This window comes from Camellia sinensis, chromosome 3, assembly GCF_055761805.1.
Source record: "Camellia sinensis isolate YWXY chromosome 3, ASM5576180v1, whole genome shotgun sequence".
NCBI lineage: Eukaryota > Viridiplantae > Streptophyta > Magnoliopsida > Ericales > Theaceae > Camellia > Camellia sinensis.
The window spans coordinates 98,621,807-98,693,895 of NC_138963.1; the positions used below are offsets into that span (position 1 = coordinate 98,621,807).

General features: G+C 37.4%; 1 protein-coding gene and 1 long non-coding RNA gene across 3 annotated transcripts; one reads left to right on the forward strand and one right to left on the reverse strand.

Moving 5' to 3' along the window:
* Positions 1 to 10,257: 10,257 nt before the first annotated feature.
* LOC114301507 (Phosphatidylinositol 3- and 4-kinase family protein) lies at positions 10,258 to 58,931 on the reverse strand. 2 transcript variants are annotated; one of them, XM_028246457.2, is made up of 26 exons: positions 57,585 to 58,931; positions 57,123 to 57,464; positions 56,874 to 57,035; positions 53,982 to 54,152; positions 53,663 to 53,821; positions 53,441 to 53,568; positions 52,943 to 53,249; positions 48,182 to 48,347; positions 47,767 to 47,984; positions 44,543 to 44,701; positions 44,156 to 44,338; positions 42,804 to 43,334; positions 42,341 to 42,700; positions 39,582 to 39,796; positions 38,277 to 38,460; positions 37,966 to 38,102; positions 37,699 to 37,852; positions 19,822 to 20,088; positions 18,192 to 18,269; positions 18,025 to 18,066; positions 13,663 to 13,835; positions 13,380 to 13,575; positions 12,690 to 12,830; positions 11,602 to 11,810; positions 10,874 to 11,035; positions 10,258 to 10,780 (listed from the first exon to the last, which is right to left on the reverse strand). In XM_028246457.2, the coding sequence occupies exons 1-26, from the start codon at positions 58,557 to 58,559 to the stop codon at positions 10,522 to 10,524; spliced, it is 6,078 nt and encodes a 2,025-aa protein (XP_028102258.2). In that variant the 5' UTR covers positions 58,560 to 58,931; the 3' UTR covers positions 10,258 to 10,521. The 2 variants fall into 2 exon arrangements, with proteins under 2 accessions (XP_028102258.2, XP_028102260.2); XM_028246459.2 differs by lacking the exon at positions 19,822 to 20,088.
* On the forward strand, positions 33,085 to 33,299 carry LOC145822694 (uncharacterized). Its single transcript, XR_014364348.1, has 2 exons — positions 33,085 to 33,175; positions 33,218 to 33,299. It is a non-coding gene; the product is annotated as an uncharacterized LOC145822694 (long non-coding RNA).
* Positions 58,932 to 72,089: the final 13,158 nt, after the last annotated feature.

The window sequence follows — 72,089 nt, forward strand, 5'->3', positions numbered from 1 at the left end:
TAGGTTCTGCTTGGTAGGATGTAACGCCCCAAAATAATAACAACTCATAACATGAAATTTTGTAGTGTAACTTGCGATATATCTAACATTTCATTGGTATTCCTTAATTGTACAAAAGATGACATATGCATGTATATATTCATAAATCCTAGATCCTGAATCTATAGCAAATGCAATTTGTAAATGAATCGAAACAAAAAGACGTACATATAAGTTTATGCTCAAATGGCTACATCTTTTCAAGTCAATGCTTGGGTATAACAAAAGTGAGTTAAACTCAATACAAATAAAGCCCAAGGATTGTATAAAAATAATTACACAAAAGAAAAAAAAAAGAAGCTCTCAGCTTTAAGTCCTCCCAAGCTATGTCCTTGGTGGAGAGCACCTGAAAATTGTTTTCTATATAGGGTGAGCTAAAGCCCAGTAGAGATGCTTTAACACAATGTATAAAACTTAACAAAGTCGTAAGATGAATGCATATGCATGCCATTTGCCAAACATTATACACTTCCATCTCAAAATAATGCAATGCGAATATTATATCTCAATTCATGAAAAAGATACTTTTATATCAGAAAACATGGCAGTGGATACAAAACACTAGGAATCTCTAGGTACGTGTCTGCTAGTAGGCTATACAAACACTACCAAAGCCATTTCATCGATACTAACCGTAAGGATCGGCACCTAACCGTGCGGGTTTTTGGACTTTCACGAAGGACACACAGACCAACATAATAAACCACAACCACACCGCCTAACCAGATTCACCAAGGTATACACCTATTTTTCTCAAAACAATACATTTTTAATGTTTAAGAATAAAACAATGATCAATGCAAGATGGATGAGTAATTAGTTTTAATTCAGCTAATCCTCATGCAATTTCTACAACAATCAAAGCTATCCTCCATCGATAGCCCAAAATAAATATTTTCACTCAACATATAATTTTCCAACAACAAATACAATCTCATAATTTTCAAAATTGGAGTGATAATATATATCCAACTCCACTCTCATCATCAACAAATACATTCTTATTATCTTTTCAAACCCAACATCTTTTACTTTTCTTTCATAAATCAAACATCATTGATTTTCAATCAAAACCTCCTTTACTTTCAAAATCACATTTAATGAAGGAAATTTCAACATTTCAACACAACCCAACAATATGCACACACTCATAACATTTCTCAAGAATTTATTTGAAAAACCTCTCTTTTACATTTTAAAATAAAACCCTAGGTTTAACCCAAAATCTCTAAATCACTAAACCTTTTCAAAGAGAAAATAACTAAGTTAAGAATCATACCAAAGGTTGAAGAAATCCCTACCTTAAGAGTTAAAGAGGACAAGTTCAAGGGTGAAAGTTTGATTAGGCCAAAAAAGAGATCCTCTCCGATTAAAACGAAACTTTCGACAAGCTCTAACCTTTTTTCCAAGAAACTATGGTGGAGAAGTCAATGGGTTAGGAAGTATTTGGGGTTTTAAGGCATGGACTAGAGAGAGAGGATGAAGAAAATAGGGGTTGGAGTGTTTTAGAGAGAGAGAGAGAGAGAGAGAGAAGAAAAAGTGAAAAAGTGACAAAAACCCCTTTTGCGCGAACGAATATATGCACAGACTACTCGAGTGACCAAATCACTGCTTGAGCATCAGACACAATAAGTGACACCGCTCGAGCGACCAAAAACACCGCTCGAGCGCACAATGACCCTCTCCTAGAAGTTTAGACCTACAAAAGACCACTAGAGTGAAGAAAAGACCACTCGAGTGAAAATCACTCAATCCTAGAAGTTTTATAGGTCTGCAAAAATACTTAGAGATCTCAAAGACCGCTCAAGTGACCAAAGCATCACTCTAGCGAACCAAAAGTGAAACAGACATCAACTCTATTGAAAAACTAACTCCCAACCTGTTTCAAACACAACCAACAACTCAACTCAACTATCAACAAGATGATAAAGGACATAAATAATAAGTAAAGGTACATAATCCCAGATCTAAGAGCATGAAAATGGTCAGGTCTAAACCGGAACCGTTATAATTTCACCCTTTAAGAAATTTTTTCCTCAAAATTTAAATCAAACCAATAATCACCAAATTTAATCCTATTGACAATCCATACTAGCAACAAAGATAAAACAGGGTCTTTTAGTACAAAATATTACAATTCGAATCTCCAAAACACTTACAACGTTTATATATTACAACATGAGAAAATTTTCAATACCAAACTCAAATATCAACAAATAGGTTCAGATACTTTTCATAGACTTTCGCCTCACGCTCCTATGTCGCCTCATCAACCCTATGGTGTCGCCACAACACCTTAACCAATGGGATAGTCTTGCCTCTCAATACTTGCTCCCGAGTATCTAACACTCGAATCGGTCCCTCTTCATACAAGTCATCATCTTCTACCTCTCACTTAGTCCTATCCAACACGTGTGATGGATCAGGTTCGTACTTTCAGAGCATACAAATATGAAACATGTCATGAACCCCAAAAAGTTAGGGCGGCAAGACCAAATCATAATTTACCTCCCCAATTTGCTCTAGAATCTCGAAATGCCTAATAAATCTAGGAGACAACTTTCTACTCTTTCCAAATCTCATTAAACTCCATCTCGGTGATATTTTAAGAAACACATGATCCTCCTACCTTAAAAGACAAGGGCCTCCTCCTACGGTCGACATATCTCTTCTAACGGCTTTAAACCGAAACCAACCTCTTACGAATAAGTGCAACCTTTTCCGTCATTTTTCGGACTAGCACAGGACCTAACATAGGGGCATCACCTACCTCGGCCCAACACAGTGGAGATCTATATGATCGGCCATACAAGGCTTCAAAAGGCACCATACCAATACTCGCCTGAAAATTGTTATTATAGGCAAACTCTACCAAGGGTAAATGCCTCTTCTACGACCCCTTAAAATCGAGAACATAAGCCCAAAGCATGTCCTCTAAAATCTGAATGGTGTGCTCGGATTGCCCGTCAGTTTGAGAATGATAGGTGGTACTTAACATCAACCTAGTGCCCAAGGCGTTCTGTAAGCTCTGCCACAACCGAGCCGTGAAACGTGAATCTCAATTCGAGATGATAGCCACAGGGACCTCATGGAATCAAACTATGTCCCTAACATATAGGTTGGCAAGATAATCTACCGAGTCACTCGTGTGCATAGGTACAAAGTGTACTAATTTGGTTAACCAATCGGCTATTACCCATACAGTATCATTACCTTGTTGAGACCTCGAAAGACCCACAACAAAATCCATCATGACATGCTCCTACTTCTATTCAACTATAGGTAAGGGTTACAACAAACCGCTGGTCGTTGATGCTCGGCCTTCACTTGTTGACAAGTAAGGCACCTTGAAACAAACAAGGCTACGTCTCTCATCATCCCCATCCACTAAAATTGGCGACTAAGGTTATGGTACATCTTTGTGCCTCCCGGGTGTACCGCAAGGCATAGATGATGAAACTCTCAGAGTACCTCCTCTCTATAAGATTTTGGCAATAAAAGACGGTCTAGATATCTAACACTCGAGTCAGAATAAATATTTAAGCCTTTCTCCACCTTCCCACCAGATATCTTCCCTCGAATAGATTTCACTTCGCAATCATCCTATTGTACTTCTATAACTCGGCTCACTAGAGTAGGTTGTGCAACTACAGTGAACAAAACGGCCGACTCGATGGACTCACCAAGATACAAGTCAAACCCGCTCACTATGCCCAACATCTCGTATTCTCGGATGGTGATACTAGCTATACTGCTTACAAATTTCCTACTCAAAGCGTTAGCCACTACGTTGGCCTTCTCCGGATGATAGTGTAACTCAAAATCATAATCCTCCATAAACTTTATCCACCTCCTTTGCCTCAAATTCAAGTCTTTTTGTGAAAATAGATATTCCAAACTCTTGTGATCAAAAAACACTTCAAATCTCTCCCTGTACAGGTAATGCCTCCAAATTTTTAAGGCAAAAATCACCGTCGCTAACTCTAGATCGTGAGTAGGATAGTTTCTTTCATGTATTTTAACTACCGTGAGCCATATATTACCACTTTTCCTTCTTACATCAATATACAACCCAAGCGTTCTTGAGACGCATCACAATAAATCGAATAACCCAAACCTCTCCATGAAATAATCAAAATTGGAGCGATTGTGAGTCTATCCTTAAGCTCTTGAAAAGGCTTTTCACAAGCCTCACTGCACACGAATTTAATTCCCTTCCTTGTAAATTTGGTTAACAGTGAAGCCAATCTAGAGAAATCTTTCACAAAATGGTAATATTTGGCTAAGCCCAAGAAATTCTGGATCTGAAAGTTCTTAGGTTATTTCTGATCTTGCATTGTGTCTATCTTAGATGAATTTATTGTTACGCCTTCCCCAAATACCACATAGCCTAAGAACTTAACTTCTTTTAACTAAAACTCACACTTTTTGAACTTAGCATATAAACAGTGTGCTCTAAGAGACTCAAGTACAACTCGCAAGTGTCCTTTATGTTCCTCCTCGGAAGGTGAGTAGACTAAGATGTCGTTGACGAAGATAACTACTAATCAATCTAAGAACTCATGAAAGATTCGATTCATTAAATCCACAAACGAAGCTGGTGCATTGGTTAACCCAAAAGACATTACTAAGAATTCGTAATGCCCATACCGTGTACAGAATATCATTTTCTAAATATCCTCCTCTTTCACCCTCAACTGGTGATAACCTGATCTCAAATCGATCTTTCAAAAACAACGAAACCCCTTCAATTTGTCCAATAAATCGTCTATTCATGGTAATGGGTACTTGTTCTTAACAGGTACCTGATTCAACTTCCGGTAAGTGATGTACAGTTGCAATGTGCCATCTTTCTTCTTTGCGAAGAGAGCCGATGCTCCCCAAGGTAAAGTATTAGGATCGATGAAGCCCTTAGCTAACAGTTCTTGGAGTTGAATCTTTAACTCATGCAAATCTATACGATGCCATGTAGAATTCAATCTCTCGCTGGGATGTCAAACTGCTAAGGTCTTCAGGAAAGACGTCCAGGTATTCACAAACTACCCTCGCCAAATCACCTCAGACCACATCACTTTCATTACCCAAGAAGGTTGCAATGAGGAAATTAAGCTCACCCCAACCACATGAGTCGTACAATGGCAACAAAAATCTATCAACTCGGTCCCCTAGAAAATAAAAACAATCACCACTTGAGGTGCACATAGTAACTCTCCTACAGTGGCAATCTATGATGGCACGGTATGAAGACAACAAATCCATGCCCATGATGACATCGAAACCCAACATATCCAATAAAACGAAATCAAAAAGAAGTCAACGACCTACAACCCCTATTTTTAAACAACTCATATCATGAAACCCTAAGATGACACGAGGCGTATTTGAACCTTTATTGGTACTCAGTTTTGAAATAAGGGTGGATGTTCTGGTGGCACAACATGGAGGATGCGTATCCCTGGCAGACCATTCCTTTGGGGCAGACCACAAATGCTACTACTTAGGTATGTAACCCTAGACGTGAGCATTCTTGGTGTAGTTATAGATTGTGACACTTTAATAGTTGACAAAAGAGAGTTTCAAATCAACCGTTGCCATGGCTTAGTGGTTGGGAGGATGATTCTCTATGGTGAGATTTTAGGTGTCACCTGGTGTAACAAACTGGTAATTCTAATGAAATTATGTGTCTTTGTGCTTATATTTATATTATTATGTTAGACCATATCCAACCCAACACCAAATGTTTCATCAAATTCAGGATTTCTCAAATCTTTCATCAAATTGATGATGGATTTTCCTGTCATCAAATCGCTGTTCATAGTCATTGGAGCTATAGGTCATTTTTACCACCGAATGACCGGCCAGATGTCTAGCCGATTGTCCCCCCAGATGACCACCTCTTTTGCAAAAATTTGTGAAAAAATTATACTAGTCAATTGATCGGCTGGTCATCCCCCGGGTTGTCCTCCTAGTCAATCAGTAGTTTGATGAAATCTCAAATCACTCTATTGAAATGCACGATATCAAATCAAGCTTTTTTATCAGATTTAAGTGAAATTTGATGAAAATTTTGAGTAAAGCGTCGGAGATGTTCTTATAATTACCATGCTTATAAACTTGTTATTTTCCTTAAGAAAAAAGGTAGGTTTGTTGTGTTTTCTTTCTGGGTTTTGCACCTCATGACTATTTCCGTTGCTCTGGAACAGCTCATAAAGTTGTGGCAAGTGTGGACTGACGTCGGATTTTTTCATTTCGCTATTGAAATTTGACTTTTACTTATAATTTACAAAATTAGGGCAACATTGTCTATAATACATTTAACTCTGATGTATCATTCTTTATTTTTGAACTTGTAAAATCATGTATTTATTTGTTAATATATTTCTTGATATTCCCGACTTTTGAGGCGTCACATAGGTAGTCGCATGAAAATAAGAATTTAGGATTAACTTTTATTAAATATTTTAATAACATCTTAACAATTTAGGATTTTTGTTTAATATTATAAGAAATAAGAATTTTGTTCAACATTGCTAACATATGCATAGGGCTTTATCAATTTTTATACAAAACCCCAGGAGAGGTAAATGAGGTAAATGAAATTTGCTATTTGAATAAATAGGTAACTAAGGGGCAATCTTGGTAATTTTTTGCTTTATAACCTGCAATTATGTGAAGCCCCATGCAGGTAAGTGTAATTTGCCCATACTATTATCTTCTATATATTATACTAGCGACTGACACACGTGATGTGTGTACAATTCGAGTAGGTAAAAACAAAAGAAAAAAATGATAACTATATTAATATCACTATATATAGTAGTTGATGCGTACGTAATTCAAGTAAATAAAAATAATAAATAAATAAATAATGACAAAGGCATTAATATCATAATATAAAAGGAAGAAATGCATATATTGTGTGTTGCTCCCGAGTGGGGGTGTCGCTATGCCTTAAGGCACAGTAGTTACTATTGTACCCTTTGTGGGAGGTTTTTTCGAGTGTTTTTCGATAATTTGAACCGGTCATATTGTAGATTTCGTCAAGTAAATCATCCATACAAAAAATCCAGTTGATTGGATAACTGTAACCCTATAACCAAAGCACATTTGTTTCTATAAAAATTAACAGTTAACATAACTTTTATAAATTTTTAAAAACAATTGGGATCTAATCATAGGGTTATGAATATCCGATTAATTTGATTTTTTACAAGAATAATATTCTTGACGAACCTTACAATATGAACGGTTCAGATTATCGAAAAACACTCAGGACGACCTCTCAAAATGAGACAGCAGTAACTGCTATGCCTTAAGGCACAATAGCACCGCTCATCCGTGTTGCTCAGGTGGTAAAGACTTTTTTTTACGAAATCAAATGTGTTAATGGTCCCTCACTTGACACATTCTTTACTTTCATGATTGGAGCATTAACTTATTTTTAGTTAATTAATTTTTTTAGTCTCCAAAAGGAGGGTTTGTGTGATTTTAGTTTGAATATTTAAATGAGTAAATTTTATTTTGCCCCTAATTATTAATTAAAAATCAATTCAACCTTTGTCTTTTTAATTATATTAATTTTATATTTAAATTATTTGATTTAGGATCAATTTCATTCCCACAGTTAGTTGTCATCTATAATTAGACGAAATTTGCTGATATGACACAAATCCTCATTTTAACCACCACCCCTTCCCCCCCCCCCAAAAAAAAAAAAAACTATCCCTCAAAATTCAATTAGACCCATAAATATAGAAAAAATATATACATTTAATAATAAATTTTTATCTAAAAAATTAAGAAAAAAAATAAATTTTAAATATAAAAGATTTGAGTATTTGTATTGTTGAATATTCTCTAGAGAGTAATTGTTAACTTTTGTATCCAAATGTCATTCAATCGATGATCCGATCGATTAGATACTAACTTTGGTTTTGTAGGCTGAGGCCTTGACATATTCATTTTCATATTTGGCATCTTCAAAATAATTCAAAAAGTCAAAAAGTTATTATTCTATTTAAGTCACATCATCTTATTTAAGTCACATCACCTCTCTATCACATCACTTCAAACCCAACCCATACCCAACCCATATTTCATAAAAAGTCAAAAAGTACACTTGCTTAGGACATCCCAAACAACCCCTTAATGTGAGTTTTTAAATGTTGGAAGAAGATGCTTCTCTTTGGATAAGTGTGGTCTAAATTTTTACCCACACAATTTTGAAACTATTATTACTCAATCAATCCTATTGAAATTAATCAGGGCAATAAGTTAGTTACAATTGAGTGCACATGCGCGCACAGAGAGAGAGAGAGAGAGTAGCCAAGAAATTTTAGACCCAATTAGTTTCTCCATGACCGGCTAGAGGCAACTTAAAACTTAAAGAGACAATTATAAATGAGGCCTTTTATATTTGTTCAATTATTTTTTTGTAAAGTATATTATTTAAAATTTATTATTTTCATTTATGAGATAAAAATTTATTAATTAAATATTTAAATTTAATTTCGTTTATATTCAGGTGTCAAATTGATTTTAAGAGATAGTTTAGAAAATAAAATAAAGTTTTAAATGAAATTTAATGTCACGTCAATAAATTATGTTTGATCATAGATGCAACTAAAGGCAGGGTGAAAATTAAATAATTTAGGTGTAAAATTGATATGAGCAATGCTTGGTATCCCGAATATGAGATTGGCTCGAATGGCTCGAAACTCACTTTGCCGATCGTCCGGGTGAACGACTGGCCAACACCCATTCGAGCTCTCTCCAATTCTAGCTACCACACTTTTTTCAATTGATATAATTGAAAGAAAAAGGGTTGAATTGATTTTTAAGTGATAGTTTAAAGGACAAAGTAAAATTTTCTCTATTTAAATTGTGTTATTTTAATCATAATATATATATATATATATATATATATAAAGTATTTCGATTTGATCCATAGGATAACTTCATTTGTAGATGCCATTAAAGTTTAGAGTAAAAGTCAAAATTTAATTAAAAATTTACTTTTTTAAGTCCTCAAAATGTGCAATTTATGTCTTTTGATACTTGATATTAAATTACGTCAATCTAATTTTACATGTATAAAAAGCATTTCACTTTGACTACTAGTAAAACTTAGAAACCAAAAACACACTTCATTCAACTACGAAGAAAAAAAATCAACGTCTTTGGAGGTAATGTTCATTCAACTACGAGAAAATATAAATCTTTGGGATGAAAAAAAATATGCTTTCACACAAAGCATTTTCAGGAATGAAGGAGATTCTCATCGTCCAATTTTTTTGGCAACAATTTTTTCCTTCTAAAAAATGTTTGGTTTTTCTTGTAGTATATCATCAAATATGTTTAGATATATAAATAAATTATATATATACACATTAAATGACAAATATTTCACCCAAAAAAAAATGATTTTTTTGGCACTTTATTTGCTTTCACTGATACATGTTTATAGTTTTCATGTTTTACCCTTAGCTCAATTTAATGTACTAGTATTTTTATATATTCAGATATTTGTTTATGTTTAATTTATGTACAAATTTGCATATGTTTGATAGAATTTATTTAATAATTGGAACATTTTTTCACATTTCACGCATATTCTTATATTCTCTCCCTTTAATGTGCATTTTAATTCAGACTTGTTTTCGAACTTCTTGTTTCAAGTAATTGAGTTAGCATATGCTGAACTTGAGCTCCACAAATACTAATAAAAGAGTTGAACTCAAAACTCAAATATTTAAGCATCGACTAATTTCAATACCTTCTAACTTGTGTACTTTACAATCACAACGATTCACAGCTCCATAAAACTATAAAATAAAAATAAAAATAAAAAAACATATGTTTTCTTCCATGTCGGGGCTGGTATAGAAAGCGACAAGCCAGCAAGCAAGCATGAGCAAAGCATGTGATCTGTCTAAGAAACTCAAGACAAACAACAATCAATGAATTTTAACCATTTGCGAAATCGTCAAAGGATCATAACCACAATTGTAACTCTTTATCGTATAAAGACAGAAATGGTTGAGTTATTTGCTTGCTGTGATGGACCAGTACCAATCATATAACTAGTGCCCCACTTTCACAGCATCAAGATACGTATTGGTATCAGTAACGCGGGTCAGTCATATATCAATAAATATCGATGTTGTAAGTCTATATGTTACTGGGTACTTGCACCAAATAGCTCAGTAAAAGAAAAACTGAAGAAAATAAGTCACACACGTGAATTTTATTGATGATAAGTGGGAGCTACAAATTCTATTTTTACAAACTTCACAGAGGAATTCCACTAAACAGTTAAAAACAACTCATTTCCATGTTTGCCGATTTTACCAGTGTCTCAAAGCGCTATCACAGTGGTAATCCCTCGAGAAAAATTGCAAAGCTAGGGTGTATAAAATAATAATAACTAGAATTACAAGCAAACAACATATACACTTGAAGACGACATTTGAAAAGGTTCATTCACTTCTCAATGCCCTGCTGCAAATATTGTATCAAGTCATACCCGGCAGTGGTCCACTTGTTGTAGGCGTCAGTGCACTTGCGGATCATGTAGTTGGCTGCTTCACGCTCGCTCATTTCAGGATGCAATCTCTTGCGAAGATTTCCAATTGGGTCCCCCCTGCTGAAACAAGGCAATCCACTGTCTATCATCAACAACACCGTGGTGATGATACCATCCATATAGCGACGGGCAGCAAGGTAACCCCTCACGCATAAGCTATGAACACACATACAAAACAGAACAAAGAATTAGCAACTTGACATAGGAAGACCAGAAAGAAAAAAGATGAGGGAGAAAACCCTTCGATACCTTACAAACTGGTACCAAGTGTCACTTTTCATCACCCCAGAGGGGTCGATCAATTGAGTCATCTCATGACTCAGCTTAAAGTGGGCATTTTCGAAACGCATATTCCCACCCGGTGAAGTTTCCAGGATAAAACCAAAATCAATATGAACAAGCCTACCCACACTGCAATGTCATAGACATTTTAAGATTATTTTTTGCAACATTTACTAAAATCAATAGAATTAAGTTTAAACCACAAATTTCCAACCAATAGCAATACAGTATTAAAATGTTGCTAACACAAATATATCGCATGGGCTCTTCAAAATAAATCAAGTACCCATATCAGACACCCGACACTTGGACAATGGTGTGGGATAAGTATCCAATACTTTCCATAGGACATTTCTTACATATTTGTATTTAACACTATCATTATCTGTATATATTGCTGTATTATTGAAATAAAATGAGTAAAACCTCTTTTTGGCATTGTATGTTATATATAGCACTAGTTTATATCACATAATAGATAAATATATATATAAATATATATATATGACGCTTTTTGCCTAGCCTGTGTACCCTTCAACTTATCCGTGAAGTAATGTGGCATCAGTTGTAAGAGAGATCTCTAGCAACCATATAACGGGCTAGATTTTCAAATTGAAACTACTAAACCAAGTCACTTTTGGTAATTGCGTCAATACATCATTAACATATTTAATGTAGAAACTAATAAAGCATACTTGTCAAACAAAAGATTTCCGTTGTGTCTATCCTTCGGTTGAAGCAGGAGACTGGCAACTGCATAACCAGCACTGCTAATGATGAAGTTCTCACGAGCAGCTTCAAAGCTGGGAGAACCAACAGGCCCAAAGTCCTGTTGAAAAATCTCATATAAACCACCATCAGTGGTTTCACCCATCTGGCTTCTGCTCCGTGAATTTTGCACAACCTGCAGAATAGAAATGCCCACTTAGATTTCAAGATAAGTATCCAAGTATGACAACAGACTGTCAACAACAACAAAAAAAAAAAATTTATAAATTATTATTAGCTTAAATCTGCACCCACAAAGAGCAACGGTATGTGTTTTATATCATGTAGAAGTGGTGATCATGTATGGTTGCATAATGACCTTCTTATTATAGTGCTTTCAAGTTGCACATTTCGAGCCACATAGATATGGGATGTATGATGGTACAGGCTTTGATCAAATTACTTGTAAATAAAGACAATGATCCGTGTGTGCTAGACCAGACTAAGTAAATCTACTAGCAAAATATGGACCACCAACTTAAATTTGACACAATTAGGCAGGCAGGCAAGACTTACCTTTAAATCTAACAACTTTGGCCATTTCAATATTTTCATCTATCTACCAAAAAAGTCGGACAATAAATTCAACAAATTTTTTAGAAGTTTCAAAATACCAGTTTGCTAAAAATCACGAAATCTTATGACTTTGGCAATCTCAACTTCAAAGAAGGGGGGGAAATTAAAATTAAAATAAATAAAAAAACCAATTAGATACTTACAAAGTTTAAATTCATGTGAGAAACTTCGATAATTCCCTCTAAACCTTATTTTGCAACTATTGCAAACAGTAACACCAACCCTACCATGGATATAGTTGCATTAAATAGCAAAGCATCCTTGCCATGATTATTTTTGGATACCTTGGTGGTAGCTTACTTTTGTGACTTAATGAACGAAATTTTCACAATATGTAAAAACATTTGTATGATCCAAAGTACAAGATGTAATCTAGAAATTTTCAAGACACACACACACACACAAAAACCTTCATTTAAATCTAATAAAACAAGCTTACCTCAATTATTCCTCTCTCTGGCCCAGTAGGAAGAACTCCATAAGGAAACAAATAGAGGTTAAGTCCAACTGCTGCAAATATGTCTTTAAGGAGTGAAATTACTTGTAAAGCAAGAACATCTTGCCGACAATCATCTCCAACCTAGATCAGAAAGAACTCAGTTTAGCCATGTCCATGTCTGACAATAACGCAGAAGCAAAAACTGGTAAGCTCATCAGACTAGACTGATTAGTAATATAAACTGTTTTTAATCAGGAATATTTAGGCCCTTGTACTTTATAAAATAATTGAGTGGGATTAGCTTACATAAATTGTAGCTCCTAAATTCATTAAATGATCAACTGTAACCATTTTATTTAACAGGATATCTGAATTTTGTTGCTGATGTTGACAAATGAGTGATTAATCAGCATCCTTGGGGTTTGCTGGCAATTTAGTAAAGGTACTTGAAAAACCATCACCATTTTTAGTTTGCTTCTAACACATATACAGGACAGACAGAACATGATAACAATTGATAAAAAAGAAAAAAAGAAAGTGGCAGATGACTTGAAGGTGTCTTTTCTTTCAATTTAAAAAATTTAGTTGGACCTAATAAGTCAGCACAGACTAAGTTCCTTTTAAGGTCACCATTCCAAATTCAGCTCCACAAGCATGATCTGATACAAAGTAATAACTAAATAGAGTTACCTTGAAAATGCAAGCTTGTGGCTTTATATCATTCCAGTCCCCATCCCGGTCCACCACATTAAATGTGATCCTAATAGGAACTTTTGCCGCTGATTGTAAGGGTATTCCACTGTCAACCTGAATACCTCTAACAAGTTTACCAGGAGCAGTAGGTAGGTAAAGGTCTTCTCCTTCCATTTCAATTTTCACCAACTCCCTGTTTCAATAATATCAGAAGCTATCGTCAACAGCCATGCACACATAGCACAATTTGAGTCAACATATTCACTACATAGAGAAATACCGCCGGATGCCAGCTCGCCGTTCCTCCTTCGGAAGTGGAAAGAGCACACCAGATATAGAAGTCACCTTGTCAAAAAAATCAAATTCTCTTTGAAACATGTCACGAGCCTTGGGAGTGAACTCATCAATTATTCGTTGCCTAACAACAGGCAAAAGTTCTTGAAACGAACTATTCTGAAAATAAGGATACATTCAACTGATTTAGCAAAGAGTGTTACATTATTGAGAGAAACTCATGAAGCCAAAATGTTTAGTGTTTAATGATTAAAGAAAAGAACAATTTACTGTCTTAAGATCATGAAAATAGTGCAGAATGAGAGAAGAAAACTCCTACAATAGATATCTAATGCCAAGACCCTCCCCAAAACTTGCAACCTAAGGAGCATGGACACAAACAAGTGATACAACCTCAAGTTAGTTTATTCAAATTTGTATTTTATTTTATGTATGCCTAAGTGATATGTGTTTGTTGTTCAAGTGTCTAAAGTGTGTCTAATTCTAAAAAATATTAAAAAATAGTTGTACATATTTTGAGGTTTGTCTAACAAAGGTTGAGAAGTGTCCCATGAGTGTCATGTCGTGTCGGTGTCCGATATGGCATATTACCTTCATAGAAATGTCCATGTTTCTTAGCATGCAACTATATAGATTTATTGTACTAATTTAATGCTGGTGGAACTAATGTTGGAGGATAGAAAGGCTTGATTTATTTGTTTTATTCCAAAGGAGAATTTTTTGAAGATCGCGGATTTTTGGCCTCTTAATTTAGTTACTTCTTTGGATAAAATTTTGTCAAGAAAGTTGAGTAGTTTTGGCTGATACAATTTCTTTTTCTCAATGAGTTTATATTGAGGTCAACAAATTTTGGATTTATTTTTGGTATCAAATGTGGAGGAGTGTAGATCTCAAGATAAGAAATGTGTTATGTTCAACATTGATGTTGAAAAAGCCTTTTTTTGTTATGGAAAAGAAAGGGTTTAGTGATAAATGGAGGAAATGGATTCAAGATTGTTTGCCCTTGTCCAATTTATTGATTGTTATTAATGGCAAAGCAACTGAGACTTTGAAATTACTATGGATCTTATTGATTGTTATATGCACCTATGCACCCAACATCCATAATATAACCAACTCCACATAACATACGATTATTGTTGTCAAACTATGAATTGAATTGTGAATCGCAAGATACACTTTATTTAGAATAATATATAATTTTAAATATCTATGTACATATAAAAATACAGTGTTTTAAATGAATAAAAATCAATATCACAAAATTGTATATATATGTATTTACATGGAAAACCACGTATATTACACCCTCTATCCCATTTTGATTGTCCCTTTGAAAAATTTCAACTTTTAAAGGAGACAAGTAATCATGACACTTGAATTCAAATTTTAAAGCATTAATTCCAAAAATACCCTTCTCTTCTTGTTTTTAAATATATTTATAATTATTTATAGGGGACAATTTTGGAAAGTTCTAAATTTAAAGTTTTGACTTTTCAAAAGTCGATATGCATTTTGGGACAACAAAAAATGGGATAATGGACTAATAAAATGGGACAGAGGGACTAATATAATTAATTGATCTCAAAATTGTATATAGATGTATTTACATATAAAATCACGTATATTAATATAATTAATTGATCTCTTTTTTTATTTTACGAAAATGACACCGTTTCATGCATTGTGCAAATAAAACTATAGTCGCAGCAAATCAAAGCAAATTGCAATGAATCATACGATTCAATCGATTTAAAATTCAACATGAATAAAAATTGTTGTAGTTGAAACTTGTATCAATCGTAAGATTATAACAACCATGCACAAAACTAGGAATTAATATTTCTCAAGATAGAATGCTTAGGTTGGTTGGGTTAATGGGATGTCCTATTGATTCTTAGCCCTTAAGATCTTCCTTTGGAGGGTAACAATCCAAGGGCGGTTAATTTTTGGGACCCAATGTCAGGAAAGATTGAGAAGAGGTTAGATAAGTGAAAAAGAGACTAAATATCAAAAGGGAGAAGGCTTACTTTGGATTAATTGGTTTTGTCTAGTGTAACTATTTTTTATTTCTATTTATTTAGAATTCCAATGAGAGTAACAAACAAAATTGAGAAAATAATGAGAGTTTTTTTTGTGGGAAGGAAGTAGAGAAGGGAGAAAGGACATTTGATTAGTTGGGATGTAGTATCTCTTCCTAAGAATAAAAGTAGGGCTTGCTTTTGGCATATATTTTAGAAATAACATTATATTGCTTAGTAAGTGGTTATGGAGGTTTCTTGGTGAGCTCAATTCTTTATGACACTAATTAAAAGTAAGCATGGGATTCAACATAAGGGTTGAGATTTTCATTTGGATAATTGGGAGAATTCAAGATTTCCATGTAAATTCATTTCTCAAGGCAAATTTCAATTCTCTCAGTTTATTCATTTTGTTGTGGCTAATGGAGAAAACATTCATTTTGGGGAGGATGTATACTCAGCTGAGATTCCATTTGCTCATTTTTTTTCTCATTTGTATTGTTTATCTCATTTCCATAAAGTTTTCATTGCATCAATGGTTTCCTCTTATTCAATTTCTTGAAAAACCTTTACATTCGTATCCTTGATAACGTTTCATTGAGACAATAGGGTAAAGATAAAAGAATGTGGAGTATTCACTCTTCTAGAGCATTTTCTTGCAAATTCTACTTTGAAAACATTATTGATAATCCAAGTGTACCAATCTTTGATCCTTGTAAGAAGATTGGGAATGCAAATGAGCCACTCAAAGAATCTAATTGATTCAGGAAATGAGACCTAATTGATTTTGGCATCTATAGTGGTGTGTCATGTGTAGGAATGATGATGACAGTAATGATTATTTATTTTTGCATTGTTCCACAACTTCACCATTATGGAGGAGATTGTTTGGGTTAGCGGAGGTCGATTGGGGTACCTTCTTCAAGTGTTCAGATGCTATTGGTTGATTTTAGTAGGTTTGGAATAATAGAACAGCACCAAGTTTTGTTGGTAATATGGTTGGAAAGAATTGACAATTTTCCTAGTTCAAAGACAAAGGGTCTATATGATAAATTTTGTTACTTGTCTCCTTTTTTTGGAGTTGGTGCCACTTTCTTTTAATAGAGTACCCTTGTTCTTAATTATTAGATATTGTAAGGCTATGTATGAGATGTAATTTTCATTATTTTTCTTTATTTTTAGACGACTTCTGGTGCTCCTTGGTACTTTTCTTATTTCTTTTTAATAAAACTTCTTTGTTGCTAATAAAAAAAATGTTAAGGCACATGAAGAACCCAACAAAAGTTTAAATCAATCCAATTAGAGGTGCAAATTGGGTTGGTTGAACTAAAGCAACCAGAAACACTCTCAATCCTAGATAGCATTTTGTTTTTCTTCAGTTCAGGCTTTGGCTGGATTTTTCTAACCCAAATTGAATTTGATCCACACCTAGAATAAGGAGTTTGGCAATCTGAACAACCCAAGTCTGATTTGTATATTATATACTTATGTATTAGAGAGAGAGAGAGGCCCACAAACATTTATGTTGCACACTCAAATGTCCAAGAATATTCAAGTCATCCCACTCTTCAAATCTTTCATTCAAAATCCTCTTTCTCAAGCATCCACCAGCACCCCCATCCTAGGGTTTCGGTGACCCCTGCTATTCCCAACAAGGTCAGCACGCGTGCATTTATCTATTCAGTTCATTTATTCAAATTGGGCTTCACTCACAATGCCTAGGGTTTTTTTCCATCAAATCAATCATAATCTCCTGTGCATATATATAGTTGTGTATATATCTTGTATTAACTTAGGTGGCACAATTGTAAAGCGAACTATGCACATTCGTGTTCATATCATCATCACCGGTGACCTCAATAAATACATTTCCGACCAATGTTGCCTTGTCTTGGCCGTCGACCTCTAGCCCGATGATATGTACCCTGATCAAGTCCCTGTCACAGTAATCGATATGCCGTCTAGGTCTCTACCTATATGTATGTACATATATGTTTGGATGAATGTTTCTCTGTTTATGACAACATTCAGGAATACACCCTGATTCAACTTTCAAATATTTTTGTATTACACTATTAATTCAGGCAACCCAAACTTCACTCGAGCTCTCTCAGTTTTGTTTCAGCTTGGGCGAGCAAGACACAATTGGATAAGCTTCCAGTCCAACTAAACCCACTCAAGTTGCAGCCCTAAATCCAATTACTCAAATAAAATGCCTCCTCATATTTTTAATATGAACAACAAAAATATGAAAAATCAGAAATTGATATTAACAAGATGTTCAGAGTATTGGATAATGATGCCGAGTATTTTTTTAAGACACATACCTTCCCCAAACCTGCATCTTTCCCAGATTCTTCTGTCTCACCCTGTTTGGGTCAAACAGATAGTCACTAGAACATAATCGCCATGAGAAGCACACAATCGCTTCATTAATATAATAAGAAAGCACATATATTTTCTAGTTACACAACGAGAGCAAAATTTATCCTACCTGTAAATGCCATATCAGTATATGAGCAAATATGTCACTTCTTTGAGCAGCTCTAAGCAAGTAACCTTCGACTAATTGCTGCAAATAGAGAAATTAGTCATCAGATAAACCTACATAATATAGAAAATGTAGCATGCAATAATACAATTAAAGCTTCAATTCAGGTTCTCAATCAGGTTGTAGGTCAATTGAAAGCAACCCTACAACGGAACACTCTACATAGCCCAAAACAACCTATTCATCAAGTCGGCATAGGTTCAGGTCAGCTTATGCCTTACTTTCGAGAAATTAGTCATTTCAATAACCTTTTATTGGTTTTCTGGGAATCCAAAATACAAACATCATGGATGTTTGCTTTCCCAACCATTTTTGTCAGTCCCATCCCCCAATTTGATCCTTACCCTCCTGTTACTCCTCAAAAACAAAATTATTAATAATAATAATAAAACTAATTCTTGTGAGTTCCAGGACTGACCAGGAAAGGGGTAATAGATAAAGTTTATGTGCTGTTGATTTTTAGGTGTAGTGCTTCTTCCTTCATGCTGCTTATTGGTATTAAAGGAGTAGGATTGATCTGCAATATAGAACCTCTAGGTGTAACCTTTTGGCTTCCACTTAATAAGGTCAGTCAAGTTGGAGGTCAATTTGACTGAACCGTCATGGAACACTGTACAAAGCCCAAGAACTGAGCTTAAAAAGGCCCCGTTTGGGAACTTGGCTATTTTAGTTGTCTTTTTGACTATTTTAGTCTAGCTAAAAAAGTTGTGTTTGGGATGATAGTTGGCTTTTTTTTTGTAGTTGAGTTGATAGTTGTGAAAGAAAAAGTGAAATGACTATGGTTGGAAAGTGACATTTTGTCTTATTGGCTATTTTAGTCTATTTTGTCTTTATTGGTTATTTTAGCCAAAAATTCCATATCACAAACAGGGCCAAAATAGCATAGCTTTAGGTCAGCTTATGCCCTTACCCAAAAAAAGCAATTAAAATGCTACATTTTCTGCAGAAGTTTTCATTTTGTCCAACAATTCAACTCTTGTTTAGGTCTTGCTCTATCTACCAAATTATATTAGTGTGAATTCTGTCATTTGGAGTAATGCACATTAAAATAAGTGGATAAAATTTTCCAATTATGAGGCAGTTATAGAACCGAAATTTCAGACCTAAATGAAAATTAGTAGCAAAATTCAAAACTTCTTCCACCCATTGTGTTCAGCATCCAATGGTCAGTCAGGATTCTGAGTTACAATTTTGGACACTGTATTAGTAGTTTTTATTTTTTATGTTTCAACAATAGATAATTAACAATTATTAAATGCACGTAATACAAAATCCAATGAAAATTTTCAAACTTAGCATGTAATGGATTTACCAACGTTAGATCTAGTTAAAAATTGTGTTGCCTAAATCCCCACCACAAACTAAGAATGTTTAAATATATGCCCAGCCATAAGCACCAATTCTTTTGTCTAAGTTCACCCGTGGTTGATGCCAGCTCAATCTGTCAGGTTCAAACTCTTGAAGTGGATGAACCTAAGAGTGAATGAGATAAAGATGTATAGCCAACAAGAGGGGAAGCAGGGAAGAAATTATTACGCATAGAGTGCATTAACATGTTAATGAGACAGCCCACCTCTTCATCATATCGTAGGGCCTGTACTAGCTGTGGCATGAAGAAGGTTACTCGCTCAGAAGGGTAAGACTCCAAAACTCTGAGAACATAGGCCATCACACGTGGATGACCTTTATATGCTGGAGTAAGAAACTCAAGAGCCTGTGTGATTGAACAAGCAGCCCAGTGCGGCAGTTGTTGTAAAAGTGGTGAATTTTCATCGACCGCCTTTGGGGTAACAAAATATGGTAATGCCTCAGGTATGCAGCGGAGCTCCAATATATGTGACTGCAATAAATTATACTCACAGTTAGCTCAATGAAGAAGACCCTCTTGAAGTGAACTAAAAATTTGAAAGGGTAAATTATACTTTCTTACACCGCTGCATTTTACACCGAATCTCACTTTCGTCCCCCATTTTCCACATGTAACAGTCAACTGTTTGCACTTTTGGTCAAGTTGCAATGTGGCCTTTCAGCTCTTATGTCACATTCACTAACAGAAATTGTCATGTGACCCTTACATGGGACAAATTTTTTTTTTCTTTTTCCCATTTTTCTTCTATATTTCTCCACTATATTTGCTCTCTACTGTTTTTTCTAAACCTTTACCACCACCCATGGCCACTTTCCATCACTTTCCTACCACCAACACCCCTTTCCCACCAGCTCCCAACCTCCTATCATCACCACCCCCACCCCTTGCCTGCCAGCCCCATCCCTTCACACCACCCAACCCAACACCACTGCACCCATTCCCTCACCTACAAGGTCAGTGGTGGTAGGTCTAGAAAATACAGTAGAAAGAAGAAATACAGTGGAAAAAACAGGGAAGGAGAAGAAAAGGGAAGAAATTTACATTTCTTTTCCCGAAAGATGTATATCATATGAGGGTCATATGACAATTTCTGTTTGAAACAAAAGTGATACTATATAATCTAAAGGAAGAGGAAAAACATAAAAGGAAAAAATATGTTTTCAAATGAGATTATGACGTATCTATACTGTAAAAACAGTTAGAAGGATCCTGACAGGCAATCTCTTTTCATCAAATCAGATGCGAACTTTATTGATAAGATCATAATTGAGGTAGATGAATTCACACAGGAAAACCACTCAAAACTCAATTAATTTCTTTAAGGATAAATTACACTGACATCCCTTGAGATTTAGAGAGAATAAAATAAGCCACACAAGTTTGGCATAATTACATTGGGCTCCTTTGAGATTTTAATTCACATAACACTTGGCCCTTTTTTATTAGTAATTCACTAGTTTTATGGATGAAAAAATAATGTTATCTCTTTTATCCTGAAATGTATATCTCACCTTGTTTATCTATGTGTTTTTACACCATATGCATTAATTTTGGTCCCTTTAGCCTCATTAAAAGGGAGGTCCGTGTAATTATGCCAAAATAGCGGGGCTGCTTGTATTTTCTCCAAACTTTAAGGGAGAACAGTGTAGTTTAACCTTTCTTTATATGTTGAGTACATTAGTCAAAATAGACCAGAAATACTAGGCTGCAATGACTATCAAAACATTTGGCACCCAAATGAGAAGAAATAATTCACATTTTCTACATTAGAAAGTGAAGATATTCAGTGTTATTGAGTTTCATTTAATCATTAGGTAGTGGAAAGCAAAGAAGAGAAAACCAAGAGAACAAAGTAAAGTACAAAAATAAAAAGGGAAAAAATCCCTCAAAACAGATTTCTCATTGAAAAAGGACACTCTACCACAGTTTAATGTCTAAGGTCCTTGAATTTAATTTTTTCGAACTACAAGTCCACATAATAAGCATCTCATTGGACAATTTTATCCTCTTTAAATTTGTTGGCTCTTGTTGACGAAGGAGTTAATCTCTATAGAAGGAGAGGGAGACGTAGAGACAGAGGCGATAATGGTTGGACAATGACTGATGAGCTCAACTGTGATTTTTGTGAGGCTCGCTCAATCGTATTGCTTGCTAGGCTGCGTGGATATGCTATTTCACAACCTCTGTCATAGTAATATTTCCTTGAGGCTTTCAACTATGGAAGAATTGGTACTACATCATGCATTATATATTATTTGCATCATGTAGATCATTAAACCATCTATATTCAATTAATGTTGTGACATATGTGATAATATTGCTGTTGATCTGAGTTTTAGATACAATGGATAACTCTATTGGTCTTCTCATTCTTTTGTTTAGATACATATGTATTCGTCAATCATTTAGCAGTCAAACTAGAGTAAAATTTTACTATACAAATATAATTTTAAAAAAAAAAATTTTACAATAATTGCTATTCAATTTTTTTAAATTGTTTCATATGTATGTTAAAACATGAATATTTGGGAACATCCACAATTAATTTATGATTTTTGAAGTTGAATTTTTTAAATTAATTTCCGGTCTTGTGATTTTGATTTTATAGTTAAAATCATAAGAAAACTGATATGAAAAATAAGGAATGTCGTGATCATTGTGGTGCTTACTGATGGTGATGGTCTATGAAGCACAAAACGCTGAAATAGGTGCCATAGCGGTGTCGGACAAAGGGACACATACAAGACATGCCATTTGGCATGTCCCTTTAATTTTATTTTTATTTTTTTATTTTTTTTTATCTTTTTGGCAAGGGACACACCAGGGACACGTGTCCAGAATCACACCAAAAAGAGTTCAGAGCTTTAGCCCTAAATCTCAAAATCATAACAGAAAAGAAAGAAGAAAACGAAAAAGAAGCTGATTACCTGGTTCGTCGGACACACCAAAAGAAGAAGAAGAAGAAGAAGAAGAAGAAGAAGAAGAAGAAGCTTCGTGACCGCGGTCAGGTAGGTCTCTCTCTCGCCCCTCGCTTGTCTTTTTTCTTTTTTTTTTAATTTCTTATGATTCATACACCTTGCTCTCTCTCTTTCTAATTTATATTTATGTATTTTATATTTTTCTATTTAATTTTTTTTCTTTATAAGGTTATATCTTTTTTCTGTATGTATGATTATTCTAATATATTTTTTTTACCTTATAAATATAAATGTAGTGGTTTATATATATATATATTGAATTAAGGTTAGTTTTTATTAATTTTGATTGTTTTGTAACATAATATTAATCTATGCAACAAATATATAAATATAAATTTGCTGTGTCCCCCACTGTATCTGTGTCCGTGTCCCTATTTTTTTAAATCACCATGTCCCGTGTCCATATGTGTGTCCGGCCTGCATAGGTGATGGTAATGGCGACATTGCGTTGGTGGTTAACGAAAGCAATTTTATATTTGAAGAGTAAATTATGCTTACTATTTTATTATTTTGATAAATTTCTTTTTAAATATTTTTGTTGGTACAAGTAACAGTGACAATGAGTGTAGTGGTTTGTGATGTGATAGTGGAATTTTATTGTCAAAATAAAGGTTTAACACAGTAAAAGTTTAACGTACTCGAGCCATAAGTCCAAATTTAAAACTTTTAGGCCAATAGCGCAAAACTCATTTCTTTTGGGGCCAAAAGAACAATAATAATTTGAAAGATCATATTACCCCTACCTATCTGTCCATCTATTCATTGTCCGCCTATCTATTCAAATGTCATCTATCAGTCCTACCTATTTGTCCATGTGTCACCTATTTGTCCATCTAATCTACCTATTTGTCCATATCCTATGAAGCATGGGTACTTCGACAAACATTTCACACCCGTACCGGGTACTTACCGATGGATGATATTTCGTATGGCACATACCCAGACGTACCTAGTATATACCCAAGTCATACTATACCTTAGTTGAAATAATATTTTCTTCTACTACATAGATAAAATTCCTTTCACTAGATTTCTTTTTTATTTTTAATTTTATGCTTAGTATGATTTTAAAATTAAGCTATGGTTTGTAAGTTGCTGGAAATTTGTGTTAATGCATATAATAAGATAGTGGCATGTATAGAATATGATAGTGGTGTTGGTGGTAGATAGTGGCATGTATATAATATGATAGTGGTAGATAGTGGTAATATATAATATGTAAGTGGCATATAATGGGTTATAATGATGTTTGTAATATCTCCTATATAAGGAGTGTCATTTGGTCTTGTAAAATAAGAAGTTTTGAATATAACATAAATATATTCCTTCTTCCTCATATTTTCGGAGTTCTTCTTCCTCATATTTTCTAAGTTGGTATCAGAGCAACAAAAAACACAGCAGCCCTAAAACCGTCATAGCCATGTCGGAAGTCACGTCCGAAACCACTTCAACCCCTGCCGCTGCCATTCCGGTGAAAACGTCCAACTCTCACTCTGTCCAAATCACCACCATCCGCCTAAATGGTGATAATTTTCTCCGCTGGTCACAATCTGTCCGGATGTATATCCGTGGGCAAGGAAAGATCGGTTACATCACTGGTGACAAGAAGGCTCCTGCTGTTAATGATCCGCTATTCGACAGTTGGGACGCTGAAAACTCCATGGTTATGACATGGTTGGTCAATTCCATGGAGGAAGATATAAGCTCTAATTACATGTGCTATCCTACTGCACAAGAATTGTGGGATAAAGTTAGTCAGATGTATTCTGACCTAGGAAATCAATCTCAAGTTTTCGAATTAACTTTGAAGTTGAGAGAGATTCGTCAAGGAGATGATTCCGTCACCAAATATTTCAATTCGTTGAAAAGGTTGTGGCAGGATCTTGGCATCTTCAACACATACGAATGGAAATCGGTTGACGACTGCAACCACCACAAGAAAACTGTGGAAGACAGCCGTATTTACAAGTTTCTTGCCGGCCTCAACATTGAGTTCGATGAAATGCGAGGAAGAATTATTGGCAGACCTCCTCTCCCATCCATTGGCGAAGTATTTGCCGAAGTCAGAAGGGAAGAGAGCCGAAGGAGCGTCATGCTTAAGAAAAAAGGTACTGGTGAATCAATTGAAATTTCTGCTTTAATTAGCGATGCTGCGGCCAACAAGGCTGCAAATTACCAGCGCAGGTTTGATGATAAGCCACGGGTCTGGTGTGATTTTTGCAACAAGCCTCGCCATACACGCGAAACGTGTTGGAAGATCCATGGCAAACCTGTCAACTGGAAAAGCAGCAAACAAGGAGAGAAGAATCGTGGCTTTCCTACCGCTAATGAAGCCGATTCAGGTCCCTTCAACAAAGAGCAGATTGATCAACTCTTAAAGCTGATAAAATCCAACTCCTCATCCGGTACTCCTAGTGTTTTGTTGGCACAAACAGGTAGAAATCCTAAAGCCTTCTCTTGCCTAAACTTCTCTCCGTGGATCATAGATTCCGGTGCCTCCGATCACATGACTAGTTTTTCCCATTTATTTAGTACCTATTTCCCTTGTTCTGGTCATGACAAAATCAAAATAGCCGATGGTAGTTTTTCACCTATTGCAGGAAAAGGATTTATTAAACTAACTGAGAAAATTAATCTCAATGCTGTTCTTCACGTCCCCAACTTAGCCTGTAACCTTTTGTCTGTCAGTAAACTATCTAAGGATTCTAATTGTCGTGTTACATTTTTTGAATCCCATTGTGAATTTCAGGACCAGAACTCAGGGATGATGATTGGGCGTGCTAGGATGCTTGAAGGTCTTTACTACTTTGATGAAGTACCTGTTAGTAATAAAAAAGCTCAGAGCTTTAATAGTACTAGTTCAATCTCTGTTCGAAAAAAAATAATGCTATGGCACTATAGGCTAGGACATCCTAGTTTTCTTTATCTGAAACATTTATTTCCAGAATTATTTAAAGGGATTGATTGTTCTTCTTTTCATTGTGAAAGTTGCATTTTTGCAAAATTTCATCGCTCTACTTATTTGCCAAAACCTTACCAGGCTTCCAAACCTTTTTATTTGATTCATAGTGATGTTTGGGGCCCTTCTAAAATCACTACTCTTTCTGGTAAAAGATGGTTTGTTACATTTATTGACGACCATACCCGCTTATGTTGGATTTATTTGATGAATAAAAAATCTGACGTGAAAAATTTATTCACAAATTTTTACAATATGATTGAAAACCAATTTCAAACCAAAATTGGTATTTTACATTCTGATAATGGAACAGAATATTTCAATGAGCAGTTGGGTGAGTTTTTGGAAAAAAAGGGAATTTTTCATCAATCTACATGTCGAGATACCCCTCAACAAAATGGCATTGCAGAACGAAAAAATAAACATCTACTTGAAGTAGCACGTGCTATAATGTTTTACATGCATGTTCCAAAATATTTATGGGGTGAAGCAATTTTAACAGCCTCTTATTTGATAAACAGGATGCCTACAAAGGTGTTAACATACAAAACACCTTTCGATTGTCTCAAAACTTTTTTTCCTGACACAAGGTTGTTTTCTGATTTACCCGCCAAGGTTTTTGGATGTACCGCCTATGTTCATGTTCCCAGTCAATTTCGTTCAAAACTTGACCCCCGTGCTATAAAATGTGTTTTTTTGGGTTATTCCTCAAACAAAAAGGGGTATAAGTGTTTCGATCCTCAAACCAAGAAATTTCATGCGAGTATGGATGTGTCATTTGTGGAAACAAAATCCTATTTCCCCAACACTTCTCTTCAGGGGGAGACAAGTAGAGTAGAAGACCGTTTTTGGGATATTTCTATCCCGCTCCCCAATGTCATTTATCCTACACAAAAACCGCATCCGTCTGATAATGATCACTTAGGAGAACCAAGTTCTATGGTGCCTAGTCAAGAAGATTCTTGTTTAGGGGGAGAAGTACTACAAAATGATCTAAATCCTGAGCTTCAGGTTTATACTAGGAAGCGATTTCATCTGAGGAATAATGACCCGAATGTCCATCCTAATGACCCGAATGTCCACCCGAGTTCTGGCATCGAAATTTTAGGTAATCCTATTCCTTCTATTTCCGACCTTGATGTTCCTATAGCAATTAGGAAAGGTGTCCGAAATTGCATTAAACATCCTATTGCAAATTACCTCTCCTATCAAAGGCTGTCTAAAAACCATAGAGCTTTCACATCTAGGATTTCACACTTGTTTGTTCCAAGGAATATACAGGAAGCATTGGATGATCCGAATTGGAAATTAGCAGTCATGGAGGAGATGAATGCTTTAAGGAGAAGTGGTACTTGGGAGATAGTTGATCTACCCAAAGACAAGAAAACAGTTGGGTGTAAATGGGTGTTTACGATAAAATGTAACGCAGATGGAAGCGTTGAGAGATACAAGGCGAGACTGGTGGCTAAAGGCTTCACTCAAACTTATGGGATCGACTATCAGGAGACGTTTGCTCCTGTTGCTAAAATAAATTCCATCAGAGTACTGTTATCTCTTGCAGTAAATTCAGACTGGCCTCCACATCAACTTGACATCAAAAATGCATTTCTCAATGGTGATCTTGAAGAGGAGGTGTTCATGAGCCTACCGCCGAGATTTGAGCAGAGACTTGGAAGCGACAGAGTATGCAGATTGAACAAGTCATTATACGGACTCAAACAATCACCAAGAGCGTGGTTTGAACGCTTTGGGAAGGCAGTTATCAGTTGTGGCTTCTCGCAGAGTCAAGCAGATCACACAATATTTTATAAACATTCAAAAAACAGTAAAATTGTAATTTTGATTGTTTATGTTGATGACATCATTTTAACTGGTAATGATGAAGCAGAGTTAGCAGCCCTCAAAGAGAAACTCGCAAAAGAATTTCACATTAAGGATCTGGGAGCCCTCAAGTATTTCCTCGGAATGGAATTTGCAAGATCCAAGGAAGGTATATTCGTTAATCAGAGAAAATATGTTCTTGATCTCCTTGGAGAAACAGGTATGCTTGGTTGTAAGATGGTGGAGACTCCGATCGAGCCTAACTTGAAGTTACAAGCTGCTAAGGCTGAAGAAGTCAAAGAGAGGGAACAATATCAGCGACTTGTCGGGAAATTGATTTACTTGTCTCATACGCGGCCTGATATTGCCTTTGCAGTCAGCATGGTAAGTCAGTTCATGCACTCACCAGGGGTAGAGCACTTTGAGGCCGTTTATAAGATCTTAAGATATTTGAAAGGAACTCCAGGGAGAGGCTTACTGTTCAAGAAACATGGACATCTTCAAGTTGAAGTATACACAGATGCAGACTGGGCAGGAAGTGTTACAGACAGGAGATCAACATCCGGATACTGCTCCTTTGTAGGTGGGAACCTAGTTACATGGCGGAGTAAAAAACAGAATGTGGTAGCTAGAAGTAGTGCAGAAGCAGAGTTCAGAGCTGTTGCCCATGGAATCTGTGAAGTAATGTGGATTAAAAGAATTCTTGAAGAATTAAAGCTTTCTCACCCGACACCTATGAAGGTCTATTGTGACAACAAAGCAGCTATATCTATAGCTCATAATCCAGTTCTACATGATCGCACAAAACATATAGAAGTGAATAAACATTTCATCAAGGAGAAAATCAATGCTGGCATAATCTGTATGACCTACCTTCCAACAGGTGAACAATTAGCTGATGTGCTAACGAAGAGACTACACAAGAAGCAATTTGATAAGCTGACTAGCAAGCTGGCTATGGAAGATATCTTCAAACCAGCTTGAGGGGGAGTGCTGGAAATTTGTGTTAATGCATATAATAAGATAGTGGCATGTATATAATATGATAGTGGTGTTGGTGGTAGATAGTGGCATGTATAGAATATGATAGTGGTGTTGGTGGTAGATAGTGGCATGTATAGAATATGATAGTGGTGTTGGTGGTAGATAGTGGCATGTATATAATATGATAGTGGTAGATAGTGGTAATATATAATATGTAAGTGGCATATAATGGGTTATAATGATGTTTGTAATATCTCCTATATAAGGAGTGTCATTTGGTCTTGTAAAATAAGAAGTTTTGAATATAACATAAATATATTCCTTCTTCCTCATATTTTCGGAGTTCTTCTTCCTCATATTTTCTAAGTTAAGTTATTTAATATAATGACATTTTATTTTGGTTTATATCTTTACTTTTGCCATTAAATATTAATTGTAAGTAAATTAAACCATTTAATCAATTTTTACATTACTCTAAATTTAAAATAAATATTTTTTTACAAATGTAACAAGTCGTACCCGTACCCATACCTTACTTTTTTAGATTTTACCGTATCAATATACTCATATCGTACCAGTACTCGTACTCATACCCTTGCTTCATAGTCCACATCACTAGCACCACCACTACCACCTCCGGCAAACTTTCCGACATCGGTGACTTTTCTGGCAACTAGCCGGGCAATGGTCCGACGGTGGATTAAAATTGAAAAAAAAATTCCTTCTTACCAAACAATTTCATTAAAAATGTCTTTATCACCAAAACAAGATTAAACCTTGGACCAAATAACATATGGCCTCATATGTATGGATTTTTCACCTATTAACCCAAAATTTTACTCTATTAACATTACAATTTCATTTTTTTGATAAATTAATTTTTTTTTAATTTTTGCAAGTACATGATAGATAGTAAGGTGTGATGGTGGTGGTGGTGGAATTTCACTATTTAAATATCAAACTCAGAACAATAAAATTTTACAATTCAAGCCAGTGCTAGCATAGTAAAATTTCACCGTGCTTTTTTTCCCTCCATAATTTACTAGCCATCATGGATCATGTTTAATGGATTTCAATGAGACAATTTCAAAAATATTAATTTTTTTAAGAAATTGACATCTCTGTCCAAAGTTATACAATTTTGACATTGTAAAAGCAAAATAGAAGTATCTTGCTAAATGCAATGTGTTACGGGCAAAGAGTCCTTGTTGCGGCAAAAATTTTAAGCATGTCCTTGCAATGATATCAAACACTAGCGGAGCTTTCACCAAATGTCCCAAATAAAAAATATAAAATAAAAAGGGAAGAAATAAATAAAGAAGAAAAGCTAAGAAGTGGAAGCACAAGAAACACTGAAGTTAATGTGATGAAATGCTTATGGAGTGTTTTTGCTGGATGCATAATGAACAAATTAGAAGGAATATTAAGCTTCAGCATTACATTTCAAACAATCAAGAATCGAGCAACATTATATGTATATATATACATATGTATGTATGTATCACATATTCATTAAACAAGTACAACAGAAGGGAGAATGTCAAGAATCAAGATGGAAAAGGAGCAGGACAAGGACTGAATTATAATGAATTCAGTGGTAGAAAGTTGGCTATAGCAGTATTTTAAGATATGGTGCAAAAAGGTTGGTAGATAAGATTTACTAGTGCAGCAATAACAAATGAGGGAAGTGAACACAACTCAGATATAATGGTCATTGATTAAACAAATACACTTTCTAAAGAGCAAATTTCAAAAGAAACCTCATGTGGCAGCCCTCAATCTTTTAAAATCCAGTAAGTTTAAGACTTCAAAGCAATAAAGACAACAGTAACTGAAAAAATGTCAGGCCAAAGGAAACCAATAATTGAAAAAGAAAATTATTTTTCTTTCATCTAACAAGTAGGATAAAGCTTGCTTCAAGTGCTAAACCACTCACTGCATTCAACTCATAAAAAATAAATCTGAGGAAGAATAACCCCATCAAATCAAACCAAACCAAACCAAACCAAACCTTACCTTAAGTCCAATCAAATGGGGTCAGCTATATGAATTCTTCTTCTCCACGTGGCCCTATCAAAGGCCATTTCGCTAGTCAAATTAAGTAGATCCAAATCTCTTTTTACAACGATAGCCAACGTTAATCTAGGCCTATCCCGTCCCCTAACACTTTCATCTACCGTTATAGCATCGCATCTCTTCACTACTACCTCTGTTAGTCTCCGTTGAATATGACCAAACCATCTCAATCAATTCGCTCTCAACTTATCTTCTATCGGTACTACTCCTACCCATTCCCGAATACACTCATTCCTAATTCGGTCTTGTCTAGTCTTGCCACACATCCACCTTAGCATTCTCATCTCAGCCACACTCATCTTATCTACATATTGTTTCTCGGTTGCCCAACATCCCATCTCATACAACATCGTTGGTCTAATAGTCGTTCTATAGAGCTTACCTTTTAGTCTAGTGTGTATTTGTTTATCACACAGTACCCCCGACGCACTTCTCCACTTACACCATCCCGCCTTAATCCTATGGGCCACATCCGCATCAATCTCCCCCGCTGTTGTGATAATTGACCCTAAATAACGAAAATATTCACTCTTAGACAGTTCTCTGTTCTCAATCTTCACTTCTTCTCTGTTTTCATTGTTACTGATACTAAATTTACACTCCATGTGCTCTGTCTTAGTTTTGCTTATCCGAAATCCCTTAGATTCAAGAGTTTTTCTCCAAATCTCCAACTTTGTGTTAACTCCTTCTCTAGTCTCATCAACTAGCACGATATCGTCTGCAAAAAATATACACTATGGCACGTCATCCTAAATATTTCTCGTCAACTCATCCATAACTAAAACAAAAAGATAAGAACTTAAGGTAGATCCTTGGTGTAACCCTACAGTGATAGGAAATTCATTTGTCTCTCCAGCAGGCAATCTAATAGTGGTCACCACCTCTTCATACATGTCCCTAATCACATCAATGTAACCTTTTGTTACCCCTTTCTTCTCTAACACCCACCATATTATATCCCGGAGCACTCTATCATATGCTTTCTCAAGGTCGATAATTACCATATGAATGTTTCTTTTCTTTTCTCTATAATTTTCTATTACTCTCCTCAAAAGATAGATCGCTTCCATTGTTAACTTGCCAGGCACAAACCCAAATTGATTCTCTGACACCTCTGTTATATCTCACAATCGGCGTTCCATCATCCTCTCCCACACTTTCATTATATGACACATTAGCTTGATTCCTCTATAGTTGTTGCAATTCTGGACATTTCCTTTATTCTTATAGATTGGCACTAAAATACTCTTCTTCCACTCATCTGGCATGTTCCTAGTCAACTAAATTTTGCTAAACAACCTAGTCAACCAAGCAACCCCTTTTTTACCCAAACACTTCCAAGCTTCAATAGGAATATCATCAGGTCCCAAAGCCTTATTTTATTTCATCTTCTTAAGTGCAATCTTCACTTCAAAGTTCATAATCCTGCGATAGAACCTATAGTCTTAGTTTATTGAATTACTGGCTATTTCTTCCCCTATTGTCGTACCTCCATGTTCCTCATTTAATAATTTCTCAAAATAGTTCTTCCATCTTTCCTTAATCTCTTCATCCTCTACCGATACCTTAGAATCCGCACTCTTGACGCACTTAACTTGATTAAAATTATCTTGTTTTCCTCTTTCGTATCTTAGTAAGTTTGTATACCATCTTCTCTCTCTCCTTACTATCTAGTCTAGTGTATAGGTCATCATAAGCTTTTAACTTAGCCTCTCTCACTACTTTCTTGACCTCCTTATTAACTAATCTATAGCTCTTAAGGTTTTCCTCAGCTCTATCATTCTGCCACTTTTTAAAGCGCTCTTTTTTTGCTTTAACTACCGCTTGAACCTCTTTCCTCCACCACCAAGTTTCCCTAGAACTAGGTCATGTTCCTTTCGACTCTCCAAGCACTTCCCTTGAGATTCTCCTCATACAATTAACCATCGAGTTCCACATAGTGTTAGTATCATCTTCCAAGTCTCAAATACCTTCCTTATCCATTTTATTCTTAAATATTTCTAGTTTATCCCCTTTTAGGTCTCATCATCTCGTCCTACGACACCCACCATCCTTCCTAACTTGGTATTGCCCTCTAAAACATAAATCTAGTACCAAAATGTCCCATGCCAATATTTCCCCCATAAAATCACTCGAACAAGTCAGATGTGTACAGAGCTATCCCAGTATGTAGGGGAACTAGATAATCCTTGTGTTCACAAATGCTCCATTTTAAGAATTCCCACATAAGTTCGGGTTTGAGGGAAATCATTTGTGTACTTTTTCCGTAGGTAAAATTTTGTTAGAAAAGAAACGTCAAAAGGGGGGCACTAACAGCAGGTGCATTACTTTGTTATCAACTCTCATACCCATATTTGTTAAAGGAGCGTTGAGGCCCCAAGAAAGCCCCAAGCGCATCAAGGCTCAAAACGAGTGTCTCATTCTATACCAAGCCAGACCCCACACAAAGCCCTCAAACCTAAGATTTTCAGTAGCCTCCAAGGTCAAGAAAGGTGCACATTTTTTAATAATGGATGCCTCTCTATACTTTTCAATAGTCCTACCTGATATGTGTAGAAATTTAATGTATAAAGAGAAAAAGAGAATTGTATTATTGATTGATGTTTGTAATTGTTGAATTATTGAATGCTACAATGATTCCTATATATAGAAGAGTAGGTGGTAGTAGGTGGTAGATGGAGTAGGTAAAGTGGAGGTGGTAGGTGGAGTAGGTGAAGTGGAGGTGGTAGTGGTGTAGTGGGTTTAGTGGAGTAGGTGAGGTGGTAGTGGTGTAGTGGGTTAGGTTTAGTGGAGTAGGTGAGGTGGTAGTGGTGTAGTGGGTTAGGTTTAGTGGGTGAAGTAGGTGATAGGTTTTAACAGCCCCCCGCAAACTCAAGGGGGATAGGAACTAACCAACTTGAGTTTGGAGAGAGTAACAAAACAAGAAAATACATAAAAAATAAAAGAGGATAGGAGACACTGTATGGTCGTGTCAGACCGTTGTAGAAGACCGATGTAGAAGACACTGGCTCGTGTCGGACCGATGTAGAAGACAGTTTATGGGGTCATGTCGGACCGTTGTAGAAGACAGTTTACGGAGTCTTGCTGGACCCTTGTAGAAACTAACCGGAATCAATGTCGGGACAGTTTACAGAGTCTTGTCGGACCCATAAAGGAGCTAACCGGAATCAATGTAGGGACAGTTTACAGAGTCTTGTCGGACCCATGAAGGAGCTAACCGGAATCAATGTCGGGACAGTTTACAGAGTCTTGTCGGACCCATGAAGGAGCTAACCGGAATCAATGTCGGGACAGTTTACAGAGTCTTGTCGGACCCTTAAAAAGTCGCACCCTCAAAAGGTGTGCCCAATTTTTCAAAAAGGCGTGCCATCAAAAGGCGTGCCCAATCCATAAAAAAACGTGCCATCAAAATGCGTGCCCAATCCATAAAAAGGCGTGCCATCAAAAGTTGCGCCCTCAAAAGGCGCGCCCACTTCATCAAAAGTCGTGCCCGACAGAAAGCGTCGAGCCATCAAAAGGTGAGCCGGAGACGCGGCGAGGCACGTGAGCGACAGAGCGGCGTGTCGGCCGCGTCGTCAGTGTCAATATAAACCAATGCGGAGGCGGAGGAAACCAAACCAGACTGAAACCTCTGAACTTGTCATTCTGAAACAATCTGTAAATACTCTGTATCCAACCCTTCTCGGAAACACTCAGCAACCCAAAAAACATGGCCTCTTCTTTCCGTTCAGCTACCCAGAACATGGCCTCATCTTCCCGTGGTCTGCTCACTCTCTTTCCCGACCTCAACGAGTCAACAGGAGAGATAACAGGTGCGGTGGCCCGTGAACCTCAACCAAACACCTCTGGTTTTGCTCCGTTGAACTTTCCGATGCGGTCGGTGGAGCAAAAAATGGCAGTGCAAACGGATATTGAGGCCAATCAGTATACATTGAAGTCATGTGTGGAAACCATGACTGCGGTCACAAACTTGTCGCACCGGCTGCAGAGTAGGACAAATGAGGTGCAGCAGTTAAACGCCCAACTGGCTCTGCTCCAGCGCATGTATAAGGATGCGCGAGCAGAGATAAGTGTGCTAAAGGCGGAAAATAAGGAGCTGAAGCGGAAGGCCACCGTGATGTTCCGATTTGGAGGTCCGCCATATGCTGCAGTGGAGGAGTATGGGGGAGTGAACGTGCTGGGCGGCGTGGAAAACACGGAGGCAGCACCGGCAAGGGCCGCTCAGGACGGAGACAAGAAGAAGAGACCGGCGGCAGAGTAGAGAAGAAAAATCCCACCTGTGGATGTGGTTGTTTGGGTTTGTTGTTTTTTTTTTTTTTTTTTTTTTTGTGTAAAATTGTGATCAGGGCGAAATCCCGATAGAAATAAAATGAGTGTATTGTGCAAATCCGAATGGCTTGAAGGTACAAGACTGAGCAGAAAAATTAGATGGAATGAATTTTTTTTTTTTTTTTATTTTTAATAATAAAAAATTGAGGTTCAAGGAAAAGTTGGGCTGTGGAAAGAAGAAAAAGAAAAAGTAGCACCCACGTGAGTTCCATCCAATTTTTTATATATATAAGATAAAAAAAAGGTTTGGACGGTGGAAAAATATTTTAAAATAGAAAAAATTCTATAATATAGTTATCTCTTTGAAACTATATGCTGGTGTTGATCAAAAAAGTGGGCCAAATTACCAATACCGCCAATCTTGTAGACATCCTGAAGTGGGAGACGAAGAGGCTTGTCTGATGGCCTCTTGGGCTCTGTAATCATGTCGAGGGCATCAAGAAGGGTTGGGCCCTTGTACCATGTTACCGGTGTAGAAGACACTGTATGAGTGTGTATATAGACTGCCCAAAAGATATACATGGATATAGATATCGAGCCCTCAAAAGTCGTGCCCTATTTTGTGGCTTGGAATAGCAGGGGATTGAAACCCGACGCAAGGAAGGCCGGTGTCGCGACGGAGCTTTGGCAAAGGGACATCGACGTGCAAGCGGTGGTGGTCTCCGGCGACTGAACAGTAGTGCACTCAGAAAGGAAATTTCAAGGTATGTGTAGAAAAATTTTAGCAGATTAGGTTGAGGTCCGGCGGACGGCCAAGGCGAGGTTGCCGCCCGCCGGTGAAGCGAAAAATACTAAGTGCTTAACCTTGCTCTGATACCATGTAGAAATTTAATGTATAAAGAGAAAAAGAGAATTGTATTATTGATTGATGTTTGTAATTGTTGAATTATTGAATGCTACAATGATTCCTATATATAGAAGAGTAGGTGGTAGTAGGTGGTAGATGGAGTAGGTAAAGTGGAGGTGGTAGGTGGAGTAGGTGAAGTGGAGGTGGTAGTGGTGTAGTGGGTTTAGTGGAGTAGGTGAGGTGGTAGTGGTGTAGTGGGTTAGGTTTAGTGGAGTAGGTGAGGTGGTAGTGGTGTAGTGGGTTAGGTTTAGTGGGTGAAGTAGGTGATAGGTTTTAACAATATGCATTGTATAGTATTCATGCGGTCTTAGAGTTGGATAATATTGTCTAAACATTTTTAATATTTTGTTTTCTAGATTCATGTTCTCATGCTTGACGACTTGAAATAGACGTCACTAATTCATAACTATTAGTATTTGGAATTTTATAATTTATACTGAAACTTTACCACTAATTTTTTCATTATTTCAAATATCTAATGGATTTTTTATTTAGTGGATACATATACCAATTGAAAATATTTACATATATCGATTTATAAAAAATAAAAATAAAAATAAAATCACCTTCTTTTACTTGTATTGCATATTTCAAATCGCTTACGGTTGTAGTTGTAAGTATATTTAATATACATTCCTAACACACTTGCATCTTACTTTACCCAAGGCCATGCTTTATGTTGTGCCTTGAGCCTTCTAACAACTATGCTCATAACCTCATACCATTGATAAAATGATTTCTTGGTTGATGTCCATAATTCCTATCTTTCATTAAAAAAATTTAAAAAATTTGTCTCAATTAAAAAGAACATTTATAAAAATAAAAAAACAAAAAAAAATATTGAAGTATTACATCAAAGCACATGCATGTGAAGGAAAAAGAAATGGTAGCACCAGGTATACAAATCACAATAGGATTTCACCACACCTTGAGTCCTTACTTATTTGCACTAATCGTGGATGAATTAACGAAACACATTCCAGATGATGCTCCATGCATATGATGTTTGCATACGATATTATTTAGTGGATGAAACTAGAAAAAGAAACTAGCACTAACTAGAAATTTGGATAGAAGCATCAAAAGAGTCTGAAATTAGTAACCAAAATCAATATATACAATGTAAATTTAGTAACAATAGAAGTAGAAATAGTGAACAAGTAAAGATTGAAAACCAAAGAGTGAACAATTTTGTTATATAAGACCATGTTTGTTTGGGCGGATTGGATTGTGTATCTAATCCCATATTTGGCCTGGCCTAAGATTATGTGTAGGTATTGACCAAATTCTACCAATTTTGTGATTTACTAAACTAGTCCAAAGCTCTCCTTAATCCCCGATTTTGTATCCCACCCACCCTTATGGGATTCAATAGTCCCCTAGTCCCCTATATAAGGGATACCATGTCCGGCTTCGGACCCAATTTTCTTAGCTAAGCGTGGAATTATGTATTTCATTAGATTATTAATCTAATCCCAAAACCATGTTCCCCGAACAAACATGGCCTGAGTTCTATTACTAGTAAGGATTACGAGGTTGGAGATGATGTGAACCATAGAATCAAAGTATGTCAGCTCAAGTGGAGAGGTCCTTCTGGCATAATATGAGACTGGCAAATACCAACAAGATTGAAAGAAAAAATTTATAGAAAAGCTACAAGGCTGGTGATATTTTACAAATATTGTTGGGTAACTAAAATACAACAGATTAATAAAATGAGTATAGTGAAAGAAAAAGGCACAAAATTGTGTACACTTACTTATTCTTTGGATAGGAAAAGGGTCCGAACCCAAAGTTACCACTAGGCTCATACACAAAAAATAAAAAATAAAAATAAAAATGATTAGTTATGCAAAAGGAAAGAGTCAAACCAGCTCCACAATCTAACTCAATTTTATCCACCATTAGATATATTCCCACATGTTTTTTAGAAGAGCTCAGTACTCACATTTCTCTCTGACTTTCAAAGATTTCCTACCATCAAAATTACCTTTAAATTATTTCTCACTCGTTCGCTCCTCATAACAATAGTTTTGAAAATCCAGTTGCATTTCCAACTTCCACTAATTAAGACAAGAATAACATACCTGAACCAGCTGAGTCATTTCGGCCTTCAAGAAAGTATTTGTAGGGAACCTTGCGGCCAAGGATAAAGCTATCCGAGGATCAACTGAAAATGCAGTTCGGACATATTCAACCCATTTATCTGAGGTAATTTTAGGCCGAGAAGGCGCAGTTTCCCTGAAATAGATGTGAATGCAATAGCAAATAATGAATGCCAATCATCCTTAACAATAAGATTGATACACTCGATTATCAAATAGTAAATGAATGTAGCTTTTGATAACAGTTACTTTGGGTTAACAGGTTGTGCCCAAACTTCAAGCCTATCAACCTCAAGCTGGCAAAGCATCAGAAGTAATTGCTTCCGCTTTTCTCTTCCAACATCGTAGTTCTCCATATGACCCCAAACAGGGTGATATTGATCCTTCTGCAGATTAAAGAATTTCATGGATAAACTGCAGAAATAGCACCAAATCCTATGCCAAGAAGGAAAAAATATAGAAAATGTTCCCAGCTGGAGAAGCAATAAGACTACTGGTTGACACATCTCAGAAACTATATTGGCTGTAGGTTCCATGTGATATGACTATGATTTTCTTACCAAATCAATCAAAGAGCTTCCATTTTCGCATCCCTTCCCCTTTAAATCAACTTGAGGAGCATCCACACGGTCATTCAAAATATGATGAACAAATACAGACACAGATTGAGCCTCACTCTGGGCAAAATTTATGTTGTTAAGATCAAACCATTCAGGCTCATGAGCAAACCAGCCCAAAGAGGCCCTGTAACAATCAGAAGAGACTGGTCTCAATTTCCAGATGCAAAACTAAACTTCATAAAAATCAAGTTAAGAAAAAGCACAGAAGTGAACGTTAAGTACATGCAAAAACAAGAAATATGGTTGAAGACATCAACCAGAAAAGGTTGAGCTTCAAGCTTAATTTCAGAAGTTTGAAGTTCAATATTGCAATTTCAAAGACAAATAAATACACAAATATATATACACGAAACATGTTTTATTGAGTTCATTTTGTGACGTAATTAAATTATACAGTTAAGGCCATTCATGGTATACCAGCATTGCTACTCACATAGCCAATTGAATAAATTCATGTAGTCATTGATAGGCTCTAAGACTATATAGTTGTTTGAAGACACACTAAATGTCCCACAAGGAAAAAAGAGATTTGATGAACACCCTGATTAGCAATTAAGCACAGAGATATACGACTAAATGGGAATAGCTTACAGGCATAACTTATTGGTGCATTATATGTATGTATACATTTGTGGGTAACAAAGAAACTGCCAACTAGCATGACCTCATACACCACCAGTTGAAGCAATGTTAGAAGTTCCACAAGTTTTTTACATTGTGAATGTCATGAATCGAGGATGTAATTACCATTAAGTGTACATGCAAAAGAATACAAGAAGATGCAGAAACCAATTACACAAATGCACATAGGTTAAGTTTGAGCTAAAGTAAAATAAATAAATAATAAAAACATCCACATATTAAAATGTGAAGATATATCACTAATCCGGCCGGACCATCATAGAAGTTCCACAAGATGCACTACAAATGATGCATTAGCATAAATTTCAGTTTGTAATGCACTACAAATGATGCATTAGCATAAATTTCAGTTTGTAATGCACTACAAATGATGCACTAGCATAAATTTCAGTTTGTGCGCACATGGCCACAAGGGATAACTATAGGCTGGAAAAAGAGAAAATTGACAATATCCCACACAGGTAGAGCTACATGGCATGATGCAGGAAGCAAATGGTCAACTGACATAATAAACAACAAAATCAATTATGCTTGATGTAAGTCAATGTGGATAATGTACAATGAAGCTCAAAAAGTAACTGCAAGAAAAAGTAAGTTGTTCACCGATATATCCGGTCTTCCAGTAGCTGAAGCCCTGTTCTGAAATTTTGCAGATTGCCCTGGGACTGGCATGAGCAAAACTTGAGACCAAGCAGCATGAAGGTGAAAAAAGTTCCTGTAGCGGCCGGGTGGCGTGAAAAGTTCCAGGGGAGTTTTGTAGTCCCTTGTAACATCCGACCAAGAAGCAAGAGTTGCTCAACACTATCATGTCGAATTACCTATCCAACGGGAAGAATTATGGGTAGAAAACAAAAGCAAACAAAATAAAAGAGGAGAAAAAAAGGAGGAACCAACTAATGACCAATACGGATATCAGAAAAATGAACACTCACCAAGAATAAATAAATAGTCATTACAACTTTAATACCAATAGACATAAAAGGGAAAGCCCACTAGATTAATGAGATAAAAATAAATAAATAAATAAAAATCCTGAAACATGTCTCAAATAATTAAAACAAAAAAAAAAAACAAAAAAGAAAAGTACATCATTGCTGTTACTTCTGTTGAGATGGCAGAATGCTAAAAAGTTGAAAGTGGGAAATGTTAAAGCAGCACAAGTGCCACGTTAAAAATAAAATAATTACTTCTCTCTGTTTCAGGTTCATCAACTGGCTAATTAAACAATCAGATTGAAATAATTACTTCTAACCATTTTCGGGCAAGGGAAACGCCTGGTGCAAGTAGCTTTATTTTCCCATGATATATCAAGCAAAATGAAGGTTCCAATCTAGAAAGCTTCAACCACATTTACCAAGTTTGTGATTTGTTTTTTCAAACCTCTTTTGACATATAATCAACACATTGACTGAGAAACTAGAAGTTGAGTCCATAATAACTTAGTGATCAATCTCAATGCTAACACCAATAAAAATCCAGATCATTTAAATTGCAAATAGTTGAAGTAGCACAGATACTTTCATACACAAAATGCATCCATGTTGGATGTTTCTCAGACATCAACACTTACAAACACACCTAAACTCATCCAAAATGCCTCAGACAATGGAATATATTTGTTTAACATAGAAACTGTATATTTTTTATTAGGGGGAACCAAGCAAGATATTTCATAAAATTATTAGAAATTTGAGACATTTCAAAAGCTAGAAGAAGCCAAATATGATACATGTTTAAGTAAGGTGAGTGAATAAGGATATTATTTGTCATCATTAAGTGACCACACAGGAATGCAAGTATACCACAAACCTAAGACGTACAAACACTTCTAAGAAGTTGACATGTCCATCTCGAACACCGACACTCCTCAAACAATCTAGGACACGTATCCGATACTATTTTTCTGTGTCCAAAATTAAAAATTAAAATAATTCCAGACATGTCTCCGACACTTATTTTGCGACATGTGCATTACTTCTTGGCCATGCCTATCACTACAAAATAAACATGAGACCAACACTTCTTATACATTTTTTGATTGGCACTAAGGTGTCCGGATCAAAACCTGATTAATCCCCAGGGGTTTACAGGCCCTCAGCAAAGAGTTTTCCGCAAGTGCACCACGGTTAATTCAAGGGCTTTTCTCCAGTCCAATGGCCCCAAGGAATTGTTAGCACTAAGAGGTTTTGATCCCTAAACCTTAGACGGAGCACACCCCCAAGACCCAAGGCCTTGCCACCAGGCCAACCCCTTTGGGTTAACACTTTTTAAACATTTGCTAACCCATGATTTTCAAAGTTTGATAATTTGACATAACTATCTCATACTCTTAAAAAACCTATAATTATTAGGTATAATCCTATAGAAGCTTTACATAAAATTAAATGGAAAATGAAAAAAATTACGTAAATGTATTAGTAAATGGCTTAGGAGGATAAGAGAAATGTTACAATTATATATGCTTGCTACAATTTCAAAAAATTCATGCAAGAGAATTAGATACAAGATTTACTTAGTATAAAATAATTATTTAATTTTGCATGTATTATGCACATATTTAACTTTATAATAGAATATATTCCTAGATAATATCAAGATAGAATTATTTGTGATGTGTCCGTGTCCTACTTTTTTGGAATTTTCCATGTCGACGTGTTCGTGTACGTGTCGTGTCCGTGTGCCACTTACTCTTTGTGTCCATTTCCCACATCTGTGTCACTGGACCATAGCAATAACAGGCTAGCTTTACACAACTTCAAATACAAAAAATTATGAGAAAATAAAAAGGACCACTCTGCAAAAGTCTCCTGTTCACAATTTTAGTTGAGCACTCAATTAAAATAATAGTTTGCCACATAAGGGTGATTAAAGTTATATCAGGAGAATTGAATTAACATAGCTGAAATCAGATAATTTGAGCCAATGTAGCAGCTGCACATTTTAACACCCATTTGAGCTGGCACATGAGTATTTTATTGAGTTCACAAAATTATAAGAAGCAACTGAAATTTTATCTGATCTCATTAAGCATGAGCCGGGTCCATAGAATACTTAATGCACTTGCAAGATCCACCAATGTTTACGTCATGGATGAAATGCTAACTACAAAAATATAATATATGGCCTTCTAAAAACAGTCAATCAAGGCAGCATTGGCTAACGCAGCATATATCATTTCTGAAAGATTCAAATCAAAAGACTACCATAGAATGCAAAACTTCATAGCACAGAATATTATGAAGCATTATCCCAACTAAAATTCAACATATAGGCTACATATAACTATGGAATGCATACAAATAATAGCTGCTTTTGCAAGTCTGTGATTCAGATGAACATTAATCAATGTGACATTTTCTCACCTCAAAACGATCAATAAAAAATCCAAGCCATAGTCTATGAGCAAGTATTTGTTCAACGGGGTCCTTTTCTGGTGGCATTTCTGGCTCTCCAGGAGCAAGATGAGGCCTCAATTTTGCAGCAGGTCCAGAATACCTCACTTCTAATGCAAAGAGACCTCGTTTGGTATCAATTGTCCACAACCAAGCATCAACAAGCTCAGCAAGAACAAGAGATCCCAATTGTGGAGCAGCAGAAACTAACCATGTCCAAATGAATATACCAGTCTCCATCGCATCAGGTGTGGAAATGTAAGCCGGACACCAGCAAAGAAGACGTAAAAGTTGCGAGAAGCTCTCCATATTTGATTTTGAATCAGAAGCCTGTAAAGATCACCCACCATAGTAAATGAAAACAAAATAAGGAATTGCATTAAATTCTTCAGTACTAAGAAAATAGAGACACAAAGATAAGATGTATGATTACTAGGTTTGAAAGAAGCAAAGCAGCAGCCTGGGAACAAGTTTCGCGAAATGATGACTTATCCACTTCCCCACCTTTCTCTGCAATGTTAACAAACTGTTGAAGTAGACGCACAAACTTGGTCAGCATAATCTCATTAAAAGAATCATTTTGCTGTTGTGGTTGCTGAGTAAACACTCCGGACTTCAACTTTTGAAGGCTAAGACCAAGCCCAAAGCCTTGTGATGTGTCTCCTTGAATTCCACCAATGCTATCGTATAACCTTCTCATGCCTGCAATTTCTCCAGCATGGTTACACTTAGCTGTTGCACTAACTACACCTGTACTGAGCACCTCCAAATTAAAGGCCTCCATCAATTTAAAGTTTGCTCCTGATGCAGCAGCAGCAGCAGCCATTACTGCAGGAATATTTGCGGTTTTTGTGCCACTCCAACAATCATTTTTACCAGTACCAATCCGTATCTCAGATAAAAGAGAAACGACGTCAGTGGCAGGCTGTGCTTTTTGCCATGTGTTTGCTTTACAAAGCTTTTCCTGGTGTATACAATTCAGAACAAGAAAACAAGGTATATGGACACATGAAATAAAAATACATAAAACAAAAGTTAGGGGAAATGATGACAATAGAAATCAGAAGCATGAAAGCAGTAATGTAGTGCCTAAATAACATTGAAGGAATTGCTTATATAGGTCGCAATCAATCCTCGTCTCATCTACTGAAAAGGGACCGGGCGTAGCACATTCTGTTTTGGGGGGACACAGGCTATTACAATATTAAAACAACAACAATAACTATGCAGCATACACGAGTCTAGGTACCATATGACATTATTAAACATCAATAAGGCCACTATAAGGACATCAATAAGGCCACTGTAAGGGCACGCCAACATAAGCTGATTAGGAGTGAGCTAAGTGTGAGAATTGAACTTTATAATGCTTCATAGATTAAAAATCTACAAAATTGTTAGGACTTTGAATAGATTTCAAGAGACGGATCTCTTCATTTGTCCAAAAATGAAAATAACTTCCTGTGAGAAACTGACTAGACCCAAAATACTGTTGGGATTCTTTCAAACAGATTTAAGAGTCTGATCTGTTATTTGTCCAAAAATGAAGAAACATCCTGTCAAGAAACTGACTAGGAATCAAAATCCGCCAACATTTCCATTTTGCGGATGAATATAAGAAAACAAATACCATGTTCCTTGAGACAATGAAATAAAGGTGATCCAAGAAAATTAATCTGAAATAACCCACAATTAGGTCCATGCTACCAAAATCTTCATAGAATTGAGAAGAAAAAAGAGTGAAACAATTGAAAGATGGTTTTGAATTGCAAAATATCAACAAACCTGAAGTAGACCTTGGCTAGTGCATGGAGCATAAGAAAGTGAAATAATGATCCATTCTCGAACAATTCTTTGGTACAAAGAGCGAACAGTAGCTACCCATGCAGGATCCAGGACAACGGCTGAAGGTGGGTCATTATGCACTGAAAATAGTAGGGAATCCAGACAGGAAGAGTTCCACAGGGTCTGCAAAGTAAAATCTGGGTTTTTAGGTGCACACAGCATGTTAAACAAACAGAGAAAAAAGTTTAAACTCAATTATAGAAAATTATAAAAAAAAAAAAAAAAAAAAGGAGAAAAAATCAAAGAAATATATAAGAGAATGTAATTGCCACTAAATTTTACAACAGGTTTACTAGCCAAAAAAAAAGGTTAAGAGAAAAAGAATACCTGTGGAAACCTGTCTCTAAGTCGAGTCAACAAGTTGACAGATATATCCCTAATATGCTCCTCCCTCTGAGACATGCTTTTTATGAGAAAACAAGTATGTGCAGAAAGAGTAAAGTCTCTAATCTCAGCTCCATCGCCTGTCTCAGATGTCCGATCTTCCTGCATCCAGTCCTAAAGGTCAATAAGGTTCATACAAGAAAAGCCTTAAAAAAAAACATAAGCAAAGCAACATTGAACAGGACGAATGATGTAAATCACATGACATCATCAATTCACATAAACCAAAACACACACACACACACACACAACCAAAAACCAAACAAAAAACAAAAATAAATCAAAAACAAGAAACAAACTTAATCCAGACGTTTCAGATTTAACACACGCAATTTTAGTTTTAATTTCTCTTCTGGTGGCCACATTTTAAAAGATAAATGAAAAGCAATGTCAGAGAAGGTACGGCAAGGATCTGCCATAAAAGGCTCTACATAGTTTGCTACTTGAGAGTATAGGACAGTGGTACATTCCTCATGAAGATTCAAGACCTGAACCCGGCATAAGCTTTTAAATTTCAACGAAAAAGGGTTGAACAACAAGTAGCCATTCAACAAGTGGACATCAATTGCAGATAGCATAGCCAGATCAATCTTAAGAGGAAGTTTTCCAAGTAAACTAACAAAAATAATAATGAATTACTAAATTTTCAATGGAATTTCCATTATCAGTAGAATTTCTACATCTCTTTTTACTCGAGGCATCTACGAGTGATAATACAGTTCCTAGAGATAAGAAGATCCAATGACCAATCACTAGAATTTCCTATGATAGTTTGCTTCCAAATAAATACTATTGGCAACAGTCTTGCCAAATCCACAATTGTGCTACCAACTTTCCCACCTATTAAGCTAATATTTTAAATATCATGAAAAGAAATTCACCTTGTTTGGTTCCAATTTTCAAAATTCAATTTTCTGAAAACTAAGATATTTGTTTTTCATGTTTTTTTGTTTTTAGTGAATTTTTTTTAATATTTTAAGCAATTTTTTTACTTTTTAGATGCACTTAACTTAGATGTACCTAAAAAGTAAAATATTTATAAAAAATATTTTAAAAATAAATAAACACACAACTATGAAGCATGAGTACTTCGAAAAACATGTCGTACCCGTACCGGGTCTTACCGGCGTACCGTACCTCGTATGATACTTCTGCATACGTACCGAGTACACGAAACACGTATCCAAGTTTTTTCTTCTTAATTTTTGACGTACCCAGACATACCTAGTATATATTCAAGCCATACCGTATCTCAGTTAAAACAATATTTTCCTTCTACTACAGAGATAAAACTCATTTCACTAGATTTCTTTTTTAGTTTTTGTTTTATGCTTAGCATGATTTTAAAATTAAATTATGGTTTGTAAGTTATTTAATATATTGACATTTAATTTTGATTTATACTTTTCCTTTGGGCATTAAATGTTAATTACAGGTTGGACCTTAACAAATTAAGCCATTTAATTAATTTTTGCATTACTCTAAATTAAAAATAAATATTTTTTCACAAGCGTACCAACCCGTACCCGTACCAGTACCCGTACCCTATTTTTTTTGAATTTTACCGTATAGACGTACCCGTATCGTACCAGTACTCGTACCCGTACCTGTGCTTCATAGATACACAAGAATACGAAAATGTATTGAATTTTTGTTTTTGTTTTTTTTTTGTATTTTTGGTATTTAGTGGATTTTTTAAAGTTTAAATTCACAAATATTATATTTTTTAATTATATTTATATTAAGTGTATCTAAAAAGCAAAAAAAATTGCTTAAAATAGTAAATAAAAAAATACTATAAATAAAAAAACACGAAAAACAAAAAAAAAATTCAATTTTCATAAAATTGGAACCAAAAAAGGTGATTGAATTTTAGGATCTTTAATCAGTAAATTGAAAACATACATACACATGTCGAAACACGTCCATTCCTTCCTTCAATCAGTAAATTTATTAAACTTAACAACTAAAAAAATCAAATTTAGAATCAAATTAGTGACTAATAATTTAAAAGGATTAACTGTGCTTATATGATTGCAACTTCAGAAAAACTAAGAAGATGAGTAGTGAGGATATTCCAGCACAAGATTAACCTTTTTTAGGCAGCCTGTGGCTAGAAAATTGAGTTTCAGGAGGCAGAAAATTATAAAGTCATTACCCTCCTAGGACAAAAAAAAAATAAAAAAATTGTAGGACCCAACTCAACCATGAATACAGAGTATAAAATGCATCCAGATTCTAGACCCATCAACCCAGCCCATAAATAGGTGACAAGAAACCATGTTGCCCATCAAGCCATCTAGAGAGCCCATCAGCTCTGTACAAAACACACTCACTGATAAATTTGGCAGATAATTTTCAATTTTCAAGTTGGTTGACATGCAAAAAACAAGGAAACTATTTAGCTGCTTGGTTCTTGCAGAAATAGATTAGAAGGAAACTAATGTAACATCCTTGTTTCCATATTTCTCTAGTATTTGTTCATTCAAACAAAACAAAATAAGCAGGGCAAGCTATTAGCATAACAATTTTTGCAAACAATGCTCTGCCTGTAGAGTAATTCCTGCACAAAAAGGGTTGAAATGTTCCCTCAGGTTGTTGAGCGACACCAGCCATCAGGAAGCAGTTCTTAAGTTGATTAGCTGTCTGTTTCAGTTTATATTTATATAGATACCACTTCACTTATATGTGGACCAGATCTAGACTTTGGTGTTTAACTTTCACCAATGGACTGCTTTGCCACAAAAATTTTGAAACAAAAAATCCAGTGCTGGATTTACAGTGATTTGAAGTTACTACAAAAACCTAAAAGGATACACCAAGATTGTCAATGGATAAAAGATTTTGAACTCTATTGCTATAGTTTTTGGGAGCAGAATCCCCATGTTAAATAGTAGAAAGTTACTTTTGACTTAATAGAGCAATCACAATCATCCCATACCAGTTAAAAACAAACTTAATGCAGTGAGAGGAAACTTGGTCCAACTTTATAAAATTACTAAAAATTTGTGAACATAGTAAAGATTAAAGACTAACTAAATCAAATTTATTATCTGAGTATCACCATTCATGCAAGATGAGAGTCAAATTTTTTTTTTTTTTTCCTTTTGGAAAGTAGCAGAGGATGGATACTATAATCAACAAGCCTTAAATGAAACGAAAAATACCAGCCACAATACTGCTGTTTCAAAAGCTTGGTGGACAATTGCTGTCAAGCACTGAAAGACAACTGGCATGAGATTTGGAGTTTTGAGGTATTCAAACACACAGCTGAAGGCACTTCTAGAAGCAGTTAAACTAGGATCACCATTAAGAATACCACCATTGCTGCTAAATCGTATTATCTCTAGAAAAGCTACCGCAAGGAGATAAGTTGCCTTTACACCTGGAGAAGTTATAATGAACATAAGGCAATAAGTCACACCAAATATGGACTAAGAAATCATACTTTAGGAACTTGAAAATGTTAAGCCCATCCAAAGCCATCAACTTCACTCAATGTCTGATGTCAACCACAGTTGACCTGCAAAATATAGAAATCTGCAATTGTTTCACAACTGAATATTGAGAAGTTTACCAAACCTGAAATGCTGCTCATTGCGGCAACCTCAACTCGCCCTCCTAAGGCAGCAGAAAGTGCAGTTCTTTGGCTTACAGCAGTTTTCTCATTGCCACTCCCTCGACTACTAGGATTATGAAGAGCATTAAGTTCTAACTCATCTTCAAGCCATTTCACAGAGCTAACAACCTGGAGTAAAACAGATTGTTTTGTCAATATTTAAAGTTCTGTATTTACTAATATAATCAATCAGACTGTCAGAATATCACAACAATAGTCAATAGCATAAAAACAATAGCATACATGTCTATTAGATCATTGCAAAAATATTAAACATTAATCAAATTATTACAGTCAGCCCACCTGACACACTTGGGACCATGTCATTTAGAAAATAACTCTCCCTCACCCCCATAAACATGTTAGACACACCCCAAACATGTCCAAGGGATAACAAATAAATAAAGAAATTAAAAGAGTAAAAATATGGTGCCGTACACATTTCTGATACAAGTCAAGCATGTAGTGCACAATTCTAAATGCAAGATGGACAAGGTCATACAGAACAAACACTGGTAATATATATTTACATGAATTGATCGAAGTTATGTGTTTCCCAGATGTTAAGTGTGCATACTAATGCCCATTGTCCTCACCCTTGTGTCTTTTTCAAGAGTTGCGATCTCAACTTATCCATGTTGTCTTGGGCTTTCGCAAGCTTGCTATCTTTTTTTTTTTTTGATAAATTCGCAAGCTTGCTATCTTCAATCAAGCTTTGTTGGAATGCTTGGGAAAGTGGCTGTAGAGGTTTGCTTGTGAGAGGGGCAGATAATGGAGGAGGTGGTGGAGGTTGCTTAACCTAATATTGTCCAGGTTGCTCTTAATAGGGAGGCTTCAGTTAGTGAGTTTTACGGGGGGAGAGTAATTATGTGTTTTGGGATATTACACTTTGTAGAGAGTTCAATGATTGGGAATTGTAGTTGTACATTGACCTTCTAGCATGCTTGTACATTGCCCATATTGCTGATGGAGGTGATACCATTTGATGGGAGAGGTCTTCTTTGGGTCAGTTTAATGTAAAATCTTTCTCTGAGTCCCTTATGAGTCATAGAGGGGTCTCCTTCCCATAAAAAGAGGTGTGGAGTATTTTGGCTCTCTACGGTGACTTTTTTTTGGCTTGGTGTGTAGTCTACTGCAATGTTTTGAAAACTGGACCAGGCCAGCCGATTCAACCGGTTGAACTGTCGAATGGTCTAAGGTCCAGTCGGGGTTAATCCCCAAACCCATTCTATGGTGAAAACTAGCCTATTTTCATTAAACCAGTCAGAACCACGGCTGAACCGGCGACCCATTCGGACCGGAACCAATTCAACAAAACCGGCCAAGCTCCCATTTTGCCAAATGGCAAGCAATTTGCAAAACTATGTTGTTTGGGAGAGTTGAACACAGAACCACATGGAAATAGTATGACAAATAACCACTATGCCACTTTCAACTTTTGTTTATATTTGATAAATATACATACATATATATATATATATATATCTTTATTACTTTTTCAAACAAACATTACATATAATTAATATATTTTACAAATAATAAATATAAATATGTTTAAATAAATGTATCTTAATTGTTATATTACTATTAAATAATTTTTAATATATTTATAAAATAATTATAACGTCACGGTTTGATTTTGATTCGACCCAACAATTGAACCAGTGACACGTCCACCTGATCCTTTTTCCGGTTTGCTCACCAATCCGGTTTTTAAAACATTAAGATTCTCACAATTGATAATTGAGGAGGCAACTACATGTCAAGTGGTGCTGTATGTGCAAGCAAGATGACAAGAGTGCAAGTCTTCTCAATGAGAAGTAGCTGGGCAGTTGTGGTTGTTGATTCTATTCTTGTTTGGAGTAATTGGGTGTACCCTAGTTATGTGGGGGAAATTCTTTGCTCTTGGAAAGGTGATCTGAGTAAAGAGGAGGAGGAGGGCTTCGTGTCGGATTCCTTTGGCAATTATGTGGCTTTTTTGGAGAGAATGGAATAAAATAATATTTGAGAGTAGAGAAGCATCAATTCTGAGGTTGAAGAGCCTATTTTGTATAGTTGATTTTCGGGGTGGCCATCCCATCCTTGAATCAATTTTTGGACTTTGTAGTGAGTGACCACTGACTAGGTTTTTGGAGTATAATTGTTTTTCTTTTTCCTTCGTATACAAGTTGCAACCCCTTGGTGCCTTTTTTCAATAAAATTCTTGTAGTAATAAATAAATAAAATCAAACAAAACACATCATGAGCCCCACTAAGAACACAATCTAAAAAAAAATAACCAGATTGGATGAGCAATGACCTGAATTGTATGCTTTTTTGGACTGTATGTTTTATATACAAAAACCTTGCACAATGCTCAAAGATTTTATCAAACACTTAAAAGGCTAAAATTCAACTTATCAAAGCTGATTTCTCCGTACAGTTGATGACTTATGGGCTGAGGATTTCCTCTCTCTGAGATTGACATGGTAAGATTGAGTTAATAAATGGAATAGGAGCCAAATTTAAATACCTTAAATTGAACAAGAATAGGCACCAATCAATGAATCATATGAGTAGAGATTACAAAAATACTCCTTTCATTTTGTTAACAATACCAAGATGTGAAACCCCCTTCAAAGTTGAGCTTGTTGCACTCCTATGGTATTTTCATAAGCAACATGCCTATGGTGAAGAGCCAAAGGGGAACATATTGGTAAATTGCATAACACTGACCTGTGACGAGGCCTAAAAATATAATGTCCTCAAATCATAATGTCATGCTTACTTTGGGGTAGCAAGATTTCCATGGTAGAACCATGTAAAATTGTTTATGTCCACCCAACTTCTGTAGTAAGAATGATCAACACTAGGTCCACATTGATGTAAATGTGTCTCCATCAAACAAACACAAGCACATTTAAGTATTGACATAGCCAAACAGAACATGAAAGCACATTTGGACACCAACATGTTATTTAAGTAGAGATTTCTGACTAAAATCATGAACAAGCAACTTAAACCACCAACAAAAGCGAAATTCTTAAATATTGCACGCACGATTTGGTGAAAGGTCTTTACAAATTGCTGGCTCTAAAAATGCGGAGGATTGGGAGGGGTGAACAGGGTACAAACTGATCTGAAAGAGATCCGAAAAAAAAAAACTTACAATTAATGATGCCTGCAAGCGGACAATTGGTTTTGTGGTGGGTTCCAAAAGAGACCCAAAAAAAAAAAAATGATGATTAATGATGCCTGCAAACCAACAATTGGTTTTGTGGTGGGTTTAGGTCGAAATTGGCTTGGTCAAAGTAAAAGCTTCCTGAATTTTTTGAAGCCGTCTTGCTAAAAATCCTATACAGCTACTATTTTTAAGTTTTCAGGTAAAGTCAGAAAAGCAAATGGAATATATCACCATATTTTCAACATAATTTCTGAATAGCAATTATTTATGGATTTCGAATTGAATTTGAAGGCCAAACCGCAACGGGGGAAATTAAGGTTTTGTAGAGCCTTGAATGGATACAGTTTGGGTCAAAGACAAGGGCCATTTAAAATCTGTGAATAGAGTAACTCAGGCAGTGGATGGCTGGTTTCAACATAACTTCTGAATAGCAATTATTTCTGGATTTGGCATTGAATTTTGAAGGCCAAACCGTAACGGAGGAAATTAGGGTTTTGTAGAGCCTTGAATGGATACAGTTTGGGTCAAAGACAAGGGCCGTTTAAAATCTGTAAATAGAGTAACTCAGGCAGTAGATGGCTGGTTTCAACATAATTTCTGCATAGCAATTATTTATGGATTTGGCATTGAATTTTGAGGGCCAAACCGTAAGGGGAGAAATTAGGGTTTTGTAGATCCTTGAATGGATACAGTTTGGGTCAAAGATAAGGGCCATTTAAAATCTGTGAATAGAGTAACTCAGGCAGTAGATGGCTGGTTTTTTAAGAAGAATTTGGCCTAGAACTCCTTACAAACCAACCCTTGAGATAAAGTTGCATTACACATCTCAATCTCAAAACTCCATGAGATATAAACATTACAAGTAAAATTTATGTAGAATTAGGACTTGAAAAATAAGAAAGTACGCGTCTTTGACTACTAAGACTATTCCAGACCTAACAAAGAAGAAACATTAAAACCTATAAAAAAAAAAAGACATAATATGACCTATGGATCAAAGTACAGTCCCTCTCAGTATATCTGACAATTACTAAAATATAACTCGTATAATCTAGTGAAACATAAACAAAAATACATTAGTCACAAATGACTAATAGGAAACATAAAATTAAGACTCAATTTGACCCTAAACTTCACTAGACAATACCACTAAACATGCCCCATGCAAAAGTTCAAAATTTCCCCTTTTATTCTTCAATTCTCTAAATCCCAAACCGATATTTATTTGAAGAGCACTGCCCTAAAATTTGAGCCGGCGTCTTCACACTTGCAGTCCCTAGATTTACCAATGTGCATGCAATAACCCCTACATGGAGAACCAGTATATGATATTTATGTATTTGCACAACATAAAATAGTTCAGACTAAAAAGTTCTCCAAATCGATTTGACAACACCTATCTCAAAAGCAACAATCTAGTGTTGCAATTCCTTTGATGAGTAAAACATTTGGAAAAGAAAGCAACATTTAGTTCAATCCCAAAGTAAACAATAAAAAGATTTGAAGACTAAATCAAGGGTAAACCAGAATGACAAAAGTTACTCGTAAAGATCAAACTTACAAGGGGTGGGGTCCCCTGAGAAATGCGCTGGACAGCAGAAGACCACTGAGTATTCCACATGTATGGTCCAGCCACGGCTTGAAGGGCCATTGCACCCATACTCCCAACACTATTCAGCGTACTGGAAACGGACTTTGTTGGTACCTGAGTTTTCTGTATAGGAGGAGCTAACCCAAAAAGTGCAACATAGAACCACAGGTTACGAAACAACTTTAAAAGTGAAGGTTCCACATCTACACTAGGAACAAAATCTGAACATATTTCAGCAACAGCAGGTAGTAGAGGTCCAAGAAAATCCGCTCCACTCCTGTAGATGTTAAGATCTAAGTCAAGAAAGATCTAAACACATACAGTGATTTAGGAGAATCAAATTGATTCGGAAAATGAAAAAAGAAGAAAGCATCAAAGGGAGCACAATATTATGTTAATTAAAAATAGAGATTGTACATTTTAGTATAACATGCCATCAACCATATTATATTACAAACAGAACTCTACCTTCCACTTTTGGACTCTGCGGCCAAGCCTACATCTGAGCAAAAAGATAACAGACGATAACGATAGTCTGAACGTAATTTAGCATTGGAAAGAGCACTAGCAATTAAAAGAAATCCTGCAGGAAGAGTCTAGAATAATTGAACCAGTGAGCTTCCACTTAATAGAATGACTTTCACTAAATTTGATAATATGATACATTGTTCACAAAAAGAGTTACCATACCTCAACGCGTTCTGCATTTGCTTCTGGTGCCAGGGTTTTACTTTCAGCTAAGCCAACAGCAGAGAGTTTGCTCATATAGCTTCTTGTCATCAGAACAAAGGTTTCACGATAAGACTTTTCAAAACCTAAGCTCGCCATGCGAGAAACAGCATCAAGAAGCTGCAGTAACTCAACAAGCACAGGTTAAGAAACCATGCCACAGAATTAAAAAAAGTAATGAGATAAGAGAATTTAAGTGGAAAAAGAAAAAGTGTAAAAGGGCAAAAGACACAGAATTATAGATATACTAAATATATCCTCTGAAGTGAAAGTTTCGTACTCGTAGTCGCAACAAGCCGGGAGTTGAAGCATCACCCTCTTCTAAACTTTCGATGAATAGTGGCAATATCATGTCTACCACTTCAGGCTTCTTAACAGAAACATTCAGATCAGCTAGCAAGCGTATAACATTAAGCTGCACAGCAGGAACTGGCTGCTTCTCTTTCCCATCCTTAACAATAATTTCAAAAGAAATAACACTTTTAAGTACCCCAATCATGTTTAGACAAACTAAAAGGGAACATCTACCAGTTCTCCCAATAGATAACAAGGAGCATGATAAATTCTATATAGATAATGGAAAGACTCCCATCCTTAAAGGTTAGAAAATAGAAGAAACTTATCATCTATAAGATGTAAAACATTATACAAGAGGTAATATTTGACATATGTCCATATCATGTAGGTATAGAATATTCACTACGAGTATGCAGATCCAGACTATTTAACACAGTGTTCTATGGACTTCAAAGGCAAAGTTAGGAACAAATAATAAGTACCCTACCAAGTAACTTGAGCTTTGAAACACTAATGTACCACTTCACTGCCATACACTTGAAAGACAAACAAACTTACGAAGAAGCTGAACGAGTATATAGATGTCAAATTAAAAATACTTCTCAGTCATGCATATGGTATCCCACATGTTCCTTGAGTGTTCCAAACTAAGCCTTGCGTCCCAATCAAGTGAAGTCAGCTACATGAATCCTTTTTTTCTCTATTCAGCTCTATAAAGGGGCTATAAGTTCAATTAAGTTAAATAAATCCATATTTTTCACTCCCATATCCCATGTCAACTTAGGTCTTCCCTTTCCCCTATCATCTCGATTTATGGTGATCCTATCACTCTTCCTTATTGTTGCATCTATCGGTCTTACCAATCAAGTGGATATTCCCCTATTTGAAATTTTACAATAACTCACCAAAGAAAAAGAAAATGGAAATCCATACATTATAGTTTAGTTTTGAGATTTCACGCGTCGATACTTCTTTTCTATCACAAAAGCAACCAAATTTATACCAATTACAGAAGTTTAAAACACCAGAGTTACATAGAAACAAAAGTTTGACCACTTCTCAAGTGTAGAACTCTAAAGCCCAGTAGAAACATACATAAATAGTCATTACAAATTATCTTCCAAAGAAAAGAATAAAAGCAAAGCAACGGCTTCATAGAAAGAACAATTCCCATCAGATCAAAAACTTGGGAGTTGAGACCATGATCCAATATCCAGTTTAAGTAAAATACACAATAAAGATTAAGGCTTTCGCAAAGTGCATTAATAGAACTTTGAAGACAACACCTTCTCGAAAAGTCATTCTAGATTAGAATTAAAGCCAGTTATGATCTCACTTCCAAAAGTGAGTCTCAATGTCACCATAATACATAGCACCATAGAGGAGAACCAAAAAGCAACACATGCAACTCAAATCAACTCAATCTCTTTGAGTCAATTACACAAATCCCCTTTACCATTCTACTATGTCAAGGGCCAAATTGTCAATTCAAAACCAACTTCCATTTGAATTCAGGCAACATACATGCCACACCCCTAAACTTCTTTCTATTCCACACCCCAACTAAAATAAATGTCAAGTCTTCTCAATTCTCAAACTCCACTTTCAGTGGAATGTGAGGATCTACAAGAAATAAAAGTTCAGCAAAAACAAGCAAAATCAAAGCCATCCCCCCTAATGCAATATGAACTTAGTTCCAAGTGGCCAACTTTGCTGTCATATCAGCTCTAGAATCTAGCTTGTAACAATTACCTCCAAAGGGAAGACTAAGCACATGAAAGCCAGCCACAAATGTTGTCATGTAGAATTCAAGGAATATGATGCATTCTAGATTCACATACTAACATTAGTGATAGACTCTCCATCCCTGTTAATCTTCAAAGTCCCAATGGCTTTCACAACATTTACCGAACAACTTAGATTCAAACTCTACTTTCTTATAAAACATAGAAGTGATAGTTTCACCTCCTACTACAGAACAAGAAGCTTCCAATCTGATCCTATCAACCTCGACAAATTGAAGATGACAAAATAACATCTCTACACCTTTTGACCTCAAAATCCTTAACACGATCAATGTCTCACAATCTTGGGAGGAAAACAGTAAGAGGAATACAAAGACGGAAGGAAAAGAAAGGGCAGGAGAGGGTTTTCCATCCTTCATTATAAATAAAGGGAAAAGGGAAGAGGAAAAGATGGAGTTTCTCTACTGGCCCACCATTTCCTTTTTACTCGAATGCGAATTAAAAGGAAGAAACTTTTCTTTTTCATTTTTCCCTTCAATGATCAAACAGTGTCATCATCATATTAACCTGTACAAGTTTAACGGTAGATAAAGCACCACCCTTTTCGTTCCTTCCTCCTTTCCTTCACGCTTAAACAAAGGGAACAAAGACATGGGAACCTTTCTACTTTTCCTTTATCTAAAGGTTCAATCCATCTTGCCAAACAAAGCCTTGTGTTTGCAGAAGCTTGTACAGAGCTATCCGAACCACATAAGCATTGAAATAATAACTCTTACAAGTTACAAGGAAAACCAGCAAAATGGTATGTGATAAGTACTTATCAAAAATAATGTGTGTGCACGTGTGTGAGAGAGAGATAAGAGACAGACTTCATCTGATATTGGCTTGGAGAGGTAAGCAATGTCAGCTAAAAGCAGCTTCAACAGTAAACAACTGATGATGTAATTGCATATTAAAAAAGTAAAAGAAAATGAAAGATGATGAATTGTGTGCTTTCACACAAAGGGACAAGCATCCATAAGCATTCAAAAACTCACAAATGGCATGCATGTGCTCATAAATGTGTTTGTGTCTACGCGTGTGCACATTTTATGTTTTTGTTGTTCAATAAGCAGCAATATAAGGCTAACCTCTTCGTCGTAATCATTTCGTTCACGAATACTTGTAGCTAATCCCATGATAAAAGTGTCCACAGGAGACCGGTCCTTGCTCCAACCAAATTCAATTATCTCACAGCTTGTTTTCGATACACTCTCGAACATGGCTCCCTGGCTGTTGCCCCAAGTGTCAGCCTGTCCAGAAAAAGAATGTGCAGAAACAGTTTACTGCACTGTGAATTGGATAGACAAGCTAGCTCTCAAACAAAACAATATATGTACCTGGGCACATGTGGCTAGCACAAGGGGTTTAAGGCGAATGAGCAAAACCCGTAGCAGCTGGCCTCCACGAGTGACAGCGATTTGGGCAATCCCAGCAAGCAAAGAACTGAATAGCTCTTCACATATTCTCAATTTTCGCCATACTGAAAATAAACAAGCTTCAGCAGCATCTACCAACAGTGCAAGAGTACCAAGCAACAACTTCTTTGACAACTTTCCATCAGAATCGATGGATGCAAGGCTTTTAATTTTTAACCTAGCTACAGCTTGGAAAACAGAAAGTTTTGTATTGATTCTAGTTTTCAATAGAGGTCCCTGTTCGGTCCAGTCCCGCTTCCTTATCTGCCACAAAAGCAAACAATTGAACCAGTTCTTTCATTTTCAATTTTACCTGTTCTTCAAGAAGTTAAATTCGACAGAATATTACACGAGAATTGAAGATAGTATGCCCAAAAATCTTACCTTTAGAAAAGAAGACATTGACTGGAGCTGCTCCTTCGCAATAATCCTCACCTGCTCCAATAGCTTGGGATCAATGTGTGCTTTATCTAGGATGTGAGTAATCAATTTGAACGCAATTTCTTGTTTCTCAAGGCTCTCCACAGGCTCCTCCTCAAAGGTGACAACCAATCGCCTATAGGCCGTGGCACTGCCTCCTCCTCCTCCTCCTCCTCCGTCATTGAACCCAACGCTCCCAATACTTGCAACCAACTGATCTACATTGCTCTTCCAGCCTATGCTACCACCATTCATCACCGATCCTCTTGACGCAGAACTGCTGGATGAACCATAGGCATTGCTCACGTCGAGTCGTGGACTAGAATTCTCGTTCGTTTGATAATAGTTTGCAGTCATAGGTGAACTCTGAGAAGACGATGGCTCCGGGGTTGCCGGAGAATTAGGGACGTAACTCACAAAGTGATCAAGAAGACACGAAACCAATTTATCAGCGTCAGAAGCAAGAATGGGGAGGAAACTCTGTGAGAGAGCTCCCAAGAAAGCCCGAGAAATCCCCAATTCTCCATTGACATTGGCAACAGCAGAGATCACAATATCTTCCATGAAACAAGCAACATCGGCGGCGAAATCTGAAGACAAATCTGTGGCCTTGGAGACATAAGCCAAGAAATCGGCATAAAAAGAAGCAATAGAATCGATTCCGAAGGACTGTGGCCAGAAAGATTGGGAGAAGGAAGCCGGAATAGTGCGGAGAAACTCGATAACCAGTGATTGGGAGCGGTGATGGCTGTGATTAGGGCATTTAGAGAGAAATCTAGCGATTGCGACGACGGCATTGAGCTGAGCACGAGAAACCCTAGGAGATCCGGATTGGAGAGCCTCAGGCTGAGGGCATCTGCCGCACATCCACGTGAGTTTCTCGGCGAATTGGTTTGGGTTCTGCGCAATCAAGTCGCAGAGCTCCATCAATGGCTCCATTGTTGTCCAATGCCCAAATCTAGAGAGGATAACAATTCAGAGGAATCATTCAGGTCTCGGAGCTCAATTTGAGGTCTGGCAATGAAATGCGAAAGCTATACAGAGAGAGAGAGAGAGAGAGAGAGAGAGAGAGAGTGGAGAGAAATTGAGTAATTAGGGTTTAAATGGTACGATGGTCGTCGTTGTTTGTGTGTTGTTGATGATCGTCTTTCATGTGGTTCGGTACCGTCTCGTTACGCCGCTGTTCTGTTGATTTGCCATTTCTATTCTCCGTTTAATAGCTGTGGATTTATGCGTAGTTGTGTCTGTATTGCGTTTGAGACGCACTCGAGCCTTCCCCATGTCATTTGTTCGTAAAGTTACATATTACACACAATTTTTTTTTGTAAAAATGTGACGGAATAAAAAAATAACGCAAATTATATTAACAGTTCTATAATTTAGGGCGCGTGTAATTTTAATTTTTAATTTTTTAATTATAATATATTTAATTTTAAACTTTAAATTTTATTTTAAATAAGAAGAATTAATGATGTATCATTTGCAAACAATCTATTTCAAAGATAAAGTAGTGATGTAACTTATTTTATGTCAGTTAATTTATATGATTTTGAAATGTAGTGGGTTTTTTTTAATGAATAATGTTGAAATTTTTTTTGTTATAAAGTTCTGTTCGGTTTGATTTTTGTAACAAAAAAAATTCTAAGAATCTAACAATTAAATTGGTGAAATAAATTAAAAACACATCATTTTTATATAATTTTATCTTTTGGGAGAGTAGAAATAATTTTTTATTTTTTGATATTTACTTTCTTTAAATTAGTTTTTATTTTTTCAAAAATCAAAAATGACAATAACTTTGATATCATTATTATATCAATCTATTAAATCAAAAAATTCAAAACTAAAAATATTTTATATATTAAATATATCGATTATATATTAAGCCTAATAACCATCCATTTGATAACTAAAAATATTTGTTAACAGCAAATATAACTATTTATTACATGATAACCATCCAAAAATATCAGCAAAAAATAATCACTCATTACATGATCATCATCTAAACACATACTGAAAATTAATTTGATAAAAAAATAGAAATGTAAATGATTTATCATTTTATATAATTTTATCTTTGGTGGTAGAAATAATTTTTAAAAATTCAAAATTAATTTTTTGACATTTATTTTTGTCAAATTAGGGGAGGCTCTATTTACACACCACTTTTCCTTTCAAGGCACACCATTAATTAATTTATTTTTTATTACAATTTTAACCTTAAGTGAAATGACTACAAAGGATAAGTTATGATACACACCATTTGTATAATTACCATAAAGGACAAAAATAAATATAATACACATCAACAATCTCAAACTTGTTACTTACGTATCTTGTCTGTCAAGAATCCAAAAATCCTAAAACAAAAACCAAAAACCCTTAAAGAAATAACCAAAAATATAGACCTACAAACACTTTTTTAAGAGTAATCGAACCAAACAAATTTTTCCAAAAAAACTCTCAGAAATGTGTTTTGTTATCCAATTTTCAGGATTACTTTTGAAACATGTTTGCAAAAAAAGTAAACCAAACAAGTTTTTGTACTTTTTTATCTCAAAAACTACTCTACAAAAAAAAAAAAAAACCAAAGTTATTTTAGAGAAACAAGTTTTTGTACTTTTTATCTCAAAAACTACTGTACAAAAAAAAAAAACCAAAGTTATTTTAGAGAGAATATTTTGAAAAATACAAACCAGACAAGTTTTTGTACTTTTATATCTCAAAAACTACTCTACAAACACAAACCAAACACACATATAGTATTATTGAAAATTTTGATTGGATTCAATGAAGGATGCATCTGGCAATACTGATTCGGAACAATGGAACAAGGAAAATGTTATTTTTTTGTTGTTTTTTTTTTGTTTGTTTTTGTTTATTTGCTGAGTGATAAACCGTTTGTATTAGTTCGGCTATCTAGAGTCGAATAATATATAAATGTTTGACTACCTACAACCAAACAAATTGTATTTGTTCGGATTCATAGTGTTGAACCTGGTCCAATTATTTGGTTTGTAAGTATCGAACAAACACCATATATTCGACTAAAAACGATCGAACAATTTCATTTAATTCGACTATGTACTACCGAACACTTGTAAATTTTTATTTTTATTTTTATTTTTGGTTTTTCCAGAATTGTGCATCCGTAGAATGCAGTAATGTTGGATCTGGAGGTCTTGTTGACTACACAAGTCAATTTATTACTAATGAGGTAGTCTCATGTCGAAAATTAGTATTTTTTTTTCTTTTTCTTTTTCTTTTCGCATATTTAATGACTTTGGTGAATTTGACTTGTAGGTTTTCAAGAGCAAAGAAGAATTGCTCAGTTGGACACAGGACGTTGGAAGGAAAAATGGGTTTGTGATTGTCATCAAGACATTGGACTATGGTGGTGGTCATAGGACACCAAGGATATATCTTACCTATGAGAGAAGTGGTCAATACAGAGCTCATAAGAAATTAAAAAGAGATGATTCAAACAAAAAAATTGTGAAGATAACGGGTACAAAGAAATGCGGGTGTCCCTTTGAGTTAAGGGCTTGTAAGTTGATGGCTGATGATGATTGTATGGTAGATGTAGCATGTGGAATGCATAACTGTGGGAGCCGGATTTTATTAGATCCATAGGGACGGATGAGCGTGTCCGGTCAGAAATGTAACCTATATTCGGCATATACCCCAGCCAGTTAAGGAGCCAAATAAAATAACCAGTATCCCAGCCAACAGAACTGACGCCGAGTAGAGGTAAATGTGACGGAACAAGGATGGGCCCAACCCAAAGGCCCAAAGAAAATACTATAAATATGGGATCATCCATCAGAGAGAGGGAGGTGAGAATTGTTGTGCTTAATTTAGAATATAAGTAATCTTGAGCGTAAAGACTGACTTGTCCGTCAGAGTGCTAATTCCGGTACCCCTGACCGGAGTGTTTATTCCTTTTCAGGTGACTATCAGCAGATCTCGAGCGTCCCGCAGGATCAAAAGAGTATTTCCAAACCAATTCTCCATAATTGGCGCCGTCTGTGGGAATATTCAAGCATATCCATGGCGAGCGTGACGGAGGACCCTCCAATAGCCATTGATAAAACCACATAGAGAGACGACCTCACTCCACCAAACAGGCTTGGACCGGACACCATCTCCGTAAGACGCGCTCTGAACTTTGCCTCACCCTCAACTCCAGAGCATGAAGCAATGCAAGCGATCATGGAACAGGCAAAGCAAAACGAACAAAGGTTGGAGAACATGATCGCAGAAAACAAACGTCTTCGTGAAGATTTGGCCTTAGAAGTGGCAAAGTCCAAACAAGTTGTACGCCTAAATCCGGAACGATCGCCGAAGGTAGGTGGTCAATGACCTCGAGCCCGACAGGACGACACTGATAGTGGCTCCGACTCGTTATCCCCGGAGCCCAAGAAGAAGGGGCGACCTGAAACTACCAGTTCTTCTGAAGAAAGCCCCGTATAAGGCACAAGCGAAGAAGGAACAGTTCGGACGAAGATCAACACGACTCATTCATACGACGGATCGCAAAAGCAATACTACCCAAGAAATTCAAAGCACCGTCATTCACCTTGTACGACGGCAAATCAGATCCCACCGACCACATCCGCCACTACAAGCAAGCCATGACATTGCATGCAGACAACGAGGCCCTCATGTGCCAAATATTTCCCAGCAGTTTGGGACCATTAGCTGTCAGGTGGTATTATAAACTGGAGCCGACTTCGATCAAAACCTTCCACCAATTATAAAAATCCTTTAGGGCCAGATTCATCACTGACGAGGTCCAGCCGAAACAAGCCGACTCTCTCTGGGCAATGCAAATCCTGCCAGGAGAAACACTAAGAGCATATTCGGCGCGATATTGGGAATGCTTTAATCTTGTTGATGACGCTTGCAACGACTCCATGGCCATCACTATCTTCAAAATGGGATTACATCTAGATAGTGCCTTCCGCAGTTCCTTGACTAGAAGACCCCCCAAAACGGTCTGGGGGTTGATGAAGAAAGTAGAGGAATACTGCAAAGTGGAAGATGACGCCTTACGGGTTAAAGCCGGACACATGGCCAACAAAACGGCGCCCTCCCGAAACTGCTCAGCCAATAAGTTTCGTACCACCTCAGAGCCCCGAACCACGACAACGGGCTAAACGAGACAAGAAACGAGATTCTCGCCGATCAAGCGATCAATGCTCACACCAAGCAAACGAGCAACTGCAAGTTGATAGCAGGCACACAAAGCGCGCCGACAAGAAATATACGGAGCTGTCAGAGCCAATCAGCTCGGTTATGTCCAAAATCCAACATCTTCCATTCTTCAAATGGCCGTCCAAAATGGTGGAACCGCCCAACACGAGAAGGCGGGATAGGCGGTGTGACTATCACAAAGATCACGGCCATGATACGGACAGTTGCTATGCTTTGAAAGACCACCTTGAGGAATTGGTGCAAGATGGTCGGCTCCAGCAACATGTCTGAAAGAGTGCAATCAAAATAGTTGCCTTTCGGCAGGATTCACCTCCGCTCGGCGTCATTCATATAATATACAACCTTCCAACGGCTTTTACCGTACATGCAATTCAGTCTGCCCCCAGAAGCAACGCACATCAAAGAAACGGCCCCACGAAGCTCCAAGTATTATCTTCGACGATTCTGATCTTATCGACATCACACTCCCCCATATTGATCCATTGGTCATTGAACTACACGTAAACCGATTTACCGTTGAACGCGTCCTCATAGACCAGGGGAGCAATTCAGAGGTTATGTATTACGAGACCTTCATCAAACTCGGCTTCAACGAATCAGACCTGTCTCCAGCTTCTCATCCATTATTCGGCTTCAACGCAAATCCAGAGTACCCGTTGGGGAAAATCACACTTCCCGTTCGAGCGGGCTCCTAAACAGTAGATGTGGAATTCGTGGGCGTCAAGCTCCCTTCGCCATATACTCTCATCATGGGGTGAACTTGGTTGCATACTATTCAGGCTGTCCCAAGCACCTATCATCAGCTGCTACGTTTCCCGACCGAACACGACATTGAGCAAATCCGTGGTTCCCAGCAATCCGCACAAGCATGTTATCTCTTTTCTGGAAAGACACCAACGGCAAGTCAACTCCACTAAAGTGCCGAGTCGCAAGTCAACTCCATTGAAGTGCCGAGTAGCAGGTCAACTTCACTGATACCACGGAGGCCCTAGGCGATACCAGCAGCAGCTTGCCAAGTCGCATAATCAACGCGTTCAGCTACGTCGCTACACTGGGAGAGTTGATCCTAAAGGCACTTCCGGATGACGAGAAACCGGTTGATGAAAAATTGGGTCCTAACCGAGACGGCCATTATCGGATAGATTCCATATCGGCTCAGAAATATATCAGGAAGGAGTCTGCCACGGCCCTGGAACCTGACGCGCTTGCGAAAATTCTGTCATAAAACCGGACTTGTGGGGAATGATCCTAGTTCTAAATGATTCGTCATGTACACATTCCACTTTTGAAATGCAAGGATTCTTGTTGAAAAGTTGTAATCCCACCCACTGCGAAATATAATTAAAAAGTGCTGCGATGGAAAAAAACCTCCGGATTCGGAGCGCCCTTCGTGGATATCACAATTGGCCGATTAAAGCCTCTAGATTCGGAGCCCCATCGGCGCATGACGTTTTTGGATTGAAAAAGCCTCCGGATTCGGAGCACCCTTCGTGGATATCACGATTGGCCGACTAAAGCCTCCGGATTCGAAGCGCCCTTTGTGGATATCACGATTGGCCGATTAAAGCCTCCGGATTTGGAGTCCCATCGGCGCATGACATCTTTGGGCCGAAAAAGCCTCCGGATTCGGAGCGCCCTTCGTGGATATCACGATTGGCCAAAAAGCCTCTGGATTCGGAGCCCCATCGGCACATGACATCTTTGGCCGATAAAGCCTCCAAATTCGGCTAACCAAATAAAGTCCCGCCGGGCGACGCTCAAGGGTCGTATGAAAAAATGCTTAATTAAAGCAAGGATATGCAAGATGAGCCGGCACAACCACATGAACAAAACAAAACGTGCCAACATTCGGGCATTACAACAAGATAAGATGCTTAATTGAAATAAGATGCTTAATTAAGAACGAGATATATAAACTTTTAAAATAATGCATTTTATTCGATTAAACAGTAATTACAAAAACGCAATCCACGTTCGAGCATTACAATATCTATCTTCATACGGCGTCACCTTCGTCCTCACTCTTCTCAAACTTCGAAGGCGAAAAAGGGGAAGTGGTCGCGTTGGTACAGCGGCAGCACCAAATCAGTGCCCGCTGCTCGGAGAGTATCTGCAGCTTGCAATGCTTTGATTTGTCCACGCTTGAATCCACGATGTTCACACCAGCGAGACAATCACCCTCGAGATGGAAAGCTTTGACACCATAGACAACGTCAAAGCCAAGATCCAGGACAAGAAAGAAATTCCCTACAAAAATAGTAAAACTCAACGGTCGCGGCGCTACGTCGGCCTCATTTCTCGGTCGCGGTCGGGGTGATCTGCTTCGACGACTTGGGGGCTGACATTTTTCCTGTTCTTTGAACGCCCTACCTCTCGTACGGGTGGGTTCTTTGCTACGATTCATTGCAGTATCAAGCTCAGTCAAAGTTCGAGCTTCTCCTCTACTGATTGAAGAAAACTCCATTCGACATTCACACTTATCTAACCCCACGCAGCGCAATTGTTTTAAATTGAGTCTAAACACAGTAAGTGAAGTTACTGGCACAAAGAGTCCGACGCGATTTATCTCTAATCCTTGCAGTGACCCCGAGGCAATTTCATTAAACACTGAACTCTAAAAGACGAATGCCGATCGATATTGGCCACGGCCATTCTATGTACTAATTTTTGACTTTTCGAAGTTAAAATGGCCCAATTATCTAAACGGAAACTAAAGATGGGCTAAGTCTCCGGATTCAGAGCACCCTCGGCGCGTGACGTCTCCGAAGTTGAAATACACGCATGCCAAGTAAAAATTACAACGAAACAAAGCTGAAATAGGCAAAATCGAAATAAACAATATACTATCCAAATTAGATTGTTCAAGCCGTATAAACGTAATACGTGCACACGTTCAGAATAAAATGTGTACTAATATAAAATGCGTAATAAGTGCATTACAAATTAAGAACTAAGCATTTTATTAAAATCAGCTAATAAATACATAATTTCACTTTCAATCTACATAATCATTACAAGGTTTTCTTCGGTATGGCAGCTTCTTCATCATCATTCTTCTCAATTTCGAAAGCAGAGAAGGGTAAATCATTTTGTTGGTACGACGGAAACTTCGAATCCAACCCTGCCGCTTGGAGATTCTCAACTTGCCGAAGCGCCTTGACTTGCCGAAGCACCTTGACTTGCCAAAGCGCCTTGATCCAACGGTGCTTAAATCCACGATTTTCACATCGACAGACTTCTTCGGCGAGTTTCTCCTTGGTCTTCTAAATCCCGACCTTTCGACCGTCGTGGAAGCCTTTTTCATATCCCGCAGCCCTCGCAGTCTTAATCGCGAACATGCTAGCCGTATTACGATCGGCGGTCGCATCACTAATCAGCCTTTGAGTAACCCTCTCTTAGACAACCGAGTTGGGGTGGCTGGTTGCTTGGGGCCTAGCAGACTTGATTTCCCTTAGCTCATGCTCGGCCTTCTCGGTGTGAGCTTCTAACTTCCGAATGCATTCGTCTCTCTGTTCTATGTCACTGTGAGTGGCACGGAGACGCATGCCGATCTCATAAGCCGTGTACAATCCCCTCACCGCCCTATGAACCCCTTCACGAAACACTTCGAAGTCTGGTCGCCCTACTATCGACTGCTGAACTTCGGGTGGAAAAATCTGTCAAGCAAACTCGACTGCCACATTTGGATCTCGAATGATCGAATCCGCCTCTATCATTGGTCTTTTACCCATGAAGACCGCAAAACTCAATGGACGAGGAGTCGCGTCGGATTCCCTTCCAGGACGAGGTTGAGGAGACTTACGCTGTGGCTGTTTGTCCCTCTTGGGCGACCTACTTCGATAACGAGGAGATTGGTGTCCCTCCCGATCCCTCGAAGTCCTATTGCTCGCGCGCGAAGGTTCACCGCTTCGACTCATGGCACCTCCTAACTCAGCTAGCGTTTTCGCTTCACCTCTGCGGTTGAAGAAAAGCTTATTTGACATTTGCACTTGTTTAATCTTCTTTCAAGAGCTGGACTGAGTTCCTGACTGAGCACATAAATAGGACCCTCGTTCACAAAGTATACGCCCATTTATTCCCTACGAGGACAACACTTCCGAGGCAATCTCATTAATATTGAAGCATCAACAGCCCCGCGCCGACTGAGTCATATGCCCCAATCGCCCCATCCACCACTGATAATTGGCGTTCTACGATCATGAACCAGCTGGGACAAGGGCAGATTCATCAATCTAGATGGCTTGAGTGCCCCAGCCGTTCCACGAATTGATTATCTACAAGATTCATACGTAACATGTTAATCAGCGTTCTACGTTCATGAACCATCTAGGGCAAGGGCAGATTCATTAATCTAGACGGCTTGAATGCCCCAGCCGTTCCACGAATCAATTCTCCAGTACAAGATTCATAAGTAGCGTGTTAAGTGGCGTTCTACGATCATGAACCAGCTAGGGCAAGGGCAGATTCATCAATCTAGACGGCTTGAGTGCCCCAGCCGTTCCACAAATCGATTATCTACAAGATTCATACGTAACATGTTAATCGACATTCTGCGTTCATAAACCAGCTAGGGCAAGGGCAGATTCATTAATCTAGATGGCTTGAGTGCCCCAGCCGTTCCACGAATCGATTCTCCAGTACAAGATTCATAAGTAACGTGTTAATCGGCATTTTACGATCATGAATCAGCTGGGGCAGGGGCAGATTCATCAATCTAGACGGCTTGAGTGCCCCAACTGTTCCACGAATCGATTTATCTGAACAGTAGTCATAAATTCATTTTGTTTATGATTAAAATGGATCCCTAATTTTAATCGGCTGATTTAGTCTGTCGTCTTACGTAAGCTTGACATTTTGTCCTAACTACTGATTCGCCTAACAATATACTCATACAACAAACAATACAAGAAATAATGTGAGAGCATATAAAATTTTCATTCATAAATTGGGCGCTAGCAGCGGACATTTTACATATGAAAATCCAAAAAACACGAAAGTCAACTAACAAAAGCATACATTGCAATTGAGTAAAGCCTAACAAAACTAGAATGTCACCCAAATCAAGTCTCAGGATTAGACTCAAGCGGCTCAACATCCACTTGCTCGTATGGAATTGGCATGGCCAATGTAACTCCAGCGACAGCAAGGGCTTTGAGCCAGCCGTGTCTGAATCCCCGATTCTCAAATTTGGGGACCTCTTATATGTAGTCAGCAAAAGCGCGCGCTCTTCCCAGCTTCGAACGCTGCGGAAGCCTCAGATTCAGCTTTTTCTTTGGCATGCTTTAACCTTTCCAACTCGGCCTCCAGTTTCGCAAGCGCCTCCTTGGCTAACTTGAGCGATTCCTCGCTCGCGTTTGCCCTCCTCTCGGCGTCAGACCTGAGTTGATCAGTAGTCGTGGCCCTTTCCTTCTCAGCCTCCGCCCGTGCACTTTCCATTACGGCCCTCATTGCCTCAAACTCCGCCCTACTCATTTGGCCATCAACTTCCGATTGCAAACAGCCAATCCTTTCAATAGCGTCACGCTGGCGTCGGCCTAATTTGACGATCCTTCCAATTGTTTGCAAAACAAAGGATCATCACATTCCAAGAAACATCGAATGCAAACCAAAAGATCATCACGTTCCAAGGATAAATACTTACCAAAAAAGCCGACTGAGCAGCTAATGCTACCGTTGCCAAGGCTGGCTCGGCACGAAAGGTCGCCATGTCAGCTGGCAAGGAGACTGCGGCAGCCAAGCTCAATGCCACAGCTGGGTCTTTCAAAGCCGATGCTTCGGAGGAGATCGACATGTTTTTTATCTTTGGTTCAATGATGAAAGGAGCAACCACAGCCGACTCCTCTAAGCGTGGCCGTTTATCAACAGGGCCGTCTTCGGAGCCGCCCTTGTCCTTGGCGTTTCTTTTTTCCTCTCGATCCTCTGAAAACAGCAGCTCTTCTGTAATCGGGCACTCGACATCCTTTTCCGTCTCAACGATGACAACCTGGGCTGATTCCTCTACAACAGTAGGTTGAACAGATTCAGTCGGGAAAATCCGAAATGGAAGGCCTTGGCTTTTTTTCGGGCAGCCATGCATTCGGCGTTCCTCTTCTATGCCATCTGCATAAGATTTTTCCCAGCCATATCTCTAGAGTAATCGTCGGGAAGGTCTCCCAAGTTCGAAAAAATATCTTCGAAGGCGTCCCCTCGGCCTGATGTAGACAAAGGGTCAGAATAGTTCAATCCGGCTTCCTTAAAGGCCGAATTAATCGCTTCGTCAACTCCGGCGGCTAACCGGTCCAAATCCTCGGCAATTAGTTCGGCCACTTGTTCTTCCGCGTGTTCAGAATCAGATGACTCTAAACCAATCTGCCTCAAGTTTTTGAAGCTGGGGAAGATGAGGGCAGCAAGTTGATTGTCGCCTTGCGCGATCGGAATGTTGTTTGTCGCCAAGAATGTTGTGTAAGTCGGCTCGTACTGCAGGAGAATGTGGGCTGCCCTCCCTTGTTTTCGAAGGTTTGGACGGCCGACGAACTGAAATGCGGTTTTGATTTCTGCGAGCACGACGTCGTTGTCTAAAACCAACACTTTCTTCAAATCGTTGCCTGTACAAACAAAACGATAAGATAAACATAGTGCCGAATACATATACATGCAAATATGAAGACCAAAGTGATCTAATCGGCCACCTGGTTTACCTTTTTTCCTCGGCACTGGGTCTAGACGATCTTCGCCTTTGCCGAACTCCTAGTTGTCGCAGACAACGACCATCACGTCGTCGACATGCTTGCCAGAACTGGCGAGCATAATCACTAAGTGATGATCAGTATCCTTAGCTCTAAGAAAGTAGCGCCCTAGCCGGCCAATAGATTTGGTAAGGGCATAACAGTGCCGAATGGTAGGAATACCTAAATTGGTCCTAAGACGATGATTTAGTTCTACGATCCCCATTATGATACGCAAGATATTGACGTTGGGCTGGGAGGGGATCAGACCCCAGTATCTAAGAACGACCCTCAAAAGTGGGTGAAGAGGAAAGCGGACGTAGACGCGCCCGCGTGAGGCCTTCGTGCTATAGTTCAGACTCAATTTGTCACGGTCCTTAATCTGAACTAAAGAGTCCAAATCCGGCAAATCGTTTTAAGAAAATAGATTTTGAAAAAAAAGTGCCAAACATGGACTGCTTTGCCAGATACAGAGTCGCCACCTAAATATTTTGTATGGGGGAATTTAGAAAACCCTGACTCGGTGCCAAAGGCCACGTGTTCGTCATCACCAAAGTTGCCTCGGCTCGGGAGCTTGGGTACGATTGGGGAAGGTCAGCTATGAGCACCCCCTCTCGCCCGATCCGAAGATCGGCCTCTACTAACCGTGATATCCGTTTTTGAAAACGTTATGTGTTCTTATTCCGGTTATTAGCCTAGAATTACTATGTCATGCGCACAGAAAACAAGTATAGACCAAATCGCCTAGGTTGGAACGAAACATTGCATATCTGTTTGTTCGGAAAACAATTTGAAATTTGCTACTCGTAAGTAGGCTAAAAAACACGGATTTCAATGAGTTGTTCCAACTCAAACAATCCAACCTTCATCCACAGGCATTCAAGCAGTAATATCATGTAAACACATAGCCACATGGCAAGCATACTGTCATGTTAACATTCACATTCATGCGAGATACTAAAGCATAAATACTTACATCGTACTCTGTGCCAAAACAAAGAACTCGTTAGCAATCAATGCATGATCCAAGTCCATGTTTAAATGCCTAATGCAACGCATACGGAATGTCACTAGAGCAGGCTCGGCTAGTCTATAAATGACATGTGAAAATGCACAGGTAGTATGTATTCAAGTTAGATTTGAAATACTAATGCTGTTAGTATGATGCGCCGAGCCCGGTGCATGCAATACTGATGAATGATGCACGCATGCATAGCATAAGGTATGCTAAATTAAACATGACCTATTACTAACCATCAAAGCAGGTAAGTAAAAGGGAGAAAGAAGTGGGGGTTGGAAGACATGCACACACTCACCCACACTTATTACAAATTCGCCCTCGCTCGGAGGGACCGAAAGAATAGTACAAATTAACTAACTCGCAAGCTAATTAATTATTACAAATTACCTAATTAATTAACAAATTAACTAAGCTAAGAAAAGTAATAAAAAAGGGGGCTTGGGAAGAGGGTCCAATGCATGCATGCTCGGGTCTTGCTCGGAAGTCCAGTGCCATGCACAAGCCGCCTCTGTTTTCCCTGCTCTGCTTCTCTGAAGACTGCCAAAGTCTCAGGATGTGCTCACTGGATGTTGGGGAATGCCACCGGCTGGAGGGAATCATCATCGGCTGTGATTTGGTGTCGATCGGCAAAAAATGAATCCATCGGCCACAGATGGATTGCCGGTTGGCACTCTGTGCAGTCAATCGGCAAAAAGTTCCTGCAGAATCTGTTTGACAGCAGCAGAGGACAGAGCTTTGCATGGCAATGCAATTCAAGCAATGTATGCACCAACCATATCCCTTATCATGTTTATGACTCAAAGAGACATGGTCCTTGGTTCTCGGACCATCAATCGCGCATTTCAATACGTGATGGCCCAAGAGACCAAGCTATGCATGTTGATTTCAAATGCAATGCAAACCAACAAACAAAGGCCCAACTCCCATCACTAAATCAAGGAACAAGGCATGCATGCTAGATGGAGTGCAACCTAGGCATGTGGACTAGCATGCAACATGGGCATACAATGCATTTATGCAAGTATGCAAGCAAACATGCAAGGTAAGCATGCAAACAAGCAAAGGATGGACTTAAGCTCGTTTGGGCAGCCCTTAAGGAAGCCCAAAACAGTGGCCATCAACCAAGGAAATGAGGCCAAATGCACATGCAAGCATACATGACAACATGGACCAACATTTAAGCACATAAAGGCAACTTTTAAGCGCACTTTAAAAGAGGCATACCATGGACAATTAACATGCAAATGAAGCTCTGAAAATCATGCTATAGGAGGTGCCAAACCAATTAAACAAAGCAAGCAAAACATGCCACAATGGCCCAAGTGCTTAAGACAAGCCAAGGAGGCTTAAACCAAGGTCAAGTCCACCAAACCTCACAAGGCTAAGGGGACTTAAAACAAGTCAAATGCAGACTTAAACAAAGCCAAGGGTGCACTTAGATGGCATCTAAGTGGTCTAAAAGTGCAAGCATACTCCGAGGCCTAAACAAAGGGGCATAAGGTAACAACCTTTAAACACATTGAA

Bases quoted from the DNA above. Each gene is read 5' to 3' on its own strand.
- LOC114301507 (XM_028246457.2), bottom strand. From the start codon at position 58,559: ATGGAGCCATTGATGGAGCTCTGCGACTTGATTGCGCAGAACCCAAAC. The intron at 53,569-53,662 runs GTATGGTAACTC...CAATTATTCTAG, and splicing joins CAAATGCAGAACGCGTTGAG to ACTCTTCCTGCAGGATTTCT. The intron at 18,067-18,191 runs GTAGGATAAATT...TGACCCAAACAG, and splicing joins TACTGATATGGCATTTACAG to GGTGAGACAGAAGAATCTGG.